The 72,089-nt window shown below is 45.4% G+C and overlaps 1 protein-coding gene across 2 annotated transcripts; it reads right to left on the reverse strand.

Moving 5' to 3' along the window:
- Positions 1-276: 276 nt before the first annotated feature.
- cdk18 (cyclin dependent kinase 18) lies at positions 277-51,065 on the reverse strand. Of its 2 annotated transcripts, none has more exons than XM_036531191.1 (16): positions 50,827-51,065; positions 29,498-29,636; positions 17,426-17,559; positions 15,740-15,865; positions 14,305-14,361; positions 12,388-12,502; positions 11,926-12,020; positions 11,358-11,420; positions 9,440-9,563; positions 8,927-9,047; positions 7,170-7,267; positions 5,144-5,249; positions 4,257-4,299; positions 2,433-2,523; positions 2,106-2,183; positions 277-1,496 (listed from the first exon to the last, which is right to left on the reverse strand). In XM_036531191.1, exons 2-16 carry the CDS (start codon positions 29,613-29,615, stop codon positions 1,462-1,464), a joined length of 1,404 nt encoding a protein of 467 aa, XP_036387084.1. In that variant the 5' UTR covers positions 29,616-29,636; positions 50,827-51,065; the 3' UTR covers positions 277-1,461. The 2 variants fall into 2 exon arrangements, with proteins under 2 accessions (XP_036387084.1, XP_036387085.1); XM_036531192.1 differs by lacking the exon at positions 50,827-51,065 and adding an exon at positions 30,695-30,725.
- Between the last annotated feature and the right edge of the window lie 21,024 nt (positions 51,066-72,089).

The raw sequence follows: 72,089 nt of genomic DNA on the forward strand, positions 1-72,089 counted from the left end.
TGCATTCCAGAATACATCTAGCTATACTCTGTGCAAATACAAAACTGCTGCTTACTTGTGCAAATACTATTGTGCCAATACTACTCGTAGTAGCATGATATATAGAGACTATCTTGTTTTCTGCAAAAGCAAAACAAAATGGGCCAAGTTTACTTTGTAACAAAGAGAAGGTACATTTTATTGCCATTCAAAATATACAGAACACAATTTTTATATTTATATTAAGGTGAATAAAATAAAACTCCAGCACTTCTGTGTTACCTTTAATTTTCAACCATAAACCCATTTTATTTTACTCGGAGGTACATCTTATACTTATATATTCTCTGTTCCCACATTATTGTCAGTGTTGCCAGTACATTGAAATGCACTTTTAGACAACTGCTTGGCTTGGTTTAATGCAAAAGGAATTAAGGATAGGAGTTGGTGGTGTCTGCATTCAGTTGTAGGGATGTTCCATAGTACTCTTGGTGTTTAGTTTGTGGGACCTGCTCTCAATACAGAAAAAGGATTTCAAAAATAATTATGATTTACACTCCACTGAGTTATCTTCTGTCTCTGCTGTGAAGCAAATAGGCTATGTATACTTGGCCTAGATGGATGAGGTTATTAAAAAATGTTGTCAGACAGAGTTCAGTGTTTTGGTTTTAATTTTGCAGGTTTGAAAACTTTTTTCCTGAGACCTGATCTGTTAATTTTATAGCTATTTTTCAAAAGGCAAAACATGAACATACGTACTGAGAACAAAAATATATTATGCATCTGAAAATACATTATAATTATGAGGACCCCCACTGATTTATCTCACAAATTCACACCCAGATTAACTATAAAACTATAAAAATGTGAAACTTTTTCTCTCCATGAGTTATGGAGAACTGGTCATCTGAGAAAAAAAAACTAATGGCAAATAAGTGACACAGAATATAACAACAACAAAAACTACACACCAGCTGTGTTAGCATTGGTGCAACAGTCTGACAGACATATAAAGTAGTGGAGATTGGAGAACTCATGAATGCCAATGATAGGTTCGGATTGTTGGCAGGTTTTTGGAGATCTTGGGAATAGGGAAGGTGATGACTGGAAGAGATGATCATTCATCATGGTCGGTACCTTCAGCCAGACCAGCATCTCATAGGCAGACCTGGGGGGCTAGGTGGGTGGGGCTTGGCCAAGCAGGCAAAAAGATCCAGTGTTTGATTCCCTAGTGGGTTAAATTAAAACTATGTATGTGGTGGCAATAATTTAGAGCAAGAGAGGACCAGAGTCCACACCTACAGAGAGGCAGTGCAATCTCATCGTCACAGACCCTAGCCCCCAAAACGTGGGCTCACGTTTCTCCAGAAGAGTGCGGATGGAGGGGCCCACTTAAGGAGGTTCTCTACATCCAATTCTTTCTTCACATGATTTGTTCTGCAGGAACAGAGCCTTCGTGCCCTTTGCTACATCCCGCGAGCTTTAGAATATGCTCTGTCGCCGGTTCTTGCCTCGGGCTGAGTATGAGAGAAGAGGAGAAGCATGCATTTTAATATTCATATCTCTTCACTGGAGCTATGCATAATTCCAGGCACTACAAAACTGCAAGTGGCAAAGCCTGAGATTTTAAAGTGTGAATGTTGGCAGGCTGACCCTCTGCTTTGATGTGGTTATAGCTGGAATAATTGCATAGTGAAATCTGAGGCTGTTAGGAGTTCAGGGTATGTGGTTTTTGTTGACAGACTTAGTTGCCTGAAGAGGAACACATTCAATTGCAGTTTGCTTGGAATATTAACCCGCTACTCAGTGAGCTACAGCACAAAGCCCTGCTGGAGAATGGATAAATATTTCTTCAGTGCTCTACTTACGTCATTAATTGGATCATTGATTTGTTTAGAGGATTCTCTCATCCAAACAGGCATGCATATCTTACAGTTTACATGCTATCCACCTGCAGTACACTGATGGATGTTTTCTGAAGCAATTCATGCTAGATGCCTTGCTATAGGGTACAACAGCAGTGCCCCTACCTGAGATTTGAACATATGACCGTCTGGTTGCAGGCCCAGTATCTAAAACTCCACGGCATATGGCCGTTATTATTGTAGGGGTAAGCAGTAGCATACCTGCTTGCTGAAATACGGAACTCCTGTGGCCTGGGTCCTTCTGCAACTGCACCTCTCTGAGGGAGAACACTGAGGCGGCTGGGTGCACAGGGACAAACGCAAGCCGTCATTGATGATATATGAACAAAGAACACAATGTACTGGGTACTTTTCCTGCTTAAAAATATTCAGTGTGTGTGTGTGTGTGTATATATATATACATATATATATATATATATATATATATATGTATACAGTATATGGGGTATGCACAGACAAACATAAATACGTACATAATATGGAAGTAATAACACTGGCACGGCTGAGATGATTCTGTCACACACTTACTGTCAGGTAGTGAGTGGATGGTCTCCCCCAAGCTCTTGAAATATGAATGTCTCAAAGAAGCTTCTGCAGAGATCCTCTCTCTGGTGTCATACTGGATGTAACAAGATTTCACGAATGAAAGAAAGAAAGTTATATCTAAAGCTTTTCAAACTACTTATGTGTGAGTGTCTGTGTGCACGTGTCTGTGCCTGTGCTCCTGTTTGTGTGTGTGTGTGAGTGTGTGAGTGTGTGTGTGTGTGTGTGTGTGTGCTTGTGTGTCTGTGCCCATGTGTCTGTGCTCTTATGCATGCAGTCCCACAGCAATCTTTTCAAAGGTAGATAAACATCCCCAGTTCTGGTCTTGGAGAGCTACAATATCACCATGGTCTCTGTAACGGAATAATCTTACCTCAACCTAATACCACTGAGAATATTACAGATTCAGAGAGCAGAAAAATGGATCTGATCTAAGACAAGAGCCCCCCCCTTCTTTGGAACAATTCACTTTTTGAGAACCACCTCCAGAATTTCCGTGGGTTTCTGACAGCACAGCAGGGCACGTGACTCGTTATCGAGGGCGCGGGCGAAAACCAGATTAGAGCGGCTGATTAAACGCGAACCCCCCTCTCAAGATGTCTCATCGCTGCCTCATTAAAGGCTCCGTCGTCCGCGATCCACCAGCGAATGCCCCGCTCAGCCACCTCGCCGGTCGCTTCATCATCGTGACAGATCGTTCCCGCGCACGGGGGGCCGCTGGCTCCCCGAATGCCGACCTGCCACACACCAGCCTGTCACACCTGCCTGCAGCCCATGCTGCGTAACGCTCTACAGTGTGTTTAATATATGGGCCTGAGGAAGACATCCGCATTATATACAGCCCTTGTGACCTGAGAATATGACACTGTCAGACAACGGGAGCCGTGGCGACGCTAGGCATTCTGCTCGTGTTATTGCACTGGCGGCGGTACAGAAACGCTTCCTGCTTTAGACTCCTCAGAGCGGTGACCTCGGCCTCTTCAGCTGCTCTGGGGTGGGGACGCCTAATGATGCCAATCTGTGTTTCAGCCACAGCGTTGCGAGCAGGAGCCCGCCATAAGGCTCCAACACTCGTACCCTGGTCATTAAACGGATATACGGTCCGAGGAGAGTGGAGGGGCTGTTGACCGGAGATGGCACGCTCATTAAGTAGTGTCCCTGCTGTCAGTCCAAGGGGGCTGCTGTTCGGCCGCATTATGGAGCCATGGAAACGCGGCTCGGGGGGCCTGCTGGTGCTGACAGGTGCATGCTGCATCTTAATTTCATCCACAGGTTTGCACCACGAGCTTAAAGTTGCAGCCTGGCTTTGAAAGAGGACAGGTCATCTTTTCAATGGTGTGTGTGCGCGTGTGTGTGCGCATTCAGAACCACAGTGGAATGCAGCACTGCTGTCAAGTGAGGAAATTGTGTCTTTGTGTGTGTTTACTCAAGATGCAGAATGCTCTCCTTGGTGTCAAACCAGCTTAAAATAAGTGTTTTGGCTTAAATTGCTGTGAATCCCTGGCAAACACACTTTTATGCACGCCGTATCTGTTTCCCTTCTGGAGTGCCATCTGATCCACGCTGATAAGATGCTATCAGCGAGGCCTGTGCAGATGTTGTTCAGTCATTAGCAGCCTAGGCTGGTTTGGATAATGTGGGCTGGAACAGGCGTAACACCCATGTTTATATATTTCGATTCTAGAGCAGACAGTGCAGGCATCTGCTTTTTTCGCGGCTGTGAGGTCATGGTTCAGCATGTAATTAACTGTGCATTTAAAATTTGGCATTTTATTAGCTGTGATACTGTAAAATTGGTAAGACTCCTACCAGAAGTAGACTTGACAGGAGGTCCATTCCCTCTGTGTCTAATCTGAAAACCAAAGAAAAACAACCTGTATAGTCTCTCATTGAACAGCAAACAAAAAACAACCACAGTGGAATAGAAACTATTGCATATAATAATAGCATTGTTCAGTGCGTTGCACTCTTTTCCCACTAGAGGGCATGTGTGTCATAAAAACTAACAACTGCAGCAAAAAAAGAGTTGTTTTTCCTGGCCTAGTTTTCACTGGTTTTCATCCCTGGCTGTGGTGCTGTAAGGCACACGTACTTCTTCTGAGAAATGATGTGAGTGTGACATTTTTCTGAAACACTGAAATTTGGCATTAACAGTTCACAATCTGACTCATCTCCATGCTTGTTTCACTTCACCCCCTAAAACAACAGGTCCAATACCTGCAGCTGAGGTATTGGACTGCTTGTTAGAATGGATTGTGCTGCTTACCAAATTGTTTTTGGGGAGAGATCTTTATTCAACCACCAGTTGCAAAACATATTATGCACTCAAATTAAGCAGTTATTTATCCATCCATCAACACCTTCCTCCTGCCATCTGTCACCTGCCATGCTGGTCGGGTGACACAGCTCTGCTTGAGCTGAAATTCAAGCTTACTGTATCAAATCCACAAAGTGTAGTGCAAAACTCAGTCCTTAAGCTATTTGTCCTGCTCTCACTCTAACGCCCACAGAACATCAAACCACAAGGTTTTTTGAAAGTTTTTTTTCAAAGACATGTTGTGCTTTTGCAATAATTTTGCATTACACAATATGTTTTTAACTGTAATCCTGCTGGAGATCTGCCATCTGCTGTCTTCATTGCATCAATTCATGACCCACGGTCCAGTGCAAGCAATGAGAGGGTGAGTCTGCATTACCTGGGAACGTGGTTTATTAGCGGCTGAGCTCTGTACTGGGGGAAGAGGTATGATCTGAACTCCTCATTGGCCGTAATCCCAGGCCAGGTCTCTTCATTTGGAGTGCCTGGGAAGAGAAGTGGATGGACGTGTGTTAATGAGAGAGTTAATTTCCCTGTATTCTTTTTCTAAACCTACAGTCCAATAAAGTACTGGCTACATAGGTACTTCACTAACCTCCCCACTCACTTGAGGTGGAAGGTTACCTGCAGTGGGAGGAGTTTAGAAATAAGGGATGGTAGGGGATGGGAGGGGCCTGGGAAGTATAGGCCATGTCAGTGAAGAAGCGATGCAATTGTACAAATTACTGTAACATCAATAATGCATTGGGAAAATGAGTTGACTGAAATGTACGGTAATTATGCAAAACACTATTATAATAATGATCACAATCAAATAGGCAATTATAGTCAGAGAGAAAGATGTTTGGCACTGTGCTTGACGCAGAGGAGCACGCATTGAAAAACACTGCATATGCGCACAGAAAGTAAACATGTCTCAGCTACAGTGCGTATGGTGTTTACCGCGGTAAACGAACAGGCTGTGTGTGAGTGCGAGGATCTGTACGTGTTAAAAAGATGAGAACAGGAGACAACTGCTAATTGAGAGGCATGTTGTCCTCATGGGGGCAGCCAGAAGAAGCCCTTTGGAAAATGGATTCGCCCCTGCGATTCCGGTTCAGTCGGATCGATACGGGCCGAGTTCAGTGAGCGACCAGCGACCGGCTGGGTTAGGCGTGATGAACGGAGCTGGCCTTGTGACCCCGCCTCTCCAAGCTGTTTGCGGCCTGGTTATGTAAGAGTGACCGGGTGACGAAGTGTGGCTGACGGTGTGACAGTGTTGTGGGTCATCCAGAGGACACAGGAGTTCAGAGAGACTGGGGCCAAGTGTGAAACTCTGGAGGAGATCTGTTTGGATGAAGGGCAGTGACAAATTAACATCTGTCAGCCCATTCTCACTTCCTCCCCTGCAGGCAGAAGGCTGACTTATAATCAGACCTTTGCATAATTCCTCCCCTTTTAAACCCAGTGACTTCTTTTCCAAAGGACTTCTTCTGTTGAATATAAACTATTCTCCTGTTAGAAGTGTTATGTATGGAGATACTGCATTTCCTTCCTCTCTGGCCAGATATGTGACATAGAGTGAGTGGGTCTGTATTTATGTAAATCTGTCTGTTTCTCTGTAGCTGGCTAATCCTGTGTTGAGCTGCAGCCAAACCACACAGGCACCGGACACGAGGCTGGACTGAACCCTAGACAGGGTATGAGTCCACTGCAGAGTGAACGCACGTGTGAGCATGTATACGCACACACGCGCACACACACACACATACAGAGCGAACCAGTGCAATCCAGAACAGCATTTTAAACTGCATGAGGAAGTGGGAGTACCTGGATAAAACTCATGTTAATTCTGTGAGAACATGCAAAAACACACAGAGCCAGATTCGAACCCAAGGCCCTGGAGCTATGCCAATGCTCTGTCCTATTTTATGTAACTGCTGCAATATAAGTCTAAGTGCTATTTTTCAACATGGTCATTTTAAGCAGCAGTGTATTAATTCAGGGCATGACTTTGGGAGATCATATGGCCCTATTTATTTAGTCATCCATGAGTGTTTCCTTATAAAAGTGAACAGAACTGGGCTACTTCCTCTCAAATCCTACATAGCTTCCAGAGACCATATTTTACTCGCCCATTTTCCATGCAGGATACAGGTCAGATATGAAACTAGGACAACTATTTTAGCTTGATGGTGAAGACTTTCCTAGATACACCCTTGACAGCAAAGGGTGATGGTTAGTTGTTTTTAGCACCCAAAAAAGTATATTTAGAATGCCTTTGAAAATGTGTTACAGTTCTGTTGTAGGTCCCAGAGAAATTGGTTATGCATTGTCAAGCACACCGTGCTGGTTTTTCGCCATTGGCTGCTACGGGGGCAGTGGCAGTGGCAGTGGCATCGATGTGACCCCACTGCTGGTCTTACCCATGAGCCGAAAGATGAGGTGAAGCTCCTCTTTCACCGTGGACCCTGGGAACATGGGCCGCCCCGTTGCCATTTCGAAGAGAATGCACCCCACTCCCCTAGAAGCAAGACCAGAGAAGCTTTCAGGTCAGGGTAATGCGATGCCCAGCAATGCATCCGTGGAAGCAACTGTTGAGCTCTTCCACACGCAAATGCAGCCTTCTGTGGTTGTGCTTTCTCTGTTGCAAAAAAGGCCAGACACCTCAAACAAGACCAGAAGCACAGAGGGGGGTGAAACGATGAAGAAAAATGACATGTTTGTAATGAAGCTGTAGAGAAAGGGGCGTTTACTCAAGCAGTGTTTTAATTAGGCTCATGGTGAATCTCTGAGCACCATGATTGAGGGGCTTGCGTCAGCACTGAGAATAATGATTTCTGTGATTAAAGCTTGTCTTCAGCAGTAAGGGATTGGTTCTTATTAATGACAAACGGGTCATGCAACTAGAGGTGTGAGATGGAGTGAAAGCTTATTTTAGTCCTGGCTAAATGGACTATTTCCTCAACCTGAAGCTTTCCTGCAGGTATACTTGTCTGACTGACAGGAATGGTGTTTGTTTTATGGTAAATCTGAGCCACTTCTCTCCAAGACATTACCACTTATATAATACACAAACCAAACACCACACACACACACACACACATACACAAACACACACACACACACACACACACACACACACACACACACACACACACACATATCCACTCAGTGTCTCTGCGTTTGAAAGCTGGTATTGTGTGTCTGGAAGTGTGTCCTGCTTATTTCAGAATGTTTTATCACACAGTGAGGTAATACATTTACAAAAGCTCTGTTGTTGGATAAACATTTATAGGGTAGTGTTTGGAGGTAATTACTCTAACTACGTGATCTTCCAAACATAGGAAAGGTCAGGATGCATTAAAAAAAAAAAAGAGAAAACATGTCTGGTACAGCAACCCATACTGCATTTACTGTTAATAGGGAAACACCTCCATCCATGAAATCAGTTGTATGGTTCCAGTCCAGGAATGTTCACTAACACTACACTAACAGCATATAGTGTAATGTTCCCTAAAAGTTTTGGGATCTGTAACAGGTATGTTGCATTACATGTGATCCTTTGACATGGACAATGGTTTACAGTGGTGGGCCCACAAGGTCACTGCTGGGATAGCAATGCAGAATTATGGAGGGTTACACTACATGTAAGACCACTATGGTCTTTGCTCTGCCATATGCAACTAGAGTGGAATATTTTGAAAGCTAAAATTGATTCTACAAAAAAAGCCCTGCTCGCAGATAAACAACTTAAATAAAAATGACTTAGCTTTGCGCTACCCCCTGTTGTGACCTGCTTCTCAGCAAAGGAACAGCATTGTAACCTGCTGCAGAGCTGACTGAAATAGCCTGCTCGGGAAACCTATTCAGGTCAGTCAGGAGAGACTTCATGACAAAATGCCTGTTTGTTCATTGATTTGTTTGAGTGTTCAGCATAATAGGTGACCTAAAAAAGCCCCACAAAGAACAGACTACAAAGCAGTGCTGACAGGTTCAATTGGATTCGGCAGTGTTTGGGTGTGGAATCCTACCTGGAGCCCAGGAGGGTGATAGACATGTGGTAAGTACTGCCTGTCGGGGTCTAATACTCTGGAGGCCAGGAGTATGTCAGAGAATACTCACCACATGTCTATGGGGGTGTGATACGCTGGAGTTCAGGAGTGTGTCAGAGAATACTCACCACATGTCTATGGGTGTGGAATACTCGGTCGAGCCCAGGAGAACATCAGGAGGCCGATACCATAGTGTCACCACTTCGTTGGAGTAAGTCTTTGTGGGAACTGATTTGGCCCTGGCCAAACCTAAAGAAGAAGGCAGACATGTTGTACCTTTCAGTGTTTGATTTTGTCATGAGATAGACAGTTTGAGGGGGAATGGAGGGGGTATTTTACTATATGCTTTTATTTCCATATAGTAAAATAATTGTAACTCTGACACTAATATTAACACTAATATTAGTTTACCTCCTCAGGTAGATGATAAAAATTAACGCTATTTTCCTTTGTCAAATCGATGGGATCAAAATGTCTTTCAGACATAAATGTACTTGAATGTAGGTGTTGACATCACTAAGCCCCTAAGAAAGAGCTAGTGGCTTTGCGGGTGGGCGGAGACAAACGAGCGCTGCCAGGGAACGGAGTGTTCGCCTCTCCGGAAGACTCCCGGGGGTAGGTCACGCGCGGCGAGCTCTCACCGAAGTCAGCCAGCTTGAGCTCGCCCTTGTCGTTGATGAGCAGGTTCTGGGGCTTCAGGTCTCTGTGGAGGATCTTCCTCTTATGGCAGTAGGAGAGGCCCCGCAGCAGCTGGAACATGAAGATCTAGAGGAGGGGAGTGCAAAGAGCGAGAAAAGAGCACAAGGCTCCCACATGAGAACAAGCAACTGATGTCATATGTTTAATGCTATGTATGTATGTATATATGTGTATGTAGATATGTATATATAGATTTTTTTCAAGGACATCAGAATAGCATGTACTAAAAAGCAGTATATAATGTATATAATATACACATATATGCATACAATATGTGTGTGTGCATGTGGAGCTATAAGGGATATTTATTCAAACCCCTCCTTAAAATTGCACTCAAATTAAACAATATTTAATGCTAGTGCAATGCTAGTATGATGAAATTATAACATTTTAAAATATGTAAGCAGAAAAGATCCAACATGTATTTTTTCTGTTATGTCATGTTTTTTTTCTTAGTTAATCGGGCCTGGAAATAACTACGGAGGGCACTGCATATGTGGGTGTCTGTTTCTTTGGCAGCATTTATCAAGATTTGTCATGAACAAAGGTGATTTGAACTGATATTGGATCGGAGGATGCACATTGTCGGCTGTTAATTTGAAAAGCTCTGTATCTACCTTGCTAGTATCACTGTGAAAAGCCCCAGAGGGGCGAGCTTGTAATTGATCGTGGGAAAACTGTGAGATTATCGTTTTGAGGACATCAGAACACCATGTACTAGGTCTGGAAAGAGCAGTATCTAATGTGTCTTTGTTGTATCTGTATTCACGGTCGAAATTCAGCTCAGAATGTTCTAAATATTTTGTAATAAGCAAGAGCTCTTTTTTTAAAGCAAGTGCTTATTTCTGTTGCTGGGGATATCCGTGACTCTCCAAGTATCTGTCTGGCTGATAGTGCCCTTGTCTTTTCAAGGAACATTCCTTTTTTTCTTTAGCTCTGAAATGCGCTCTCTGCTTGTAACCGTGGAAACCATCGCCTTAATGGCTGGCAAAAAAAGGAGTGACAAAGCAATTTGTCAAGCAATGGGATACTGCGCCATTCAATCTTGATGGATTCATAATACTTTTGTGCACATTAAATTGATCATAGGGGTTTGTGAATAAGTCTTGAAAGTGCCTCTCGAGATGACTCAGAAAGTTGTAAAATCTTCGGCTGTTGCCCTGGAGCGTGGGAATCCTGTAGGCTTTGATTTTCTGAAAAAGTCTCAGTCGGTGTTTAACACTGAGGTATAACCTGCCTCACTAGGAACAAAATGACCTGCAGTTAATGTCAGTTCCGTGAGAATGAAGCACAGTCCTTAATGAAGAGCTAAGAAAAAGTAATGAGTGAAAGAATAAGGCAAACTGTTGGTAGCTAAATGCTGTGTAGTTCTTCTAGTATCTATATGTTGGACAACCACCTACTGAACCCAACAGTAGCCACGATAGATCTACAGGTTTATGGTTTCCGTTCCAACTCGGCATGTGATTGCGGGCGGCAGTGTAGCACAGTGATAAGGAGCAGGGCTTGTAACCAAGAGTTTGCTGGTTCGATTCCCTGCTGGGGCACTGCTGTTGTACCCGTGAGCAATTGCCTCAGTAAATATACCAGCGGTATAAATGGATAACATTTAAAAAAAAAAAACTCACTTTGGATCAGAATGTCTGCTAAATGACAAATGACAAAAATGACCAGAGCCTGTGATCAGACTGGAACTCAGATCCTGCGTAGCTCCAGGTGTCACTCAGGTCCAAGTTATAAAGGCATCTCCAAAACCCTTATGACTGTGGATCTCTGCCACAAGTGGACACCACTGCCCTGAGCAGGGCTTCGTTCCATTTCACCGGGGAGTGCGGACGCGCGTCCCAGATCTGTAATGACCTTGACGTTGTGCATGCTCATCAGATTCCCACAGTTGTCCAGGTACTGTTTCAAGTCACTGTCCTGTTCGAAAGAAAAAAATAAGACAAACACACCCGTGACGCTAAGTCAGTGACACCACCATTGACAAACAAAGGAGGGTGGGGTTAGGGGGGGAGGGTGTCAATCACACCTAATTAGCTTGCTGAAATTGGTTTGTGCTGCTGTGTTCGATTTTGTGCCGGGGATAGCTCGTTGCCCTTGTAATAGAAGTTTCAATGCCCCCCTCTGCGACAGCTCATCAGAGCCCCAGGGCAGCCCAGGCAACAAGTAATGGCACCCAGCTTTGCGTGAGGTTGTCTCCCTTCCCATAGGAATAACAGTGGATAAACATCATTAGGTTTATTGCTTCAGAGGAAGGGCTGGGCAAGGAAGACTTTGCACACATGACTGCCAGTCAACCCCCCCCATATACCGATGTGTGAAATATGACTGATCCTGGGTCAGTCTTTCTGTTCTCTGATTGATAGACCTTTGTGCCTGTCTTGCCCCTCTCCACAATTTTCCAAAAATATGAACCGGTCCTTACCAGATACTCGAAGACAAGGGTGAGGGAGCGATCGGTGTGGATGATGTCGTGCAGGGTTACAATGTTGGCATGCTTTAGGTTCTTTAGCAGCGACACTGGTGAGAAAAAGAGAGAGAGAGAGAGAGAGAGAGAGAGAGAGGGAGAGAAAGGGAGAGAGAGAGGACATGGAGGTTGCAGTTACTAAAACTGCAGTTACTTAGCCTCTCCATTTTGACAGGATTATGCCTCCTGAGTCCATCTTGTAGTTACACAACCCAAGGAGTAACAATTTGCATTCAGGCCAGCTGCAAAAGGTGTTTTTTTTTTTCCTTCATGAACACAAAATGAGCTTCCACGCTTTTCTGTCTTTCCCACTAGGTGGCAGCATAACTGCATGTTACATTGGCGCAGTAATGGAGCGGCAGAGTCTCGCACACTCAGGCTGCCCACCAGCCTTTTATTTCAAACGGAGCGGTGCGGTACCTTCCCGAATTGCCGTGCACGGCGCTCCTTCTTCGTGCTCCAGGCGAATCTCTTTCAGCGCCACCAGGTTCTCTGTGAGTTTGCTGCGACCTTTGAACACTGTGGCGTAGGTTCCCTAATGCAGAGGGAGAGGCGACAGGCAGCGGGAGAACGGCAGCTTCAGACATGCTAGACACTGTCGGGCTCGAAAGGCAAAGGGCTGCAGAGTGCGTTTAAAATGTTAAAAAAGGCCTTTGTAGAGAGACCCCTGCTGGAACCAAGGAATTAGGTTAAGGTACCGAGAACAAAGGCACAGCCTTTCGTTTTAGCCATTTATTGCAAGCACACGCTTCAGTAAAACTACACACTACGCTAAATCTACACAGAGGGCTACCCATTTATTCCCACTATTTTGTAATTAAGAGCACGTAATGTAATCGGTCAAGGTTACAAAAGACCCCCACTGTTTTATCTTCTAAGCAGTTTTTCTCCATTCATCAGTACAGATGAAGCTACATCTACATGATACATTATGCATTGACAGAATGTGTGTGTGTGTGTGTGTGTGTGTGTGTGTGTGTGTGTGTGGTTTGAGAGGGGAAGAGAGATGATGGGAAGCTAATTCACATTATCAGTCAGTTGTCATCTCGTTGCCCCTGGACACAGAGTCTATGACCTTCTGCGGGGGTCACCATCCAACTGTTTACTCCATCTGCCCGCTGGAGCCTGTCAGACGAGTGGCGAGAGCGTGCTATGCCCTAGCAGTGTCAGAGAAGGGCCAGACCAGACCCTACCAGAGTGGGACGGTACAGACTGCCTACTGAGAGCACTGGGTATGTGCACATCACACACCATGCATACACACGTGTTTGTGTGTGGGCCTGCAGCCTTGAAGGTGTGTGTGTGTGTGTGTGTGTATGTGTGTGTGTGCATGTGTGTGTTCATGTATGTATATGCTTGTGGACTGGCCTACAGCTGTGATAGCCAATGCTGTGACTTGAATATGTGTGTGTGTGTGTGAGAGAGAGAGAGAGAGAGAGAGAGAGAGAGAGAGTGTGTGTGTGTGAGGGCCTGCGTATTCTTGTTAAGCAGTGCTGTGAGCCATTTTGTGCCTGTGTCAGGCTTAACCTGCAGCTTTATAACCACCCTGTGCTTCCTCCTTATTGACTTTGAGTCTCAAATTTGTACAACGGTCTTGTTGTTCTCCCTGTTTAGTACACAAAGTGTACTGTGGTCACTGAATTAAACATAATGTGTTATGCAAGAAATGAAAAAAATGCATTACAATGATACAATCAAGGCTTCAGTCCTCACAATTGCAATCTAAACCTGGCTACAGAAGACAAGGTTTGTACAGAACACTTCTGTGCGGCCTATTAACGTTCTCTTCAGGCCCAGTGAATTCAACTATAGAATATTAAAGCGCTATTATGTTCATTGTGTCATGGAGAGTTTTATAGGATGTGATTTATAGAGTAGTTTTCCATATTGCATAAAGCCAGTGTGTATGGAACAGTATTGGCCAACACAAAAAGCCATGCTTACTGTAAACGCAGCCCTAATGGCTTACCCCTGCTCTCAGACAAGGCGAAATGAAATGTTTACATATGACCAGCGATATCAGGATCACAGTCTTATGGCTCCAAACAGTAGCTTTCAAACTAACAAAAATGCTATGTGTGTCAGAAATGGAGGAGGGAAAAAACAAGTATAACAAGCATAAGCTTAATGCTTATTTGCTGCTTCAAATTAAGGATATTATCCAGTGCTGTTAGATTGAATCTGGGTGGTAGTGTCTGTTTTTCTCTCATCCTTGTGTCTGCACACCGCCATCATGTGCATTTGGGAGAGGGAGGCCAGAGAAGGAGACAACGGCAAAAAGCCAGCAGTGGGAATAAAGGTGACAGGCAGGTATAAGAGTCACAAAGTGCCACTCACCTCCCCTAGCTTGCCCAGCTTTACGTAGGTCTCCAGCTTCCCGAAGCCAATATCAGACTACAGAGAGAAGAGAAAAACAAAGCAAAACAAATCAACATCCACTAGAGGCACGGGGACCGAGAGTGAACACATACATCACTGCAAATGCAATGACTGTGTTACTGATGCCAGGAGCAGAGCATTATGTGCAATTTAACACTCGTAAAGTGCCACACAGATGCTAAAGCGCCTCGGAAAGGCATCCCGATTTGTCAACAGTTTGTACCAAGTCTACAACATATGAGCACTTCGAAAACACATCAGATCAGCTCTGTAGAACCAGACGTGTGTTTTAAATAGATGAGAAACAGAAAATGGGTTACAAATATGATGAAAAAGCAGATGGTTCATGATGGCTGGTTTGATTGCATCCAAAAAGTGCACAGAAACAAACGAGTATAAAACCCTATTGCGAAATATGACATACAGGTGTTGCTTCATATAATAAATAAAAGAATACAGATAATTATTTGTATATAATATATAGGAGATACATGAAAGGATAACCAAGCAATCCACAATGTCATTTTAAATTTGTTTTATCGAAAATAAGTCATACAGGCACAAAGGATATTGATATGGTGCTAATCTGAGATTCCTGCTAGATATGAAGGCCAAACTAAAAGAGAAATAAAAATAAAAAAATAAGACTGAAAATTATAGAGCAACAATTGTACAAACAAGCTTTGTATGTATTATTTGGTGTTCTTGCCAGGTACAGATTCTAGATTTAATGAAAAAAATGTTCATTGGGGAGCACGTCTGAATCAAACTGGTTATAAACTCTCCTTTAAACACTGCTAGGACTGGCATGGATGCTGATTTATTGGGTTGTGGTCAATCCAATTTCTCAGTGGCTTCATTTCTCTAATCGTTTAATTGGCTGTACTGTGAAACAGAGGTTTGAGAAAATCTCTGCTTTTTTTTTGAGAAATGCTGTACTAACTGGATGACAACCACTAATGCCCTTTCAATTAAATTGCCATAGATCTAACTCCTTCCTCAAAAGTGACCTTGTTTCTCGAGTATGATGGAGTATTTCATCAAGAAACGATCCCTTAAATGCTTCATGTGAGAAAGGAAGGATAACTTCTTGTTGAACAGAAATGAATTTGGATCCCTTGGGACAGAAGTCCACCGCTGTTGGGAAGAGCAGCTGCTGGCCCCATCTGGAGACAGAGCGTTACGTTATTTTCACTGTTTCATGTAAATATGTTCAATGCACATCCATTCACACAGCTGGGTATGGCCTGAAGCACTTTGCTTGAGGACAACATGCTGGAATCCCTGCTTGGGATTTGAACCTGCAACCCTCTGATTTGCAAACCAACCCCCCCACCCACCCCCCCCAACTGCTTCTCCACGCTGCCACCTACAGCCGAGGGTGAGAACTGACCAGGGAGGCCCTCCTGGACATCCTGCTGAGCGGCTTGGAGGGGGGCGGGCTCTCCAGCTGCAGCTTCTTCAGGAACTCCGGCGGGAGGCGGATGTCCATCGGCAGGGACATGCGCTTGCTGACGTCCTGTGGCACAGACACGGGGAGAGAGAGACGGACAAACGGAAGGCCGTCAGACAGCCGTCCAAGTCCGGAGATGTGGAACGGAGACAGAAAAGGTGCAGCCACTGACCCTGCAGGCACAATATGATAGAGAGGTATGCAAAGGAACACACAGCAGTGAGCCTTCTCTGTGGCCAGGTAGCTCCAAAGGCATTCTCAAAGTAGCGTCAACTAGTTCTCATCGAGCAGCAGGAGTCACCTTCACGGCAAATGCCGTAAATTTCCTAGGAGGCAGATCTCGTTTCAGTTGAGGCAGAGAATTCGTGACATTGCGGGCTAAGGTTTGGGTAGCGCGGCGGCGGCAGCAGAACACAAAGACGTTCCTAAACATATTACCGCCTATAGGAATGGAATAATGATGGCGGGGAGAGAGACATGCTTTCAAAGTGCTGAGAAGAACCCGGTGAACTTTAAAAAGTGGGGTGGGCGGGGGGGGCCTCGGAGAGACGCGTCTGATGAGGACGGGCCGACGGGGAGAGGGCAGGAGTGTGCAAATCTGAAATCTCTGTTCTGTGTCATTAGAGGAACTCAAAGAGAATCAATCGACTCGGTTTGAAAATAGATTTATCATTCTTGGCTCCCATAATACGAGGTGAAGAAGCCGGCGGTTGAGAGCCTTATAATAGAAGCCTTATTCCCTTTTTTTCACACACGACCAGGCCGCGATTGAATAGACCACGATGTTGGGGATGGTGACTGTCACTGCAACCAGCAGCTGTGATTAATATCAGCTATTACCTCTGAGTGGACATTTTGTCTCTTTTTTTTCCAAAACACATGAAAGTCACCTTCCCATGTACTGCGGTTCAGGCCTGGGTAAGGGAAACTGAATGGAACATATGGACTAAGGTATAAGGTAAAATGGTGTGAATTGGTGAAACATCCCAGTGAAACGTGATTATAATTCAGTCACAGAAATTAAAATGCTCACTGGTGTGAACGGTCAGCTGATTAAGAGTTCTGTATCTTTTTGCTAACTCATGTTACTCAAAAGTCGTGCCATTATCATATCAGTCATCATCACTGAGTCATCGACAGCAACAAGTTGACACAGTGCTACTTTATCCAGGCTCCACAAAACCTTTGTCATTTCACAGAGTTCTAATGATAGTGATGATTATTGTATTATGAGGGTGTCTGCCACAAAAGATAATCACTGTTAATAGTGAAAATACCAATCCTCTGGACAGGCTCCTTTATTCGGGTCAACTTATATAGCTTTGTAAAACGGCGCAGAATACGAATAATTCATGTCAACACTTCAATGAAAAATGAAAATCAGTCAATTATTGACTATGTGGACCCTGTTATCTGACAGAAGTCTAGTGCACACAGAATTAACGATGACCAGAGGGACCCCGTTCTTAATCATCTGTCAGAACAGTGTCTCTGCGTCTTTTGTGTTGAATTGCACTTGTGAACATTTTCAGAGTCCCAGAAGGCACTGCAGCTTCATTGAAGCGCACAGCAAAGAACGAGAGCAATGACATCAGAGATGAGGGGGTGGATCTGCCCTTCTGTTACCTCCATGGAGAAGCGGCGGTGCTGGTGCTTGTGGCGGTAGTGGAGATGGGTGGGGGACTGGGCCCCTTCGTCCCCTGGCAGCGAGCCGCGATCGGTGTGAAGGGGGCGCAGTCCCAGCCTGTCCGGTACCAAGTCTGTAGGAAGAACAGGGTTACACGGGGTCACACAGGGTCATGTAGGGTCACACAGGGTTACACAGAGTCATCTTTTTACTCCATGCAAAGTACTTCTCTGCTCAGTACCTGTCAGCGTGTTGTAAACATGTAAAACAAAATGAAAACATTTTGGCAAGATTTTTGGTAGCTTTCTTTGTAGACTTAGTTGCACAATGCACAAGGTCTCAGCTTTTGTTGAAAAAGTGAAAAGTTTGGACTTTGTCTGAACTTCTGTCACCTTCTTACGCATAATAGGTTGGGGAGAAAACGAGGCCGTAAGAAACTTTATCCCAGAGCCACTCGTGGGGTCAGCCAAGGCCACATTGTGTGTTGATAATGTAATTACCCCCCTGTCATGGTTCCGACGAATGACAATTATAGCATTCATCACTCAATTACCACAGTGTTTATTACTTTTTAATGGGAGTGTGAATGCATCCGCCGTACTCGCGCCGCTCTGATTAATACATTCTGCTACATTGTGACAGCAAATTATCTGCGCAAATGAAAAGTGGACTCAAACCACACCTGTGATTTGAACCGTTAATAACGCCTGACCCCCCCCCGACACAGCCCCTCGCCCCCCAACGGCTCGCATCCGCCGGCTTCATTAATACCCGTGCCAGCTGCTGGTCATTACCGCCTCACCCGCCGGAGTCGCGTCTCGATCCGGGAGCGAGAGAGATATCGGAATGGCTTTTCTGCTCCATCAGTTTGATTTGAACGAGGGCCTCGAAGGAACCCCAGGAGGGGGTGCCGCTAGGGCTTGTCAATTTCACGCCATGACAGAAACGCATCGTAAAAAAAAAAAAAAAAACTGCTGTCGTTTGCCAGGGAGGTCCCCCCCGGTGTGCGACTTTGACTGACGGGCGCTTTTGGTCAGATCTGATAGCTCTGCGGGATTAAGTTGAATATTCACAAATGAGACTTTTTTTTCCTACCCAATGCATATTACATCAGGGGTCATCCAATGCATCCACAGTGCTGACCACAATGTACTCCTGATGCCTTAAAGGCCCGGGACGATCAGCGGTGAGGGGGGGAGTGAGACTCCTTGACAGTCTTGTGATAGCTGAAGCCACCATGCATCAGTGAGACTCCAATCTGAACCCATCAAAGCGCTGCGCTGTGGAAAGCAGCAGAGATATGGAAGTTCTTTTCGCATCAGAGACTGAGCGCGGATCCATTTCACCTCGGCCAGGTTCACAGTCTGAGTGTGAGAGTGGAATCCTAAAGCTCCGGAGTTTAAAATGCAGCTGTCTGCGCCAGTGCCGGGCCATTCCCTGATGGTCCTGTGGGGTCAGCGGACTGGTTTGTTGAAGAAAAGCATGGCAGTGATGAGCCAGTGTACATGTTGCTTTCATCTGGTAGTAAATAGCATCCCCCACTGGGTTTCAATCTCAGAGCTGGTTTAGAATTAAAAATGGGTAGAAGACATAATAGGTACATGAAATCTTTTGTGTGTGTGTGTGTGTTTGTTTGTGTGTATTTGTGTGAACTAGCATGCTAATGTTGGCTATGTTGTGTGTGTGTGTGGGTGTGTGGATGGCTGCATATGTGGACCCAGGAGTGTCTGAGTGTGTGATGTGTGCACGGTTGATTGTGCTTGTGTCCGTGCGCATGCGTGTGTTTGCGAGTGGGCGTGCATGTCTGTGTGGGCACTTTGCGACTGTTGTATTGAAAGTGCGATGTTCCTCTTTGATGAGCTCACACTGGCCCAGATCCTCTGTGTCATTGCCTGGAACCAGGCCACCCACGACACGCCTCATATGATCAGACACGGACGAGCATCGAAGCGGAGGGCGAGGGCCGGCGGGGGTGTTTTTGATCTAAACCAGACCAGCGACTCCTGCAGATAGTGGGCCATCAAAGCTGATCTCTTCTGATGTTAGGGAGCACACGAAGCTGACCCCACGGGCCCGTGTCTCACCTCACCAGCACAATGCCATTTGCGAAGGAGGGAGGGAAATGCCATTTTCTCTTCAAAACATGGAGCATAAAGGGGCACCGTCCACAAGAGCCACAGCTGTCAAGAGCTGGGAAACAGACACAACATGCCTCATTGACACCGAGTGCCCCACAGTAACGCTGTGGCCTATGATGTTCATCACCACAGAAGCTTGCTGCAGTGCATTATGGTCCTAATTCCCAAGCCACAGAACTGATGAAATAGTGCCAACACCACTGGGCAGGAACATATTTACTTTCATATTTATTTTTTTTAGGGGGAATCCTGGACAGTTGGGCCAGGCCAACACACTCAGCAAAAACATGCAGTGTAAATACATGCAGAGTGAGGCTCGCAGGCAAGGGCTGACAGCTTGTGGGTGCTGGAACCCAGCTAAACCGTATGCGACGGGAGTCTGTTGCTGTCGCTGTTTGTTTTTTTTTTTCCCAGGCAAAAAAATAGGAAATGATGAATATCAGTCAAGGGGAGACCCAATTATCCACGAAATGGTGTTTCCAGTAGAGAAGGGAAGAATTAAAGAGGCATGAATGGTTCTTTTGAGAATCTAAATTTCACCCTGCCCACAGGAACACAGAGCAGCAGCCTAAACACCCAGTGAGAATCAGATGCTGCAGTGGAATTAGCTTTTCCCTTTTCATCAGCGTTGTTAATTTGCTTAGTCGACTCCCTTACCCAGCATGCCTTACTTCATGCTACCCACTCACACAGCTGGATATTTACTCAGACAATTCAAGTTCTGTACCTTGCTTAAGGGTACAGCAGAACAGCTGAACCGCACTTGAGATTCTCTCATTATAATGTCCAGCCTATTAAGCTCTCCCACATTTAATATTTTGGTTATTATTATCATTATTGATTACATATTTGTCATTACCCGTTCAGCTACAGTGACTTACCAAATAGCTGAGTGATACTGTACATATACGCTGTGTCAAAAACGTGTAGAAGAGCTCCAAGTATTAAGCTGGCAAATTAAAAGCATGAATACGGCATTTATGCTTTAAATTTGCCAACTTAATAGTTATAATTTTAGAGCAACAATGCAGACAAAAACCATTCAGTGGTTTGTCCACTCAGCGCTGACTTTGACTGTTCACTGTCATGCACTGATTAAGGGGTATGGTGCAAGTCTCCCAAGTTTACAGATATTACAGATATAGTCATATTTCCTACTAGAAGACCTTCCATGAAATGGCGCTAAGCACCACATACAGATGTTCTTAGCCATAAACGCTCCTCCCCCCTGCCAACCCATAGCTGTTTAAAAAGAGATCCTCTTCTGCAATCCCGCAGTCTCATCCCAGTAAAACAGATGGCGGCAGATTGATTTGAATTGCAGCATCTGAGACAGCTTGAATTTTATCAGGGAGTTGTACCAGTCTGCTCTCGAGTTGTCAGTTTCTGGCACATACTGGTGGTGGAGTGAAGGAGGAGGGAGTGTGTGTGCCAGACAAGGAGAAGAGACCCACTCACACTCACTTGAAATACTTAAAATAGAGGGTACACCGTCAACTTAACTTCATATTTACCATAATGCAGTTCTTTTGCAGCAGCTTGCTGACCGTTCCTCTGGGAAATGAACAGATATCGTGGTGATGTTGTTCTACAGCAGTGTGTTCCCAGAGGGCCACAGGGCCTGCCAGGTTTCAGTTGAGCTTCGGTGCATGATTTGAAACTTCATTAAGGAGGGAGAGTTGCCTCACCTGCAGTTGTCTAGGTATAAATAGGATGCTGTTGATTTACAAGCAGCTGCTGGTTTAGCAGGGAATCAACTGAGCTGATCTTTCATCCAGTTATTGACTGAAGTTCGTCTTTTAGGAGCTGAGGCACATCCACAACCAGCAGGAACTTCTAGGCCTTTCAGGAACGTGGGCTCCCCAACCCTGCTTTACTATAATGTCACGTGTTAGATGAGCGAACTAGGGAATCGAGGGAATCGCCGTGCCCATGACAGATGGGGTGACAGTCCCACCTGTGTTTTTACCCCCGTCTGTGCCGACTGAGCTAGCTGTTTTCTGCAGTTAGAGCCGAAGGTTCCCACCATTCCGTTACCGAACGCATGTGATGACATTGCAACCTCGCCTGATGCCGTAAAACCACTGGAGTCCCACTATACCCTGCCAGGTAACACGAAAACGCAGCGCCCCAATGGAGACTTCAGCCACAGCAGCAGGTGACAAGGGCGTCGCACCCACGCCATTTTCAATAAAGCACCCCTCTCATGGGCCTTCAACCGTAACCGTGCTGACAAACGGCCAGCCCCGGCTGGGATTCCGAGAAAAGATAACATAGAAATCACAACTGTTCAATTCTTTTTTTTTTTTTATCCTTTCTGCCTCATCTATAGTTTTATTATTTGGAAAGAGATGAATAGGAGATCACAAGTGTGCTTTTATGGTAATGATTGCCTCAGAGTCATGACCGCCCTATCCTGCTGATCAAAAGCACTCTCACTCTCTTTCCACACTTTAACAAAGCCGATACACCTCCTAACCCCCCCCCCCCCCCCTTTTTGTGACGGCAAGTGCATCCATTAGTCCTAAAAAAAAAAAGACAGAAAGAAATAATGGAGATGAATGAGCAGTTCTCTCCTGGTGACATTTGATGTTTCCACTAATGCAGGTACCCAAGGTGTGCAACCAAACGGTTCTCCTTAAATGAAACTGAAAACAGCAATTGCGTTTTTTTTATTATTATTTTTTTTAACAGGAGCTTTTAGATATAGTGCATTACCCAGCATCGGCTGGGCTGACCGTGGCCTTTATGACTGGGAACAGCATGTTTATAGGGATACTTCAGCCTGATCTCTGTAGTTTAACGCGTAATTATTTACAGGCATCATTTAATGTGTGTGTCCGACTCCAGCTTGAAATGAGTTTTCCAGGAAAAAGTCAATACGTATTTAAAAGTGTACCAGCAGGATAAGGTTTAATTGGATGTACCAAGCACACATCAGGTCGGACTCCCAGTGCCAGGTGTAAAAAGTGTTGGTGCAGTATGTCCAGCCTCGCATTGGGCGTTATATACAGCCTTGGATTCCTTTCAGCATAGCATGCATATGTATGTATTGGTTTTAAAATATACCAGAGATATATGCACACACTGCAGTAAGTGTGTGTGCTTGTGTGTAAGTGTTTGAATATTGTCTTCTTAGAGACATTGTCAGCGGTTACTTAAAATAGGACTGTGATGGACCTCAAGGAGAAAAATGCCTCATCCCTTAATTTTGATTCACAAGCGAAAGGACGACACTTAATCACTCCCTCAAGCTAATAGTGTTTATGACACCAGACCTACTGGTTTTACAGGACTCAAATAAAACACTTGCACATTTGACCATTCTTATTTTTGTCCTCAACAGAATGAAAGCACTTTCCCTAGGTGTGACCTTCACATACTTCTAAATCTTTCAGGAAAACTTTATATTTAGATGCTCAGATCATTTATCTGTTGTGTTCTTTGTGTACTGTTGTTTCTGTGACCGTGTATAGGCATTTTTGGATGCTTCTTGTGTCCCTCTGGATAGGACTGTCTGCTATCCCGGGGAACAAAATCTAAAATGTGAAATATATTGAATGTGTAGCATGTCGCATTTGAAAAAAGAGGTGATCAGAAATGAAGAGATGTGTTGGGTGTACCAGGATCATTGCTATTGCACTACCTCGGCATAGGGTTATTGTCCACGCAGATATGATCAGTAAGTTGCTATTTCATTAGGTGCTGCTTTGGGGAGACATGAGAGTTGTTAACAAAAGCCAACAGCCTTGGCTGAAATGACTCCTTTATTCAGACCATTTGAGCAATGTGTTAATAATAATATCATTATATAATTATATCTTCATTTGAAAGGGCCCACTTGCAGACACACAGACAGACATGCCCACGCACGCGCACACACACACACAGACGCAAGCACACGCACCTTCACATGCCCTGGCTGAATAAATCATTGGTGTTGCTTCCACTGAAACAGACTCTTTTCCTTCATAGTTCCAGAGTCCTGTCACGTCTCTGTAAACTCTATGATATTACCGGCACTATAGTGGTGATGCAGAGAATGAAGAATATGTGAATGACAATGACACTCCTTGAACAGACACCACTTAGTATGCCATCATGCCAAGCCAGTTAGGATCAATTAACAGTCGTCCTGCTTGCAATGCACTATCATTGGTTGGCTGTACGCGACCACACGCTACACTGCGGCAGCGTGATCGAGAGTATAACCAACACAATTAATGAAATGAGGGGATTTGTCTGCCTGCTTTTATACAGAGATACAGTGTGTCCCAGAGGAATTCAAAGAATGCCGAGTTGTCCTCTTTGTACTTTATGGTGATTCTCGCCTTCCTGCTTTTCCCACGCTTTGTTTAATCTGAAGTGCATTATAAGGCATTGATCTGTGGGAAGCAGAGATCTGAGCTCGGAGTCTAGGCAAAGCTTCATGCCTCTTGGACAGGGCTTGTACTGAAGTCCCCTTCAGCTGTGGGAGACTCGATTGATCTGTGAACGAGATCTGCCATGGTTGAGGATCCCTCAATCAAATCCTCTTTTGGGCTGGAAAGTGGCAGTAGGTGTTCAGCTCTAAGTCCACCCACTGCTCAGATCAGGTGGGAACCACTGGCGCCACCACCCCAGCCCCCCACCCCCCCACCTCATTTCATGAATATTCTGAGGCGGGCAGGCCAAAGCGGTCACCCTCCCCCTTCGCGTAGCACAAAGCCGTGGCGGGAGCATCGGGGCTGGGGAGCGGCGCATTTATTTGCAGATATGGAAACAGAAGCCTGTCTGGGTTTATAATTTAAATATCACAGCTACAGCGGACACTTTGATCTTCCTGCGAATAATTGGGGTCATTGCTGGCAAGTCATTTTTTTTCCTCTCCCTTAATAATTGTCCTCTATCAGATAACCCAGCGGAGAATCGTCCCAGCTTTTTCCCCACTACCGCCCCCCAACACTCACACGCACACACACACACACACACACAAACACAAACACACACACACCTTCCCCCGGTGTTCACTGTCTGGCAGTGTGTTCTAGAACGCCTCGCCACTACCCGTCAGCCAGCTTGTCAGAAAGGACAATCTAATAAGTGGGCCAGCTGAAGTCAATTTCTTTTTCTTTATCTTTAGGATGCTGTTGGGGGAGTGGGGGGAAATGGAGGTGGAGGGGAGGCGTAGGAGTGATACCAGCGTTTTTAAAGAGCGGCATGATAGTGTGTTAGCGTTCAGGTATCAAATATGTCGCTAACCGCATCGGCGACAGGGACTGATGCGTCTAATAATATCCACTCGCTAGGCACGTATGGGGTCTGGTGCCCTGACGCAACCTCCATCGGTGATAGATAAAGCATCTCTCTGTAGAATGGTGATGGTAGCGAATGGGGGGCTGCTGAGTTCCTGCTGTGCGTCTCTGCCAGCCATCCCCCTGCCTGTCTGCACCGTGATCCCTCTGCACAAAGGTTCCCGTCTCGTTGGTAAAGGAACAGATCTCTTAGCTTAGGAAGGGGAGAGTGAGAGAGAGAGACAGAGTGAGAGAGAAAGAGAGAGAGAGAGAGAGAGAGAGAGAGAGAGAGAGAGAGAGAGAGAGAGAGACAGACACAATGATTCCTCCTGGCACCTCCCAGAATGCACCGTGTCAATCCCGTGTGATGGACTCGGCCGTGCGCGCCTGTGCAGGAAGCGTCTGGCGAGCCTCCTTCTCCGCACCCTATTTTTAGCCAGCCTGGGGGGGCGCACACAGCTCTGCCAGAACCACTTACCCTCCTTTATCTCTGCCAGCGTGGGGGAGAGGAGGAGGCTGGCACCAGGAACCATCTTCATTTGCCATTTCTTGTCCCACTACCCCCCCCCCCCCTGTTTTTTTTCCTTTCCAAGGGATCTCTATTTTTATCCAACCCCCGGCTTTAACAGCAGAGAGGAAATGTTGTAAGTGAGAAGCCCAGCTTGTGTTTTGTTTCATTGATGAGCACTGAAGCCACTCTTCTCCATACAGCATGTTGATCATCATCCTCTCATTATTCACCAAAATAACTTTAACCAAAATAACTTTTTCTTATGTGGGCTAAAGTTATCAGTAATTTATCATACAGTAATCATGTAATATGCACAACGGGGAGACTTGGCCAGGTGTTCATTTATAGACATCGCTTCCTAAATATTGAAAGTAGAACGTGGAAAAATATGCTATATATATATTTATATGTGCTATGTCTAGACAGCCTCATCTGGAGATACCTATACCTATTGCCTCTTAATAGGAATTCTGGTGGAAAATAGACTGATGGTTAGCTCATCATATCTTTGAGTGAAGATAATGATGTGTCAGAGTTACAGTTCCCCATAATTGTATGATACCTTTATAGTAGCAATCACATTGTCATTGTGTCAGTGTTATTTATCATCAGTGTTTTTACCTGAGAAGGCGAATTTGGACTCTCTGATTTAATATGAGACAAAAGACTCCTTAACTGAAACACAGCTTTTTAAAGATTTTTGTTAGTGGTGCAAGCTTCAAATATTTAGATCTGACCTTAAAGAAAAAAAACCCACTTAAAATCTGAATTTTCATACATTGTATGTATCAAATGTATGTAAGTTATGTAGCACACATTTACATATATATCTGGAGGTACTTTCAAGCTGTGGTAAGTCTGGATCTTATCTGAAATTCCAGCCACGTACAGCAATGCAGAGCGGTCGAGTATAACCAATGTGGCAAGGTGCATGCAGAAAAAGAGAAACGTGTCCCATTAGTGTCATTTGAAACAAAGGAACTGTCACTGGACATAAATCTGTGTGCACTATTCAAGCAGAGTACATCTATAACACACTCATTCCTATAACCAACCAACCTGTCGCGTACAACAAACCCTTCGGCCTGGTAGGCGACATCATTCTCCCATATACAGAATAGACTCTGAAAGCAGCAAGTCAGCCAGAAGCTTTGTTTCCATTATGAAGGGAGCTGGAATAATATGTACACGTGGCAGTGAAACCTAAATGAAGCTCTCCCAGTCTAAACACTGAGCCCGTTGTCATTTATCAAAGTCTAAAAACTAAATGGCAGAAAATAAGGGAAGGCGCATCGCTGGGCCATCGGGAAGACTGCTAAACTCAGCCGTTAATGGGACAGAATTAAGTTTTCACAGATAGAATTAAGATTTTAGTAACCATCTGCAAAAGAGCAGATGGCAGGGATTTCTGGGCAACTGTAATCTTTTATTAGAGCAGAGGATATATTTCTCCAAAAAAATTGCCAGCTCTGGCTCCATTGCTGGGCATTTGCAAAGGTTGGATTGCGCACCGATGTTTCTGTAACGTTCCCCCGATATTTCACGCCTAGAACAAGCTGTAGCTGGACATGGAAACCCACTCCAAAAACATCCCCCGATGGCTTATCGGGCTTGTGTGTCCTAATCCCGTATTTACTCAGCTCCCCTTTTTTTTTTTGCCCGTCCTGGAAAGGTGTCTGACTGCCTCAGCGCTCGTGACAGATTCCAGGTAGCGCTGTGATCCGTGCTGTCTGTTCCTGGTGGATGAGGCCTCTCTGCAGGTGTCTGTGGTATAATGACGTGTAATCAACTATAATTGAGTTTCTCAGAGAGAAAGTGTCACGGCTCCAAATGCCATGCGATGGGAACTCTTTGCACAGGCCTCTCCAGGCTCGCCTTGAGCCATCAGAAGCTCCGTGGAGCAGCTGGTAATTAGTCCTGTGGCTGAAAGGAGAGGGTCTGCTGCTCTACTGAGGTGTCGTCCAACAACAGTGGGAGAGCCAGCAGGCCAGAGGAAGTCCATTGAATCAGCAGTTTTTAATCATGAGCTTGTGATTCTCCGTATGCCCCCGTGTCTCCCGGAGCCAAGATGGAGAGATAGGGAATCTAACGAAGTTAATTAGCGCAGGCGGTCGTGCGTCTGGGCGCATGCCTCTGCGTCTCCCAGAGCCAAGATGGACTGATCTGGGGAAATCTAATGAAATTTAATGAAGTCTTATTTGCACACGAGGTAGCTAGCGAGGAGATTGGAGGTGTACATTCATAGCTGGGCTTTTCTGTAGTTTTTACACCTTTCTTAGACTGACTGGCTTCGTCATCCAGGCTTTTTGGGCTTGTAGAGGCTTAATTATTTGTTCCGGGGGGGTGTGAGGGAAAGAAAACAAACAACAACTGCCGATCTGGGCCAGCCTCTTCCCCTGTCTCCAGCTGCCTCTGTCTCCCCTGAGGCGGGTGCTGAGGTGACAGGAACACAGGCGTGCCGCTCATATCGCCGCCAGCATCACGCTCCACAGAGGAGCCAGGGCTCCAAAACATCTCTGCCATAAAGTGTCGATTTCCCATCCCACATCCAAATGCGACATTACACCATGAATCAGAGGCCCCCTCACTATCTTCCTTGCCGCCTCCCATTCCATTTTCTGTGACTGAGTGGGAAAAAAATGGACTTTGAAACGCCCCAGGATCTTGCGGGTCTGTGTGGTTCCCTCTTCCATTCGTGCTGTATGCCCACCTGCCTGTCTGCCGTCCAAGCTGATTCCCCCCCTTGCTGTTGTAGCTCATGCTGATCTCGGAGAGCTGGCAAGTGCTGAGCACGGGAGGCCGCGGGGAGGGCGGAGGCTGACATTTGATCTGCGGTAGCTGGGGATTTGTCTTCTCATCATCTCTCGGCGTGAGCTGCAACCCGCGGGCCCCCCGAGTTATTGCAGAACTGTTTGGTCAGCTGCTTTGCCTGTTTCCACTGCTGAGCTTTTAGATTTCTCTCAAGATAGCTAGCGTGGAGAGTGCCCTCCCCACACAGGGTCACCCCCCCCCCCCCCCCCCCCCACACACACACACACACACACACACGCACACGCACCTCCACACCTTAACTATATAGGCGACCTGGAAATGATTTAGAACTTTGGTAAAGTTCACAGTAGTCTTTTTGTGCCTCTGGACTTGAGGACCGTAACTCAAGAGTTCCCACTTTCCTTGCTCAGAACGCTCGAGAAAGCTGCTAAATCTGGATTACTGTTCAACCACTAGAAGTGTGTGATAAAGTGCGAGGTGCTGGCGTCTTACTGTGTCTTGTACCTTGCGATAAAATTAAGCACCACAAAAAAAAAAAAAAGAAAATCAACAGCAACCGTGTTCAGGTGGATGGGTGCAGTGCTGTGTGTCACCCTGGAGGAGATTAAGATTAAGATAAATGTGTCACCCCTTTCTGAATCTATCTGTAAATAAGATGGAATCTGGCAAGAGCATGAAGCTAAACAGCGCTGCCATAAATAGCCACAATCCGAGCAGAAGCCTGTTTATGGAAGCTGTGAGTTATTCTTCCAGCTCTTAACAGATTCCAGCTCATTTTTGCTTTGTTAGATATTCCATCACTTGCGTGTCTGTCTCCACAGTGCACAATACGCCACAGGGTTGTACACATGGAACTTTGCTGAATGGAGCTGAATTGCTCCTTATGGTTGTCTTTGCGGAGCATGACAGAACACAGGTTCACAACCTTTCCAACCACACAACCCAATTAATGCCTGAAGTCCAGCCAAATGTATGTTAAAATATGAAACAAGTTGCAGCATGTATACTTGTTAGTGTTCATCTTTGTGTGGTGTATTTGTGTTACGGTGTGTTTTTCCATCACATTACATTACATTGCATGCATTTAGCAGACGCTCTTATCCAGAGCGGCTTCCAGCATAATAGAACATAAGTGTATCCATTCAAGTTCAATGAGCAACAGTGTCAGACAAGGCCAACAACACTCCCAGACCAGTGAATGTGAACTTAGCACCATTCAAGCCCTAAATTAACTAGTGCAATAGGCAGAAGCCATGTATACTATGATACATCACACATGTCTGGTAACCCACATCACGCCCCCCTCACCCTCGATGGGAAGCACTTTGGGTGCAGCCCTTATGGGAGACTCCACCATGGTGCTGCCGGGCAACTCACCCTCGCTGCGGCGGATGTTCAGCTGGTTGATCTGCTCGGTGAACTCGGTCTCCTCGATCGTCTCCGTCCGCGGCACCGAGAGCGAGAAGCGCCGCTTGAAGTTCTTCATCTTGTTCATCGCGGGCCGGGCAGATGATCCCTGGGTGCACAGGAGGAAGGCTCAGATTCAGCTGTCAGTCACAGCACAGCGAGAGCGCTGTAATTCCATCACATGGAAAAACATAAGGAGATCACCATCTGCGATCATCCTCGGCACTGACAGGAACACCAAACAGTGAGATTTACTGTACAAGGTAATGTTTGGTGTTGAAACATCCTGGCAAAATAATCCAAACACGCATTCCTTTTTGTTAATCAGGGACACCAGGGACAGAAAATAATACCGGTAAAGTACTCAAATGTAGATCAAAGCTCCATGCTACCTGCTAAGAAGTTTGAAATTAATGGCTGCCCACCACACTTTTTCAACTTAATCAGTTCACTGCAGTTCCCTAAAGTGTCCTTCTTGTCCAATTTCCAGCTCTGCCTAGAAATATTACGCCTGCGTGTCTAAGGTTATGTCCTAACAGTAAAGTGCTGATGAATGATTATGGCATCCATCTATTAGCAGCCTCAGGGTAGACTCACGCTGCCAGTGAATTGCGTGTGGTACGGCATCGGGGCTGTTTTATGGGTCTGAATGGTAGCACACTCTCTGAGATTCCAGGGGGGGTCACTCGCTATCTCTCTCAGCAGGCGACGCTGCGGTTTCCGCGAATTACAACTTCCTCACCTTACACTCGCTATCAGTGGGTGGGATTGCTATTAAGCCCTTCCTGCTGGTAGAGATCGTTGTACATATGCACAGCGGAAGATTGATTATGGCACAGCAAAGCTCTTAGATATGTTGGTTGCTCCACCACTGGCTATAAGGGCAAGAACTGCAGGACATTTAAACCCAGTGATGGATGCAATATATTTATAATCTGAAAGGTAAACATGTAAGAATAGGTGTCCTTGATAAGACTATAACAGCAGTGCTAAATCATACATTGAGTTAACAGAGCACAAAGCCTAACCCTAACCCTAACCCTAAGGCCAAACAATTCAGCCTTAGGAATCATCTTTGACATTCTAACACATGTGGCTGCCATCATGCTAATTCTGACCCTTTCAGGCTAGAACTGATAACATGAAAACCAAAACACACAGACTTACAGTATCGAAGTGACTTGAAGCAGATTAGCAGACAAAGAGTACAGTTGAGGATTGAATCTTCTAGTATATGTGGGTTTGACAGGAAAAAATGGAGTACACACAACGGTTTGTGTATATATACATATAACAGCTAACATCAGCAACACATTTGCCTATCAGGGTAATATATTCACCAGAGATTTGGCATCTGAGTACTGGATGATGACAATAAACTGTGTTATTTAAGGGTGTGATGTCTCCTCGAGAAGACCTGAGGGTAGCATTTTCCCAATAGAGCAATTCATTCGGTCATCGGCTTTCTCTGGTGAGCTAATTCTGAGAATTATTGTCTGTTTTTAACCATTTTCCAAGGTCACTGTTGCATGGTTTATTGTGAGGTTTCCCCTACACACTCCTCAAATATATGAGATTACAATTTCACAAAGAGTTCTGACAGAGAAAGAAAAAGAAAATTTATTTTACAGTATACTGAAATGTCTGTTTTTTTTCTTAAGTATGTTTGTAAAGGTCTCTTCACAGCTGGCAGGTAATGGTGGACTAAGAACAAAGCTCTCTTTCTTTCTCTCTCTCTGTCTCTCTCTCTCTCTCTCTTTCTCTCTCTCTCTCTCTGTCTCTCTGTCCATCTCTATCTCTCTCTCTCTCTCTTTCTCTCTCTCTCTCTCTGTCTCTCTGTCCATCTCTATCTCTCTCTCTCTCTCTGTCTCTCTGTCTATCTCTCTCTGTCTCTCTCTTGTACTTTCTCTCAGTTGTTGCTGAGCAGCAGCGCGGGCTCTGTTGCTAAGGGCCTCCCTGCATTCTGTTTATTACCAGCCTGTGGTTGTGTGACTGGTTAACTAATAGATAGGGGAATTCGAAGAAAAAGCAGCCTGCTAGCTGGCAGGATGTGTGGTCAAGTAGTGTGTGTGCGTGCGTGCGTGTGTGTGTCAGTGTTTTATGGTTGAGGTAAAATACATAACTGCTGCTCTGTCGGCCTCTCCCTTTGAAGTCTGCATACCATTTCCTCAGTCCAGTCTTTCTGTGGTCTTTCGTCTCCAGCAGAATAGCAGTAACTACTTTTCATGTTTTTGGATTTCATGTTTTTTTTTACCAGTTTTGAATTGACTCTTCTTTAATAATTAGCAACAGTTTTTTTTAAAGCACAGCCTTATGATATAAATACATACAGCCTCCATACATCTCAAATTAAGCAAATAAAATGGTCTGTGGGATTTAGTATACAGTATTTTAATTAGAGAAATAGACATTAGTAACTAAATCAAAATGAATGTTCAATTTGTCTTTTCAGTGTTAGAATATATTTTGCTGCAATAGACGTCAGGTTGCAAGTAATCCCTGCTTCTTTCCTGTAACTTACAATTGCATGAGGAAAATCACATTAGCATACAGATATGTGCTCCACTGAGGAGAATGGTGCCTCGCCTTTGGAGGATTAGAATAAATGCAGAAAGCTCTTATGCTTGGAACAATGGCAATGTATTCCGTCTCTACCTGGTCCTTTCCTAGTCCTTGTTTTTTTTCCCTTTCTTATTTAGTCATGATGAGTGCAAAGCAGGGCATGAAATCAAGTTCAAGGGCAAGCCCGTTTCCATGACAAGCAATTACACAACTGTAAAAAGTAGTTTGGACATTCTGATAGCCACTGTATCATGTGGCTGTTTATTTGAGAAATGCTTATTTCTTACTATCTGGCGTTAAAATAATTGTAATAATGAGATTTTATGGTGCATAATTTTTTTTCTGTTGTACAGATCACTTGAAAAATATATGTTAATATGCTTTGTAGTAATACTAGACACAGTGATATGAGTATTAGGTTTCCATAAACACAAACAGTTCCACTTAAGTCCTATGACCTTAACAGGGACGCTCACGGCTATACTCTGCCCTCATGTGACCCCTCGTACAGCGTAGACTGTCGTGTGTATGTTGTTTTGTTTTGCATTACTACATATGAATACCCACTCCATATTGTGTGTTTTATACATGTTTTCAACATGTTGCTTGAGGCCAATAACAATGGCTCCTTGCCTTGTCAGAGGGTGCCATTGTCTGAGCACATTATGTAGCAGTCATGTTTTGGTTATGCTGTTAAAGCAGGCTTCGTGAAGGTGCCCTTAATATAAAAAAGGAAAAGTTCCAGGAGAGCTGTTCTCCTCTGCTGGAAAGGACACTCAGCAAATCCACTTTACATGTTTTAAATGCCTGACATGAGTCACATGGTGGAATCTTCATTTCAGAACATCTTCACGGTGTGGTTTAAAAAAAAAAAAGCGAGAAAGAGGCCCTTGTTAGGAAGGTTTAATCTTGTGAGCGAGTCTTCCTTGTGCTCTGTTAGCGAAAGGACAGAGACCTGATGCTCATATTTCCAGTTTTACGCAGCTATATCTGTTTCGGTGCTGGTGTACTTAGTTAAAGCATTAAACTGTTTGCAGCGCTGCTATTGTCATTGCTAAGTCATTTGAAGGGAGCCTTTTTGTTAGGAAAAAACTAGGTTTTGAAGCCAAACAATTTTCCTTTTTGTGATGACATAACTAAAATTGCTCTCATTTAATATTTTTGTGATGTAATTGTAAGTCATTTATTGCATCCATCTTTCATTTTCTGTGTTGTGAATTTGTGAGTGCATGCACTGAAATATTGGAGTTTAAATTGGCCCGTTTCCTGTACACCCATCTGCCCTCATAAAAATTTGGGTTTGACTGATTTGTGTGTTCAAGCTTTCTGATTGTAGGCATCTTTGTGTGGTAAAACACTTAAGTCTGCATTCACATTTTGTTAGTTTGCTCGTATTCATACAACTTGCACAGTAAACATAGATTTTCACTTTCATACTGTACCCAGCACCTGTGAGGTTTCACTAGACACATGTACTGTTGCTTTTTAGCACTCCCTCATATTAACTGTATTATAGTATATAAATGATAACCAGGAATCATTAATGTATTATGTAAAATAAGTCCGTGTTGAAATGACTTTCATATTATGGCTTTTTAAAAACCAATTAAAAATGTAACAGAACACTCAGTAATTACTACTTGTACTCAAGGGCATTCTTCTTGGTAGGGGGTGACAGGGGGAGCTGTCAAAATGTGAGTTCCTTGACAGCTCTCTTGATTGGAAAGACACATGGCATCACTGAATGCAATGGCAGTTAGGGCAAATTTGGAATAGATCACTTGAGAATGATCCACCTTCAGGTTGAGATGGTCCTCATTCTTCAGTGTAACTATGAAAGTTTCCATTTAACATTCCTGATCGATAGAACTCCCCCAACAATCCGTGCTTTCCGAAGCCAGGGATAACGAGACACGATTATCCCTTGAGACGTGACCGTTCCAAGCCACGGTTTTTCCCTGTACAAATTGGCCGCAAGCCAGCGCCGTGGTGTCAGCCTGTATAACAACTGTCCCAGCCGTCCCACAGGCTGGAATCCCTCAGTGCCTCCCCCCACCCCTGGAATTTATAACTTTCTCTGGCTATGAAATGCAGAGCGATGAGAGAGCTGGGGAAATTGGATAAATCTCCAGCCACCTTATCTGGCCTTATCTTGCTGTCACATTCCATCAACCCCCTGAATGTGGCAGGGGCTTTTAAACGGGTGAGGGGCATTGGGGTGATGGAGTATTTCAGTCCCCTCCTTAAACTGCAATGGTCACCCCAAACCCCACCCACCTCCCCCACCCCTCTCTCCTCCTCTTGAGGGAGCTTGCCTGCCAGAGAGGTTCATGGATCACACTGCGCTCGCGGCTGTGATGGCTTTGCAGGGTCATAGCTGTGGGGGGAGATGACCATGCCATATTTCAAACCAGGCCCTTTTTCAAAGATAGCAGCAATCGGCTTCAACCGGGCAACCGCGCCGAGGAGGGTGCAAAGCACTGATTTGGTCAAAGTCCAAGCATTGTTTGGGCTAGCTGTGAGCTCTGTGAAAAGAACAGCGCTGGTTCCTCCCTGTGTTGCACCCCCGGCACAAAATTAAACACATCACCGTGTCCCATTGCAGCTCGTGCTCAAAGGTCGAAGCTAACAATTGCAGGCACTGTCTTCAACAACAACAGCAACACAGTGCAGTAATAGGACTGAGGCTCTTCATGGTTTAACTACATTAATTCAGCATAGAAATTGGTGGAGTCCTGGACTGCCTCACAATGCAGTGACCTCCATTTTGTTCTCTTCCTTTCTCTTCAGCTTTTGAGAGGATATAACCTTTTAAACTGATATTGCGGTGGGCAGCATTGTTTGCCTTTCCTTTGATGTTTGCCCAGGAGATCTATAAATAAGTGATTACTGCACGACAAACAGGCTGAACACATATGGAAATTGGCGGACTGTTGACAAAACGGGACCGAAATAAATGAGACGGTGCCTCTGCGCTCGTGAGGGGCGGTCAGCGTAAACGTATGAGGCGCTGCATTATAGATTGTGCGTACCTGGAGCTGCCCTTGCTATAACAAGGCTTACAAGTCACTCACTACTACAGAGGTCCTCCATTTCAATCATCTGCCCACCTATGGCCAACGCATCTGTCTATAGCACATATTGTGAGCATTCTGAGACCTGTGTAAGAGGTGTATATGCCTAGGCTTTAACCTTGCCCAAAGGTGCTGTGGAAGAGCTCTGCCTGATGTAATGCACTGCCCTTTGAAGGAACCAAAGAAGGAACCAGTGAATAAAGGCCTGAGGACTGAGTTAGCCAGGAGGACAGTATTATGTATTGATTTTGATGCCCCCCTCCTCTACCAAAATGGGAAAAAAGTGAAAAATAATCCAAATCCTATAATACCATCCTGTGTTGACTTATCTTATGAGCGGGTCTGAGGAGTGGGGAAATAATCCTCGCGGCTCTCCAGTCCGGCATGCCACAACTGCTGAGCACAAGGCTGCTGACCTCAGAGCGGAGGCTGGCACGCAGAGACGGCCGTCCACAGAAACCCAGCAGCCCTGCCTTTTCACGGCTCTGAATTACTGTGGCTGTCCTTCGCAGTGCATCCCCTATGTAATCCCTTCTTCCTCTCGCTGCTGACAAGTGCTGTTAACATGAGAACGTGGACATGGTGTCAGGCACAGCCACAACATACTAAATATACTCTTTCTGTAAAATCAATCAATCCTCATGCCCTGGAAGATGGCCACCCGCCACTACACTGATGGCTGTATGATGGCCAGATCAGCCCATGGCAAACTCACAGTCCAAGGCTTAAGTGGTTTTCTTTCCAGCTGTGTCAGAACACTGTACAATCTCTCATTAAATCAGTATGACTGATCTGCTTAATATTAGCACTTTCAGAAGCATAGGGTTTTAATGTCTTTCCACACTATAACTTTTTAAGTAATGGATATATATATATATGCATGTATTCATAAGTTTGTGTGTATGTGTGTGTGTTTGTGTGTGTACATGCATGGTTGGATGGAGGCTATATTAATCCTCTGTCTGGTTGTGGGTGTGCTTATGGCATCCAGGATGGATGTACCTCACATGTACCCGTGGTTGTCATGTCACCCCGTAGCAGATGAGCACTCCAGCTCTGGCAGCAGGGTACAAAAATGGCAGCGAGTGATCGGTTATATTATCCCCAGCCCCTAAGTCCTTTCACGCAAACCCATCTCTGTGATCTCTCCTTTAGTGGTGCTCAAAGAGCCGAAAGAAGAGATGTGCGAGACAGCCCGTGAAAGAGGCTGAGCACGCACCTGGACGGAGCGCTATTGTGCTCCACTCGTGCTAAATGCCGAGGAATGATTGAGGAGTGCATCCTGTCTGTCTTTCGCTGAGTTCGTTTCCAAGGCATCACCTAAGCAATGCCAAGGCTGAGGGCGAGGAGAGAGAGTCTCTGAGGGGAGCAAGGGACACAAGTTTAAATCAAAGATCGCTGAAAGGGCGATCTTTGATTTAAACTGTGTTCGAATTGCTCCGCGTCTCACCGCTCCACAAGTGCTCAGGCAATTCGGTACCTTCATGACAGGATTGAGGCTGAAATTTGAAATTCAGTAGCTGGGGAGGGGGGCTAGAGGTTGGCCAGGGGTGGGTTGGGGGTTCGGGGGGTTTGGGGGGGCACACTGAAGAGAGATGTGGAGGCAGTGACCGCGACGGCTTGATTTCCCAGGCGCAGAGCAGCCCCTGCCCTCCGGAGCCGGCCGCAGCTGCCCTGCCGCGGGGCCATTAGCATGCCTCCTGCAAGACTTGGATCAAAGAGCAAATTAGTGCTGCTTAAGATGCGCAAACACGGGGGGGGGGGTGTTTCATCTCCATGCCGACCATCAAAATCAGGCATCGACATTTTTCCCCTGCCTTTTCCAAAACCGGGGGAAAGACACCCTGAAAACACCCCACCAAACTGATTCTTTGACTCCTCCGACAGTAACAATAGTTTCCCCCCTCTCTTTCTCCGAAGCAGCTGAACCGCTCGCTGCCAAGAATGCAGTCCAAATCAGGATGTGCTCCATTTGTCTTGTTTACAGACTACAGCTCTGGCTTGTTGTGGGAAGGGGGGGGGGGGGGGGGGACGACTGACATATTATAACAGGCAGCCAAAGGCAAAATTTGCTCAGGTTTCATTCATGCTGCGAAAAGACCTGAAAGCTGGCAAGAATCCGTCATTTGCACTCTGCAGCAAATGAAAGAAGGGGAGGGGGGTGGAGGGGGGGTGAGGAAAGCAGATTGGATTTTCCGGTCAGTTTGGGATCTCTTTGATAGACTTATTCACTTTATACCGAGGCGCTACAGGGTACGGGCCTTTTAATTAGGGATGCTGCGATCCGTATGAAGAGCGGGGGAAATAACGAGCCGATTTTTACTCCCCACCACCGCCCCCTGACCGCGCAGGCTCCACCGACCTCACATTACATCTGTTCACTCGGTAGCTGCCAGATTCCCTTGGCTGGGGTTGTCTAAGGGAACACCCGAAGCTAGGTGTATGGCCATTATTCCAATATGCCCCTGTACCTGCAAGGTCTACGCTTGCCTGTTCTTTTTTCTATTGATTTGGACCTAAGAAGGAAGGAGATTTTCCTTGCATCAGCTCATTAAATCTTTCCTTTCAGGAGCGCCAGTGTCTGAGACGCGCTTTCTAATTTCCAGTTCTCGCCTACACAGCCATTAAAACGTGCCTCTGCGCACAGATGAATCCGTTTCCGAGGTGAACGCCCTGCAATGCTGTTTTGTGAACACAGAGCTTAGTCTGTGCTCAGAAAGTATGAACCACTTTAGAAAAAGGATCGGGGGAAACACGGGACAAACGCGATTTTGAACGTGCCTAGATGGTACAGATGAGCCAGTTGTGCCCCCTGCATAAATCTGCATGAACGTTGACCCAGCGCGTCCAGTGTAATCCGGCAAAAGAGAATGTAAATGGTGACGGGCGAGAGTCATGTGGTCACGCGGCGTGAGGTGTTGGGTATGCCTCCATGCGAAACGCGCTGAGGTTTGCATCGGAACCCTGATGCAGTTTTCAAGTGACGGCTGAAAACAGCAGCTGAGGATCCTCTCCCGTTGCGCTTGCAGTTCCGTCCCCTGCCCCATCCCTCCACCTCACTGTGGCTTCACAGTCGGAGCACGCCGCTACTGTGTCTGTTCTCGGGAAAGCTGGCATGCTCTCTCTTCCTGTCCTTTGATGGACATTCGAGCGCCAGCTCAGTTAATTCAGTAATGATATCAGACATAGATTCTGTCCTGTGCCACCCTGAGCGCCTTAGTGGCTGGCAGGAATCAATATGCAGGGCTGATGGGGGTGGGGGCGGGGACGGGGGCGGTGGGGTTTGACACAAAGCCAGCGTGTCCCATCACACCCTGGAACCGTCATTACGGGACCCAGCTGGAAACAGCCGAGCAGAGCATGCCTTGAGTGGGCCTCTTCCCCCTCGTCACAGGTGATAATCGAGGCTTGTCATTTCAGCCGCACAATCGGCCCCCGTGTCCCTGGTGCAGCCGCCTCCCCCCCTTCCTTCATCTCGCTTTCTGTTTGTACGCGGTGTACAGCTACGCCCTTGACATTCCTGGCTCCCAAGGAGGACCTCAGGATTCACGATGCAGCTTTGCGTGGATTATGAGAGCTGTGTGTACATTCGGTAGACAGGTTTATCCTGTATGAATTTAAGCATTTCACGTCAAATGCTTGGAAGACAGGATTAGGGCTGGGTTTAGCCGATCCTGGATCAGTACTTGGGGATGCTGTGTACCTTGAGCTCACCAAAGTTGTGGTGGACTACAGAGCCGACGTGCAGAATGCTGATTCTGACCCCATCTGGCAAGATGCATCACGTGTCCCTAAAAAATTGATCAAAAGGGCTCACAGCGGGGTTGACAAGTCCTTGCTCTAAGTTACATCACTAAGAGCACTTTCACATACAGTGTTCATTCCAGCTGTAGCCTAGCGCCTTCTGATGTGTCATTTGAGTGCAACAAAAGGTGTGAGATATTTGCTGCATTTTACAATTGCTATTCACTTGTTGTCCTAGAGCAGGAGTGGCCAACCCTCTCCGTTTGTTATTCAGCAGCTTCAGGAGTTCATAACGAGTTGATCATTTGAATCAGCTGTGTTGGAGCAGGGAGAGATCTAAAACATGCAGGACATGTGGCTCTCCAGGAGAGGGTTGGCCACCCCTGCACTAGAGATATATGACATAGTTTCTTTACTGGACTACTTTTCTCAACATGCAAATAGAATATTTGCTGATAGAATAGATAGATAGAGTAGATAGAGGAATTGCAACCAGATCTCCTTGCAGGCACATGGGTTAGTGCAGTGCAGCTAGGCCATAATAGTGACCAGTGTTAAGCACATGTAAGCTAGTTCATTAAGGTGAAGGTATTTCTGCTCTACATTGAAACACAAATTCTGTTTTCTTGGCTATGCTAAAGAAAAATATCTTTCATCACAGGGGAAGAAGTGCATGGAATCTTTTAAAGCAGTCATAATACAGTTATGAAGTAAACGCAACAAAATAAGTCAAAATGGCTAGCAAATCTCTCAAAGAAGGCTAAAATGCTATAAGCTAATGCTAAAAAGGAGCCGCGTCTCCATGATTTGAACTAAGCAGCAAGTTGAGCGCAACAGCTCAGTAACAGCTTATTTGCAGGGGTGAATTGCAGCAACATCAAACAGAGAGGGAGCGTGTTTCTTGCTTGGTGGGTGGTCTCTGCTCTCGTTTCTGTGTGGGAGTCAGAGCTCATGAAAAAACATAGACCTGGGGTTTTTGGCTCTAATTAGCAGTATGGGGTCAGGCATACCTAGCCATTCATGCTTACTTTGCTACATACCTGACACATTATACAGTTCCATACAGCAAATGAGTGTGTATATATTGTCTTAATCTCCCTAAATCTTTATAATTGTGATTTTTATTATGCTTTCACAGCATTTCTTTTTAGCTTTTGTATTATTTCCCGAGCCTCGTTTACCAGCTGTGAACACATCAAGCGAAAAGGGTTATGTAAGCTGAGATAATGTATGCACAGAGGCTGAGCAAATCAAAAGCAGAATGTGATTCACCCTCTCATCTGTGGTCAGCTTCTCATTACAGTAGGGACAAGAGGATCAAGCAGGAAACTTTCCTCTCAACAGTTAGGAGCAGTCCAATTCCAATTCCACTATTAAGAATGCATTCTCCTTGTGTCAGGCCAATCAAATCAGGATGCATGGTGTTTCATAATGTTATCAGGCGTTTATGTGCATGCAAGGCATATAGGGAACTCTTTGATAGAAAGACACACTTGCATTTAATATATATTTCCAGGGAATGGGATTTTGATGCCAGAGCCATGCAAAGGACCTTCTGGTATCCTTCAGAGTATATGAAAACACTTAAGCTACACTGCAGCTAGCGTGCTCCGTGCATCATAATGGTGTTACTGTATGTCATCTTCCATGTGACTGACGTCTGATGGATGGACCTGACCTGGTGTCCTCCGTGAGTAAAGGTCAGCTTTGTCCTCACCTCAGTTTGTAAAATGTATAAATCACCATAAACCTCGACTGACAGGGCCACTTTCTCCCACAGACTTGAAGAACAGGTTTATTATGTAACAATGTAATGTCCCCACTTTTCTGATTGTACATTTTTTCACACAGGGTGTGAATTTGTTACAGAGATGAATTGCCCTTCTGTACTGCTCTACACAAACATCTGAGGCAGCATATAGCTCATACCCCCCTCTGGATTCTTAAATCTACAATAATTAGTATGTGTGGATATATCACAGCATGACACCCAGCCCTGCCTAATAATTTTCCATTCCTCTCTGGGCAGGAGAAAACACATTAAGGTTTTTGATTGTTGGATGCGGAAGAGACAATAACGATGACAAATTCTCAATTTTGAGACTGTGGCAGCAAGACAATTATGCATGAATTAAAGAGGGAAAACTATACGAATAATATAAACACACAGTCTGAATGTTGATTAATTTTGCAGTGGTCTTTGACCTTGTAGTGTTCCTCTCTCTATAATGTATACCCTCAATATCTACTGCTTTCCTGGGTGACTGAACTCAAAAGATGCTTGAGTGGCATAATGGACTTGTACATAATGGACTTTAATGGAGACGTGAACTTAAGGCCAAAGGACCACAACTCAAATGCACTATGTTGTCCAGTGCACAGGATGTAACAAAGGGCATGGAGGTAGAGTAGCATACCAGTGCACTGAACCTGGCAACTAAAAGGTTGCAAGTTCAAATCTCAGATGGGACACTGCCGCTGTGCCTTTGGGCAGTGTAAATATTCACTGGGTAATGTAAACGTATCTTTTGCTATACGTTATTTCATGCACGTATAATGAATATTTTTAAATGACATTTACTTCCAAACTCGTTCAGTATTTTACAGAAAATTGAAAATAACAAAAAAAAAGATTGGCTATATTCTGTATGCAATATATCATTTTTACATCCTGCATATTAGAATATATTACAGTTACTTTCAATTTCATACTTCACCACGTATTAAAACGTATTGCGCCTGGGCAGCGTGTGAGATGTGATATGGGAAATGTGAGCTATGTGAGTCACTCTGGATAAAGGCGGCCTGCTAAGTAAATAAATAATGTAATCTAATAAAACCCCAAGCAGGGGGAGATAGTGAGGTGTGGAGGAGGACCACATGGTCAGGAACATTTAGCCGGCGCTAAGTGGCTGAATTTAGCACCTCAGCAGGTTTTATGATTGAGCCCAGGAGAAATGAGCAATAAATCAGAGTCAGAAGATAAACTTGTGTTATTAATCAGCGTCTGTCTCCCGCCGGTTTAGGGAAGTGAGCAACAGGGGAACCGGAGACTTGGCCCCGGGAGTGGGAAGAATGGATGGGAACAGAGACGGCGGCTGATCTGTCTCGTGTTTCCGAGATTGCCGTACACCCTGTACTCTCCTTCCCTGTGTGTGTGTACGCACGCGAGTGCGCTCACATCATGTTCAGGCTAATTACGGCTCTTTATTGGATCAATTCATCTTCAGTTGTCATTGTACACTCAGTGTGTCTTCCCCCAGGTTCTGTCTTTGGTTGAGTCATACGCTATCTTAAATGCCAGTCTGAAAACATGCATTTTATATTTCTACGTACCGAGGGTTCTTTCTGTTATTTGTGTGTGTGTGTGTGTGTGTGTGTGTGTGTTCGTGTGTGTGCATGCACACGTGTGCATTAGGATAACGTAGTATTTCCCCAACCCCAAACCGGTCCGTTTCTGCGTCGAACAGCCTTTTTTTTTTTTTTTTTTTTTTTGCAATTGCTTGGTCTCGTCTTATCTACCCTTTCACTGTGTGCACTTAGCTTTTCACGAGTCGTCTCTGCAGCGAGATCCGTAGGTGTTGCTTCAGAACATCTCGCAGTCAACAGATATAAATAGACACAGACGCGTATGCGTAACAGTCGCACCTTGGAGTGGAGCATTTTTGTATCACCGTTTCAAAGTCCTGCCGTTATTATGGGAGGCTGAATCACACATCCAGCGATACTGCAAGAAAAACAAGGTGCCCGTCATGCACACATCCATGCACAGAGTGATTTAATCCTGCCGTAACAGTCCCATACTGCTCACTCAAGGGTATGGAAAGACCAGGCCGGCTGAGACAATAAACCTTGCCTAACAAGCGGCAACAGGACTGATTTGATAAGTAAATATGGCGAAGCAGATCAATCGAGTGCAGAATGTTGGTGCAGACATGGTGGAGAGACGTGTGCAATTATTGTGAGAAGTGGTGGCTATAATGGTAGATGTCTACTCTGACTTGCCATTACTAAGACAATGTTTCTGATTTTTGGAAAGAATAACTAACAGACAGAATAGCCAGAGTATTTTGTTGAACTGATTAGCCATTAATTATAGTCTTTGTTTGAGCAAAGAGTATGCAAACTGCTCTGTTTCCTTCTATTACCCCTGGGTCTGCACCTTAATTTTGGTGTTCATTTTTAATTTCAATCCTCAATTGAGCCAGAGACTGAGAGATGATTCTGGGTCCTCGGAAAGGGTTAAAGAGGGAGGTGGATTTGCGGTGGGGGGGGGTGAACTGTGATTCAGCTTGACCTGAACTTTGGCAGAGAGACCAACCCGGGCCCCTGTGGCCAGATTACTGCAAGCCCTGCTGGTTCACACGCTACACAGGAACGCTCAGTCAAGCGGGCCCCCCAGAGCCGCGGGCACCGCACAGCGCCCCTGCTCTCGACGCGCTGGCATGTGCTTGCCACGCTAATAAAAATGCCACACGGACCGCAGCACGGCCGTGTCACTGCGGTGCTCTGAAGCACAGGGACGAGCACTCTGCTCTCTCTCCGCTGGAGCCGGTGGTGTTAGGGCATGCAGGGCAGCAGCTGCTCCACTTTCTGGGGAGGTGGAAATGAAACGGAGATTACATTATGGGTTTTTTTTTTGGCCAGCGGCCAGCCTTGTCCAGGGTGACTTACATGCCCTGCTTTTTACATGTCTGCCATTTGCGCAGCTGCATACTGAAGTCTGAAGACATTCTCTCTATCGTTCTGTAGCTTAGAATGTATCTACCACTGCGCCAGGCCTGGTCTTTACTGCTTTAAGGGTCTCTGATTCACTGCAAATCCTGGTAAGCTATTCCATGCATTAATAACTCTGCTTGGAAAAAGACTATCTTTTCTAGTGTTTAAATTTCCCTTTTCCATCTATGCCCTCTGACTGAACTGTGCTTGAAATAGCCTCTGTGGTACGTTTGTATTAAAAAGGTAAACATCTCAATCATATCTTCCGCTGACTCTCCTTTTGTTAAGACTCAAGAGGTGAAAAGTCTTCAGTTTCTCTTTATATAAGTTATATACTTGTTACATGTAGCCAGTCCAGTTGTCCTTTCCTGTACATTTTTCCAAGAGCTTCTCTGTCCTTCTTATAGTGCGGTGAATACAGTACCCTAAATTCAGCTTATCAATTCAGGTCACACCTTACATTTCAGTCTGCTACTGTACCTGCTGATTACAGGTCTGGCTCAGTCTCACCTCCTCAGATGAGATGATGCAAGCAACAGAAATAAATGAATGAATGATGGACTGCATTCCTGATACACACTTTCCAATCCACATTTTGCTACTTTAGTGGAGCAAAGATTCACATCTCAAATTAAAACTACACTAATATGGACAGATTTCTTGATAAACTGTTTTACAGGAGAATACTCATTTAAAATATGATTCTTAGTGCTTTTAAAGGAGGCACTTGGTTGGGGAGAATGCTGGCTGCCAATTATCACCAGGCATCACTTTTTGCCACACATTTGTGTCTCTTCTAGCCCTTGGAACCTCACAGCATCTTAGTATATATGTATCATACATAAGACTCTCATTCCTGTTCTGTGTGGAGGGAGAGATGAAGCCTGTTAGCATTTTCCTGGTTTGTTTCATCCTCCTCTCCTTCTCTCAGATTGTGAGACCATAGAAATGACCTTTGTTTTTGCCTTTCCTTCTCACCTGCCAGGGGCTGAAAGTCTTTAAAAAGACAGCTAGCAGCTCCTTGTGGGGCCTCCTAAGACCCTGGTACGCTGTGCCTGCCCGGGCTGGGAAACAACGCCGCTTCTGAAGGGAAGCCAGAGGGCAGGAAGTAAATGTCACGTTGCGCAGGAATTTCGCATGCAGCGATTTGATTCCCTTTGAGGTTGTGCATAAAGTGTGTTGATTATCGCAGGTGAGGGTACAGCCTGTTCACTCTCTGGGGTTTAGTGTACAGTGTGTTCACTCAGTGACGTCGAGTGTACAGTGTGTTCACTTAGTGACGTTGAGTGTACAGTGTGTTCGCTTAGTGACGTTGAGTGTACAGATTGTTCACTTGCAGAGGCTGAGGGTACAGTGTATTCACTTGCGGAGGCTGAGGGTACAGTGTATTCACTTGCGGAGGCTGAGGGTACAGTCTGTTCACTCAGTGAGGTTGCACAAATAAACGGTCGATCATCACCAAAGTTGTGTGAACAGCATGTTGATCATAACTGAGGTTGTGTGAAGTGTGTTGGACATAACTGAGGTTGTGTGAAGTGTATTGGTCATAACTGAGGTTGTACGAAGAGCGTGTTAATCACCACTGCAACTGTGCGAACAGTTTGTTGGCTCTCAGTAAGATATACAGGCATACAGTCTGATGCTGATCTCAGGGACTGAACTTGACTGGTATTTTGCAGCCTAATGGCTGAGATGAAGAGATTCAGATAAGCCAAAAGATAATTACAGTGCACTTTTGTTAAAAATCAGTATCATCCTTTCATTATTAGTTATGAAGTTTAACGTAACTGTAATTGTGTCATTATGCATATTTTAGATGTATGTTTTCCATACCTTTGTACCGTGCTTAACAGCAATACGGATATGGATGCCCCATATCTTACTGTGCAAGCTGATTTTTGCAAACATGGTTTTGTACACTTTGTCTCTTGTTTAGAATTGGGCTTTTGGGTAGAGGTCATGTGACCACGACAGAATCTCACACTCTTACCCTTGAAGTTATCAAAGCAGCTTTTGTTTTCCCCATCAATATGTCTGTCATACAGACAACAGGTCCTTGGAGAAAAGGGCTTTATTTGTTTAGTAGCGCTCCAGTGGGTACGAACCCCCCTCTATATACTCTGTCTAGAATCCCAGCAGACCACAGTTTGAGTGTAGTGATAGGCAGCATGCATGAAACACAATTACGATGTAATTGGACGAGATTTACCATCAAAACCTGCTTTCATTTATGTTTTCCCCAATTTTTAATATTCATCAATGATTTGTATTATCATTAGAGAATATGCTTTTGGGCATTTTTCATCCTCAGTGCAATTTAGCTTTAATGTTAATGAGATATCATTACTGTGCGATTGCATTCTAATTAGGAAAACATTTTTCAATTCAGTCACTGGCGATGCACGCCAAGATAGCCGTAAATTAAATTCTGATTCAGACAACGAGCGAGAATAAAATGTCGGGTGAAATGGGATCAAGGTTAAGATCGATGCTGCTCATTTGTTACGCCCAGCCCATCAATTGATTCAGAGGACTGGTCAAGCCACAACAGTAGCTGGTAGCTGGCATACATAAATGGACTGCTTTTTAAAAAAATGAATTAAAGAAATAATCCTACTCATTGTGTGGCTGTAGGAACATCGCGTGTTCAAAAACAAGCCATTCCAATAAAAATGCTGCATATCCTCACCTCAGTGATTGTAATTTTCTGGAAGGAAAAACACCATTATAACCTTTCTATTGATCTCAAATATGATGTGGCCACGTTCCCCATATTATTTGATCTCTGCATTCTCCACACAATCACTGGATTTTGAAACGTGTATGGAATGATCTGGACTGAGTGTGAAGATCAGGCGTGTCACAAGAGTATGAGAAGACAGACAGGTAAGCGGGAGATGTTTTTTTTTCCTGGGATTCTTCATTGTGCCGTGGCCATGCTGACCCAGAGTTCAGGGAAAGTGCTGTCGATGGGATATTGATGGCTGGCTGTATGTGCCCTCGATACAGAGGAGCTGTCACACATGTACCCCCTGTCGGCTCCCCTCTCGCAGCAACCCACGCTGCCACCCATCCGGCTCACTGTCCTCGGGGGCCTCCGGATCGATAGTGCCGCGGCTGGTTGTTTTGAGCGCCGCAGAGGAGCCACCCGCGCGCTTCCCTCAAAGGCCTCCCAACCGCCGTATCCATTAACATGGACTCCTATTAATAAAATCCTTTTCAAATGGAAATGTCTCTTCTGTGCCTTGTCAGTTGGCATGTAAAAACCTTTCACTGCAACTAGGTCTTACAGAACAGAGTCAGAACCTCTGTTATCTTTGCGCGCGGCAGAGGGAAGTTCGGGAGCAGAATTTTCAAAGCTCTCTGCGGATTCACAGGTTTCGTGGCAACTGAAAAGAAACTAATAAAGAGATTGCTCTGCCCTGAAAAAAGTGTGCATGTTATTTCTCATTCACTTTACATAGCTATTTTCAACACAGTCGTAGGATGTAGCTTGTATGACAGCAGACAATATCCTAGGTATATGATGGCATGCATTGCTCTGTGATGACTGAACCTATTTATAGTCGGTGACTGTTTTCTCCTGGACAACAGAATTTGTAATGTGGCACCGCTGTAACATTGATCTTGGAAATTATTTTGATGAGGGGGGTATAAACAGGAGCGTGCTTGCCATCTAGGAAACAAGGGCGGCATGTCTCCAGGGCTTTTTCCGTCTAGCTTTAAGCTCACCGTAATGAATGGCAATGAGAAATCTCTCTCTCTCATCCTGCTGCCGATTCCAGCGCTATCTGCTGTTGTTTTGCTTTTGTTTATTTCCAAAACACAGACGCAAGTCCCTGACCTTGGTTAAGACACAGGGAGATCGTGAACTGACACCTTCACTAAACTGTGAAATAACTTACCAACCCCTGTACAGAATGCTGTTAACAACTTAAATGAAAAGGTGATATATCTCAATGTGTGTCGGAATTGTATGATATATGAAAAATATGTCCATCATATAAAATAATATGCTGAAACTAAAGTCATATATTGTAATAGATGTGAATCCATACTGTATTGCTTAAATTCAACTGCCATTTTACAACGTATTCAAAAGATATGCTCATAAACCTCCATATTTGGAATCGGCAGCAATTTATGCGTTTGCACTGTTGGCTCAGTATTAACTGAACCAGTGCAGTGTGTGTACCTTGCCCAAGGATACACAATGGCACAATCTGGAACCCAGACCTTATAGTGAAGCTCAGTGACCCCTCACCACACATTACTGCACAGAGACAGGGTCGACCCCCCCTCGAGCCACAGCTGCCACTGCAAAGCTGGACAGAGTCGGGTTTGCTTTTGGGGGGGCTGGACTAAATGGAGCGACTGTGAACTAGAGTGGACATGAGGACATAGCGATGTGTGGAAGGTCGCAGATTAATGCCACAGCAAATTCTGCAAAAGCCAGTGGTATGGTCATGGCTAATGCAGAGACTGTCAATTGTCTCTCAGTCGCAAAAAAAAAAAAAACAATATATCAATGTCGTTGAAGCCAAAGAGGGTCAGAGGCAGATGACAGGAGAGAAAATGGAACGGCCCTGTGGTGGGTGCTTTTAGTAGTCATACAGCCATTTTAGCTGAAGGGGTAGAATAGTGGGAGGTTGAGTTTGTCACACAAGAACAGAACAAGGCCCACGTAACTAAATATGTGACTCACCCCCAACCCCCCATGTGCCCTCCTGAAGTACTCCTCCCAACCTGATAGAAAAGAACACTGTTATCAGAAGCTCTGCATGGTGGTTTCTTTTCATGGTCAAGGCGGTTTACCAGTGATGTCAGCACTGTGTCCACGTCACACATAAACAGAGACCTGTGAAGGCTGATTCAGAGTATCTTATTGCCTCCCATGGAAACTGTCACAAAAAAATACGGTGGCAAGTGTTCTACTGTTTGTGATATAGGTATTATGATAACATATACATTATCCACTTCCACTGGTTGCTGTCAGTTGAATATGGGTGTTATCGTGTTGTCTGTGCTTCATGAGAGGTGTCCCATGATGCATCTGGAGTAGGAAGGCCAGTAATAACAAGGTGGTGTTATACCCCCAAATACAGTGAACGTGTATATTATGGAACATGACTTTACCCACAGGCTTACTAATTCTATGGTCTTGTCTTGATTCTTCATGTCACACAAGCTGCCTAAACAGTAAAACTAGCCTTTTGTAAGTTATATTTACCGATACCCACTGTTAACTGTTCCACAGAAGGTGATAACAACCTTCTGACAGAGCAGTGGTGACAGCTGTCAGTCAAGGACACTGCACACACTCTAAGGAGTTCTAGTTACTTGAAAGAGTTCAGGTGTTGTGGAGTTCCTGTGCTAGAATGCTCATTCACAGCTGTGAATGCATTTATGATGGATAATTTTTGGTTTATAGGCAAGGAGTCCAAAAACTAAAGATTCAAGCAGCTTCACCTTGGCTCATCTGAAATTAAGGGACAAAAAATACATACAATGAAGAGACTTGTCTGAGCAGATAATGAACATCACATTGATACCAATACTGTCCATTTCTCAAAAAAATACTTCAGTTTACAGAGATCTTAGCCATATGCATTTACTCTGGAACCAGAAACCAGAAATCATGGATGTTATCTGTAACAGTGTGTTGCTTTAATAAACTTGCCAGAGTGCTGCTAGTACTATGATTTACCAGGCCTCACTTCTGGAGCTCACTGTTAAATCTGGGTATTTGTAGAAATGCAATCTTTTGCATCTTTACATGATTCAACCACAGGGAGGCACTGTTTAACAGTCAAATGACCATTAACAAGAGTATGCACAAGTTTTAAAGAAGTGTGGGTCAGTGTATAGTACCTGTGCTGTGTGGCGTTTCATTACTCTCTAATATATCTATAGCATTACGGAGCGAAAAAAGTTGTTTTTTTGTCTGTATTGTGTGAACTCAATAGATGAAGTGTGACACTGATTTTCATCAAAGGTTGCATTACACTGTTGTTCTACGTGCCTGTGTTTGCTTGTTAAAAGTGGACAGAACGACAATGACCCTTTTCTGTGCAAAAATAACTACCCTCCCTCTTCTTTGCTGTGGTTCCAGACTGCCCATCTTGTTGTGGGAGATGTGAGAGAAGTTTGGCTGAGAAAACCCCTTTCCTGTTATGTGGGCTGGTGGGTTGGTGTGACATGGTGCGTAATATGGTTCGACGACAGCTTGCTGCACTGGATGTGAATAAACCTACAATTAGAGACGGTTTCAGCCTTAATGACTTGCTTGCATTTATTTTACCTTGAGCTCCTTTGGTAATACTACGGTGGCTGCTGCTCATTACACACATTGGCCTGTGTTACACATTAATGTTATTTACATCCAGGTAAAACAGGACATATGCTGCCCCAATTAAAACTGCAATATCCGGTAATATAGTCATGTAAACACTATAATTTACACTGTAACCTGGTGCTCAGTTCCTTATCTACTCAATTCACTACAGTCCTTCTCTTTAGGGCTGAGCTACTGAGTATATTAACGCTTACTGCTCTAACTTGCTGATATGCTGAGCATGCTATAGCCAAGCTTGTTAGCACTGAACTACTGAACACATTAGGGTCCACATCACTGAACACACATTGCCGAGTGCTGTTTACATAAAGCCGCTGAACACTCCTGTCCAGCAGTCTGATGATGATCCGTTTAGCACAGTGGTGGCTAAGTCACTCAATGAAGCGCCGTTCAGCAAACCCAAACCACTGAATAAGCTGCTGCTTGAGCTAGTGAACGCAGCATACAAGTGTCTGGCACTGAGTTACTCAACTCAGTAGCTCAAACACTCTTCATGCAGTTTATAGCTGGAAGATAAGCACATGCATGCATGGCTATGTGCATGCATGTTCACACACATGCGTACACACACACACATAGACACGCGACCCTTCACCTTGCCAAAAGCACAGCAGCCTGCTGTTCAGCACAACATCAACACAGCAAGTTCAACATGCTCGGCACCTCTCTCAGGAACACAACTCCGGTCACACTCTCTCCCCGACAGCCTCAGGGCGCTCACCGGAAAGGGGGGGGGCATGCCAAGGGGGAGGTGAGGGGTGACACAGCTGGCCGTCACCTCTGAACCCCAGACATCACAGCGCCAAGTAGACAGCGCAGGGAGATCGGCACCACTTTGTACTCACCGGAGGGAGAACAGGAGAGCTGCGGACACAGGAGCCTCACTCTTTGTAAGGGGAGGGGGGGGCCTCCGGGTCCCTGCTAATGCCCAGTCAGACAGATAATCCCAAACTGGAGGTGTTTTATTTGTTCTGCTGTTGGCAGGAGGTGCGGATCGGTTGTCTTCTCCCTGGCAGTGTGCTCGGTGTCTGCCTTTCCCTTCATGCGAACTGCTCTGACTAGAGAGGAGGAAAAAAAAGGAAAAAAAAACTAAAAACAAAAAAAACAGAAAGGCAAATGTGCTTCTCTGAAGGATTTTATAATCAGAGCTTGTCTCCTCCCCCACTCGCCCTTCTCCCCGCCTTCATTGTTATAGCAACAGCCAATGGCGCGGCCACACTGCTCTCCCCAGCCGTGCTGTGTTGAAGTACTTCTCACTTTTTAACAGCTTATATCATATGCTTGTCTGTGCGTGTGTGCATGCGTGCATGTGTGTATGCGGGTGTGTGTGTGTGTGTGTGTGTGCATCTGAATGTTTGTGTGCTCACTTGTGCGTGTCTTTTGATGCCTCTGGAAGGTGTTGAATTGGCAGCTGAGACTACTGTGTGTTGCTCTGGATATTGTCTTTTTTTTGTTCTGTACTTTGCTCAGCCACCTTGGAGTCCAATTTGCAGGAACAGTTTGACAAGATCTGCATTCCTGCTTGTGCTCTGTAGGGATGTTCTCCTAAGAAGTCATCAACAAGAACAGAAATAAAAGGTGGAACTGCTGCAATACAACAGTGACAGATGTCTGTAATGTGCTACATAATTCCATCTGCATTCACATGTAGCAGAGTGTAACAGCACTGTACAGCTTGACATTGTGGACCAAGCGGTTTTTCCACCCCCATTCAGCGCCTTTGATCCCTGTTTATTCCATTAGTTTTTCCATTACATGTCAAATATTTGAGAATGAAACTGAGACCGACGTTAAGCTCACAGGGTGAATATTGTGAGAAGTGTGAGCGCATTTGAAGGGATTTTCTAGGATATATGCCGTGAATGTAGACTGTGTGCAATGCTCGCCTCTATTTTTAAAACCGAGCCCTGGATCTTCAACAAAGAAACTCGGAGAGACGGCGATATCAGCAGTAATATCAGACAGGGCTCACAGTGGCAGAACGGATCTAGCGGAGATAAAAAAAAGAAACTGGAGGTACAACAGAAAAACTCATTAGAGGTAGTCTACTCAATTGCAATCTACCTTCAGCACTGGCAATTTAATCTGGGTGTTATCACCGATGAGGCGGTGGAGAATGGGGGTGAGGGGGAGTGGCGTTGGGGGTCACAGACGTGCTCTATATGTTTCGCCTCAGGGTTGTTGTCATGGCTGCTGCTTAAGTTCTGATAAGTCCTTTTCAGTCTGGAAAGGGAGGATGGAGGGGGCCTGGTCATGCACAGGGCCCTTTTGTCAGAACTACTGGTACTGCCATCAGGCAACTTTTATCTTCTTGCTTAATGTTTATTAACATTAGCTTTTTAAGAGGAAGAAAATGGTTTCAACCAGTTGGCTCAGTTTGGCTGGAACCAAATACAGAACATGTACAGGGGTCAGTGGACCATGTTCAGGGAGGAGAAGCTACTAGGGCTTAACTAGATTACTGTGCCAAGTATCAATGCTATCCAGCTTTAGAGCTTTAAACTTTAGATTGTAAGTCTGGGCTAAGGCTAGCGTAAGACTATTCCTTGTGAGAGTAAGTATATACAGTATATGCTTGGAATTTGCACAGGTTTAACAATAACCTGAACCACAGATCGGCTTGCTTGTTACTTGCCGGTTACAGTGACTGTCCGAAGCATGTGTTTCTAGGTAGGGTATCAATGACCACAGGCTCTGGTCTAAATATACAGACGCTAATCCTCGTCGTGTTCCTCCCCTGGACTCTGGCTGGTGGCAGACACTCCGTGGTGTGCTGATAGAAAAGGGAAGGATTAAGTCACTTTCTGCATTGCAGCCACGCAATTAACTCTGCACAATAACAGGGCGTCCGCACCAATGAGCCACTCCATCAGCTCGTGGACCAACCCAAGAACCTGTCCCACAGTCCCTTCTGTTACACGTCTGTCATACACGAACGGTCATGGGAGCTGTGCAGTGTAAAATGCTGGCGATTTAATGTTATGACACGTTATGAGTTATGTTAGAGTGTTGTGATGGCACGGTGGGCGGCATTGTGATCACTTAGTTCTGAGGACTGGAGCTCCAATCAAACATTCTCTATCTGCATGTTCTGGTTACGGCCACCAGTTCATTAGTGTCTCTGAGTCAACATTTGCTCTGCTGCAGACCTGCATTGCACCCAGTGCCTGGTGGGTTCAGCCCAAGCTCCCATGACCCTTTGGGCAGATAATACAGTTATAGAAATTCCATGGATTTCATGCTAAAGAATGACCAGAAATACCTGCACTCCCAACAGATTGCAAAAGTAAAAAACAATTTGATTTATGTAAATACTGTTGCATTGTAAAGGTGACAGTAAACAACATCATCATTTTGCATGCTTTTATTCCATTTAATTACTTCTGAAAATTCTGGGAAGTTCTGAGGACTTCCGACAACTTTGGAAAATTCCATTTGACATCACTCTGGATGAATCTGATTGCTTAGCAACAGAACTTCATTCTCCTGTTCCGAACACAAAGAAACTTAGAAGGGAAGACATTTCCAACCTCAGAAGTGGCAGTCTTTTGTTTTCTTTTCAGACTGTCAACTTCTGTGATCACATTTCAAAGCTGATCTCTGCTTGCTGAACTTTGGAAAGCAGCACTGACGGAATAAATGGATTGTTTCACCAACACACACATTTCAAAAGAAATTTTACCCGAGGGCTCTTTCAAAAAAAGTAAAATCCTGTGTTTCCATCTTTGTTACAGTTATCAGAAATATTACAAGGTTGTTCAGAAAACAGTACTCTACTTTTTTTCTACCTTTCCGTAGCCAAAATGCATTACAATGCATAAAATGAAAGCTCACTGCAACTGATTCTGGATTTTTTTTCCAAATTAAAATGTGGGCATTGCTTTCTGGGTAATCTGTTACATTTATTACTATCTATTCTGGCCAAGGCAAATGGCACACTCTTTCACTGTGCGTGTATCTTGGAGCACGCCGGTTATTTTGTGCCACAGGCTAGTTAATTTCATTTACAGCCACAGCTACACAGGACTGGGATGTCTGTGTCGACCCAGACAGAAAACCAATCCGGGCTGTCCATGGATAATTTACTTGTGCTTTTTTTTGCAGGAGAAATCAATCTCAGCTGGGGGCCAGAGGCTGAGTGTTAGCCCACTGAAGGTGACATTAAATGGTAGGTGGGTTGGGGTGAAGAGTTCTAAACAACGAAGGTGTTTAGAAGACGCCTGGCCACTGCTTGACTGCAGTTTGTTAAAAAGCTTGTTTGGCCTCTTAAAAGTGCTCTTTGGTTTTCTTTACCAACAATCGATTCGCTTGTATTTAATTTGTTTGGTCTGATTTGAAAATTGCTTGGAAAACACTGTCAGTATTTGAAAATGTACCTCAAGGAACATATTTTGCCATCATAGCCATCTTTTATATATGCTTGGCTTTAGCCTTTAACAGTGATGCAGACACCCCCAAGTTTGTGAATGAAGTTGACTGTTCGTAGGTTTTGACAGTTACCTTCTCAAAGTGACCATTAGTGTGTGAACCAGCCAAAGACAGAGGTAGGCTGGAGCGGGATCATGTCACACAGGGCTGCTGTAGGAAATCTTGTCCATAGTCTGCTTAGTGCTCCTAAACAGACTATGGACTAAAAAGGACTGAGGGTTGATATTCCTCCAGGAACCGGCATCAGTGTGCACAGTGAGGACCCAAGCTTGTACAAATTATGTTTATGGAAATATGGAACAGAAAATAGCACAGATTAAAATATTTCCCCGTGTATTTCTATTGAAAAAAACATATTGATCTTTCTTTTGGATTTGCTTTCACGACTTCAAAAGTCATTTTAACAGCCTATACTGAGAACTGAGTACTGTTCTAAATGGGTAATTCCTCTCTAATTAACTTACGAGATGAGATTGATATTCAGAGAAATTGCCAACAGCACAACACTTTCATTAAAGTAGGCATTGTGCTGAAATGATTGAATCTTTTAGCCTTGTCTTAACTGATACTCTACAAAGAGTGTGGAACTGTACTATGTAATAGTTCCTTAAATTCTTTAGATCTGTGCACTCTGTTAACTTAGTTTAATTTAGGCTTAAAACAAGGCCACAACCCATTTGTAAAGAAAACAATATCTGCTCTTGATCTGTTCTTTTATACTTCCTGCCATGATAACAGAGACACCCCTGATTGTCACTTCCTCTGTAATTAACTTGTGTACCTGAGGTGAGGTGACCAACAGAACAATGCATTCACTGAAGAAGGCAGTATGCTTAAATGTTTTAACCTGGTAATCTCATCTTCATGGAAATCTCATCTTTGTGGGAAATACAAAGTTACATACAGGTGTGTGACATGAATTGATTCCCAGTTTTATTTTCTCATAAAAATAAGGTTGTGCCCTATAGTATTCCTATGCCTGGCTTGTAGCACACAGCAGTCTGTCCCCACTGCAGAATTTCACAGTTGTAGCTTCATTTTGAGTGAAAGAATTGCCATGGAGCATTTTCCTACCTTTTCTTTAATGTCTCTTCAAGGTTGCTAAAAATGAGATTAAGCCACACAGTTGCTCAGTACCTCATTCCAGCAGTAAAGCTCGGATTGGATCAATTTGCTGTGCATCGGGGACCCTGCTCAATTCATTAGTCTTCACCTCCATCTTTTGCAGAGGAGAATTCTCCTTTTTAAAGGGACCGTTCTGCAGAGAAATACAAACTGAGGAAAAGGTTTTGTTGGAGGGTACCAATTGTTTACACTGTAAAACTCCTTTGTGACAACTTGTGTTGTAAAAAGCGCTATACAAATGAAATTGAATTGAATTGAAAAATTAAAACTATCACATGAGGGCCAGCGTGTACGCCCGAAAAATCACTTTCCCTGGGGTTCATTCCCAATTACTGTTTTGGGCTTTTTCCCTCACAAAAAATTAAAGTTGCTTTTAGGCTTAAATTACGTATGAGTGTTATACAATAACTATTTGGTACACTACTTTTAATTTTCCCAGAGAGCGGCCCCAGGCGAGTTTGGTGAGTTTTTCAAATCTGATACCATCTCTGCTTCGTTTACATTCCAGGTATGGTCCTCTCCCGTGCCCAGGGTTCCAGCTCCTATCAGCACCACCATGGGGTTTGCAGCTCCCCAGCTCTGACCTTTATGAGGCCCACCTCATTACAATGTTAATAGCATCCAGTAGGATAATAGGCTCCAAGCGGTACGGATCGCAGCACAGGAGATCGCTTGTGCACACTGTGCTATTAAACCCACACTTTTTCAACACGCAGTGGGGAAGCAGAACACGCTTTCTTATTAATCCACCGGCTCCGCCCCCAAGCCCCCATTCGCCCGTTGATTAAATGCATTGTGTTTTTCTTTGCGGATCAGAGGGGAAGGTGTGGGACGGGCATGTCCCAAAGGGAAGCGGGCATGTTTGTGGTAAGAGGTTTGCGTAAACGCTGCCCAGTATGAAACGTGCTAAAATGTACCTCTGTTCTCAGGGCCGGTCTCCGTGCACACTGGCTGTAATTAGGACAGGAAGCCAGCCCTGTAAGAGGCTAATGACTGGATTAATTGCCCCGGTGCAGAGCGAATACAAATGGCCCACCATGGACCTGGCTTGCTTGAGGCGGGCCCATGACCCCCCGGGGCACATGGCCAAATATTGCATCGCTCAGGCAAAGCCAACAACAGCATCTGAAGTGTTGTGGCCTAGACTAGATTCCTGTGCGTCAGAGGTTAGGTGAGGCTAACCTGCAAAAGTTTGGCTGTGAGAGCTGTGGTGATTGATATCCTTTCCTTGCATGGCAGAGAAGATAAACTGTGATATTAACAGCTCCAGGTCAGCAGGGGCAGGGGATTGTTTTGCATAACTTGCATGCAGGTTCCCTCACATTGATGGCTGCAATAGATTATCAGCATAGCTATCTATATGTGAAAGGACGACGTGCCATCCTCTTTTCAGTTTTGGTCCAGACTGAGAATCTAGCTATGGGACGTCATATAGTATCTGTTTAAAAGGGGCTGAACTCCCCGTTTGTTAAGTGTACGCTGTGCACCATTGAACATACAGCTCACACAATACATAGAATAACAAACTGATGATAACAATAATGGACTGTTTTGATTGGCTATAATGAAAAAGAATATGTTTGAGGGCAGGTCAGAGGGCTGTGCAGATGATACCCTGATATCTTTTTTATTGATGTGAGTAATAGCAGACACATAGATTGGGGTGTTTCATTCATTGTCATAAAAGTCAGTGGATCTGCACAATGTTGTGATGTCCCAGGTGAAAATATGTATGAATTAGTTCTGATATAGACACATTTATACAATCAATACATTTCTTACATTTCTAGTTCAGTTTAGTACCAGTTTAACAGATCATTTTTAAAGGTTTAAGGGGAAGGGGGCTGATGGCCAGTCACATGACCTTGGTGAGAATTGTAAAGCGTGATTTGCTGTGGTCCTATTACATCCGAAATGCCCTTCAGGGTCGGGTACTCAGGTGTCAAACGAGTAGGACGGATCAAGAAATGAAATCTATTTCAGGAGCTGGCACTGGCTGGCTGGTTAATATTTAACGAACAAACAGTGTAGGACATGGAACTGGGCTTTAGTGCTTGCTTTGCTTGCTTAGGAGCAATCTGCAGCTTTTAATAGCTACTTTGATTTATATGTGATTTATAAGGGTGTGAGGGCAACCTCATGTGAAAATGCCTTTCTGATCCAGACCTGGCTCAAGAAGCATATATTCAACATGATGAATGCATAAACACTGTTAAACAGGCTTCAGAGTTAATGAGTCGTTGTAATGTCAAATGAGGCAGTGTATTTTGTGTATTTTGTGTAATACGTGTTTTAGTTTAGTATGTCACATTTTGTAGAGTGGAGTTGGAAATGGCCGATTTTTGACCTTAGCTGCAGAAATGCCATGATCATGCACCCTGATAGTGTCTATCTGTGCATACCACTGTGGGAAATGTGTGCGGCTATATTGTTTATATGAGAACTACTTTTAGAGCAACTAACAGAGTTGCTCTAAAAGTAATTAACATTGATATCATAGTCTTAGAGAAAAAAAACAAAACAAAACAATGTATTGTTTGGCTTCTTATCTAAACTTGTAATTCCAGGGAATTGTTGGCTGTCTTTGTGCATACTCTTCCAAACTGACCCCAGATCAGCCCTTCTCCACTGCACTCACTGGTGACCTTGAAGGCATCAAGCAACTGTGCTGTTGCTGCTCTGTTTGGGCATGTTCAAGTCAAGTAGACATTTTTAGTTTTTATGTGGTACTGTAAATTAGCTTTAGACTTAAAACTGAGGGTCAAGAGTAGAATGTTTGTTATAAACACACACCCTTGATTTGAGAAACAGATACAGGTACAATTAGAGGAATTTATAAAATCCCTGAAGTGTAAGTTATCTAATAAAGAAGAATCTTATTTTTGGACAAATTCACAAAGCTTAAAGGCATCCTTCTCTTTAGAGATATCATGAAATTACAAATTCACAGCTGTGCGATGATGATAAGAGCTCTATCTGCTCGTGTATACATCTTTCATGTGAGTGAAGTGGATGACTAATGTCATATGAAGTGTTCTTTGTTCTTTGTTCAGAAATGGTCAGAAAATAAAATGCACATAAAAAAATGAACAAATCCAATGTTCTCTTCTGTGAAAAGATGAACCTCTTTACGGGAACAATAAACACAAGCGGATTAGAAGAATGGCACCGTTGAGAATTCCTAACTTTGCAGAGCCTCTTGCTTAATCTGAGTCATAAGTTGGCATTCTCCTCCTCATTTATCATGTTCCACTGGGCCTACAGCTGACTCACCTGGTAGGAGCACCAATACAAATTCAGTACATTTTGAATGGAACGTAAGTGTTTAATATCGCCACAAAACATCAAAAATTGAGTTCTGAGACAGGGTTAATGCTACACTTATTAAGAGCAGACATACATGGAAAAAAAACATCACTCACACCTCATCAGACTGGGAGTGGGGATTGGTGTCTTCCTTTTCAATAAAAGGATTCATGCTGACTTCATTCTTATATTTTCAGCACACACACACACACACACATGCAGGGTATCGATCTCATGTCAATCAGTCAATGTTTTGTAACTTGGTGACTAGCTAGCACAATGTTATTCATTCTGAAGCATTGATAAAGTTGCTAAAGTTTTAACTGGTATGCTAAATTATATTTTTGTTGTAGCCTTTTTTGTTGAGTATATAGCTTATGTTTCTGTATTCATTTTGTTGTCAGTTTTTCTATTTGCAAAACTAGCTACTTAAGTTTTTATGATGATTTGTTACTTAGAAGTGGGCTCACTACCATCCAATGGTGTACAGTACTTTTAGACAGATTTTAGCTTTAGCTACGTAAAAACTAACTGGCCAAACATACCGTATACAATTTGCCATTCAAAATACACAATGAGACTAAATGAAACAAATTCAACATAATTCATTCATTATCTTGTTTTTAAATTGTTGTTAAATGTGTCTTATTGTTTGATGTGATTATGTATTATTGCTTTTTTACATTCTCAAAATCACCTCAGCTGGGGTCATTCTCTGTCTACAGCCTAGTGATTATTTGTTGCACAATCATTTCACTCATGCACTTCATACAAAAGGATAACATCCCTTGTTAGTTTAGTACCATTCAATGACAGTTTTATTACCAGTAGTAAGGTTAGGGCAAGCCACGGTATTGCAGAAACTACAGGGACCTTTAGTCTTTCTGGCATGCATACCTAACGCTTTACAGAGGTTTCCTTGTTGAGGGAGGTGGCTCTCAGACATCAATTCTGTTGCTGTTGCTGCAGTGTTATTGATGACAGTTCATTTTTTCTCACACAGACTTCCTCCTTGTTACAGATGTGATATATGCATATATAATTATATTGGTAATTATCATCATAGTCTTTGAAAACTTTCCATATTTTAGTCACAGTCAAAGTGAATAAGTCTACATTGGAGATGGGTGGTTTTAAAAAATGAACAGATCTTCTAGAGGATGTTGTATGTGCAACATCAAGCTACTTAAAGGCATTCATGAACATTTATAAACATTCATAACAGCCATTTACAAACTATCTGCCTCTTATATCACAACTCATTAATACAGTGCAATGCCTGGTCATTTGATATATGTTTATACATACTATACATAGATTGTGTAACATAAATGTTATGTAGTCTTATGGTGTGCTTAATTAAGTATGTCTACATAACACCCCCTCAAGTGTAGTGTTACCAGACCATTTTTATGGTAAAATAGTGTGCCAGGTTTTAACTATAGAATGGTAAAATATCCCATGCCTTGCAGCTTGGGCTAAATAATTGGCACTGGTCTAGGAGAGTGTCCATGCATCCATCAGAATATAGTACCACCCACTGCCACAGTGATGAAATAGAGGACTGAGCCTTTGATATGCAAATTGACAGTTTGATAATTGTGTAGGAACTATGTTTTCCCGATGCAGGTTGCATGAATTACCATGAGTTACCTCAAATCAATTAGAATATTATGCTAATGTGTTATGTGGCCCAAGCTGCAGTAAATTGCCCCCATACTTTTTTTTTTCTTCACGTGATGGTGGTGGGGTTTTAGGGGTTGTGGAACTTTGGAACTTTTGGAGCTGTATCGAATCACTGCGCAGCAAATAGTAATAACCTTTTTTTAAAAAATTATACCAAAAACCGGCATACGGTTGTGCCCCTGCTCGCAGCAAACCAGCCCGCAACTGCTCTGCGACAAGGCCTGCATTAGGGCCCAGCATGTAAACGATGCTGGATGATCAATCGCTGCTAAATTATGTATGCTCATGCGTTATGTATGTTTGTGTGGAACATCTGCCGGGGATGGATCGTCAGCCGGGATGAGCCTCCTCTCTCTCTGTATTACATTTTTTCCCCCTCTTTAAATACATCTTCTCCCTTCATGCCTCAGTGGGTAACATTTCTCTCTCTCTCCCTCTCTCTCTCTCTGTTCCCCCGCTTCGCTCTCAGAAATGAATGAAGCGCTCTGATCCTTCGGCTATGCCCAGGAAGATGAAAGGCTGATGAGAGGGGGAGGGACAGAGAGAGAGAGAGGGAGGGGGGAGGGAGAGAGAGAGGCAGAGAAACAGGGGAGAGGACAAGAGAGATAAGGAGAGAAAACTGCACCTGTTACACAACACCCATCTCAGACATGCTGATGACCCTCTCAATCAAATGTGTGTCTGTCTCTATCTCTCTCTCTCTCTCTCTCTCTCTCTGTGTGTGTGTGTGAAGTCACCACTGGGAACTCATTTCAAAATGGGCAAACAAGTACTGCAGCATGTCACTTGGTGTGAAAGCCCTGCCAAGAGAGCCATTTTGGCTCAAGACGAGATGAGGTATTTCCAGCCAAATTTCCCTCTGAACCCCACGCTGCTCATTCTCCGCTAGATAGCGGGATTCTGCTCTGTGCCTGAACTGGATCAGATGAAATCAGACAGGAGGCTGAACGAGGGTGAGCCCGTATTAAAGAGCACTCAGAACTGAAAGTACACTTGTCTAATACAATAAAATCCACACGGCACAAGGCATCACCAATCAAGTAATGGTTAAAAATGCATTTAAAAAACAAAACGGAAAAAGAGCTCTTACGTGCTGATTCGCATATCTGTTTCCATGAACATTGTGACTAGAATATCCAGACTGAATCGTTAGTGAAACAAAATGAATATGCAGTAAATAAAGTACTTTTTAAAAGCATCTGTAATTGTCAGTTAATTAATAGATGACATTTGAATGAGCAATTTTTTATTTGGCAATCAGTGCAGTACACCGTAGGGACAGTAGATGGCAGTAGTTGACCCTGTTCTTCATTGAGCAAAGTGGAACCACGGCTAAAATCGAAGCTCATGCACCTCCTGGTTTTTTCTCCCCAAATGTAGTGAACACCAATGTCTCTAGAGTGAGCATTATTTATTGCTGTTTTGTTATAATGCTTTTGTGTTTGTCTTATTTTTTTTTGCCTGAATGAGAGTCCTCTTCTGTCCTTTCATCAATTCAGTTTAGAGGCTCCGCATTTTATAAGTTCACTGGCATTTCCCCTCTCCCAACAATGTGTTTACTGCTGTGATTAGCCTTGGATTTGAAAAAAGGTGAGGACGACAGCGGGAGCTTTGGAGGTCCGTCTTCTGTTTGCAGTCTATTTTTGTGGGGAAGATGTGCCAATAGCACAGTGTTGATGCTGGCATCTCTTCTTTCCTTGTGATGTCTGAAGCAGCCGGTGCATGCTAATGCTACACGATGCTACGCTGCGTCAAAGCTGATGTCATTTCAGGGTGTCACCACTAGATGTCAATCCTGAGTCACGCACTGTATGTCTCCCCACAAAGGCTTGTAGAGACATCACCTGGTGCCAAGAACACTTTCCAATTGCACGTTGCTCCCATTCTCAGCAGACGCTACAAATGATGTAAGCGAAACGCCGAGGTTTATGGAGATGCTTTCCAGTATTGTAATTTTTGAAAGATTTCAAGAAAAGGCCACCATTCCCTGATTTATTTGACCAAGGGGGTAGACTGGAATATAACAAAATGTTCAACAAGTATGCTGTGGGCGGTGTTTTTAAGTGCATTTTTTTAGTTGTTATCATCTTGTCCAAAGGTATTCATTGTCAGAGAGCATGTAGTAAAGAGGCCTTTTCCCTCCGTGTGCATTGCGGTCATGTATCAACGTGTTAATTCCTGAGTAATTAATAAACTCGTTTTGTATTAACACATTTGCATATTTTGTCACAGCACATTGCACGCTGGGTTTTCAGTGTCTGGATTCGGTCCACGGCTCAGTCATGGAGCGATAATAATCACCCTGCACTGGTTTTGGCCAGATTTTGGCCGGGCCGCGCTGGTGGTTTTTCATTAGAGCGAGGCATCGGTTTCCATGAGGAAGCGGAGCTGCATTTGGCACGTCGCGTCCAAATTGCACAGGGGACTGCAGAACCCAGCATCATCGACCAAGCAAGGCCAGGGCTACCAAGCCACTGAACACAATGTGGCCAAATGATTAACACGCTGAGCAACTGAATACCCTGAAGACTGATGATCTATTGCGCTGAACCACTAACTCGCTTACTGTTGGTGCTGGGAAAAAGTAACTGTTCTAACTTTAAATCACAGAGCGCACCATGTTCTGCTCTTTCAAATCAAGGGATCTGAACAAATGCAGTTTGTGACCTGGGTCTCAGCAAAATACAAACAATAGCACGTCCATAAATAGTGCATTATAAAAATGACAGGAAGTGGTCACTGTATTTTTAGGTCTGTGGTGATGAGTCACACGTATGAGTATAATGGTCTGCACATACACGTGTGCACGCCCACACACACACACCTACGCGCAAACACGCAGGCGTACACACGCGCCCACATTCACGCACACACACACACACACACACACACACACACACACACACACCTACGCGCAAACACGCAGGCGTACACATGCGCCCACATTCACGCACACACACACACACACACCTACGTGCAAACACACAGGCGTACACATGCGCCCACATTCACGCACACACACACACACACACACATACACACCCTGTCCTCAGTTTATCAGCAGAAGCCCGCTGACATTTGGGATGGAGGCCACGTCATCGCCAAGGCGACCGCGGCAGGAGCGAAAGAGAGAAAATAGCCTCCCCTCCGTCTCGTCTCATGGCTTTGACATTCAGCCAGCACTTTTAGGCAGGGGTCTGAGACAGTGCCAGGGCTGCCTGTGAAGGGAATCTTAATCTAATCGCCTCCCTTTCCCTCTGTCCCCCCTCTCGCTCTCGCTCTCGCGCCTTCCCTCTGTTCCTAGCCTGCCCACTCTCTCTTTCACTCCCTCACTTTCCACTTTGTCCCTCTCCCTGTCTCTCTTCCCCTCTGTCCTCCTCTCCCACTTGATTTCCTTCTTTTCCTCTATCCCTCTCTCCTTCTCTCTCTTCTCCCTACTTGCTGGTTCTTTCTGTGTTCCTCTTCCTCTGTCTCCCTCTCTGTCTTTTCCCTCTTCCTGCCCCCCTCCCGCTCTCTCTCCCCCCGTTCCTGCCTCTGTTCTCCTCTGTCCTCTGTATCTTTCCCTCTCTCCACATCTTTCTCTCTTTCTCTCTCATCCTTACTGTTTCTGTCAGTTTCTGTTGTCCATTGTTGCTCTCTCTCCCCATGTCCTGTCTCCCTTTCTTCTGTGTCTTTGTCTTTCTCCCTTATTCTTTCTTCCCCTCTTTTTTATTAAACTTTCTCTCTCCCTCTGTCTCTCACTAGGTCTTTCTCTTTCAATTCAAATTCAATTTCAAGGTGCTTTATTGGCATGACATCAGACAGCACTGCCACAGCAGAGGTGATAGAAAGCAAAAACAAACAGTAATTAATTATACAGCTAAACTCTGACAGCTTTCAAAGTGAAACAAAAAATACATATTCATCAACACAGTGAATAAAAACAAAATTAAGAATCGTAACAACAACTAGGATTGCGGTAATAACAGCGAGCGTTGTTTGTTCTTTTTCCTCCTCTCTCCTCTTCTGTCTCTCTCTGTCTCTCTCTCTCTCTCTCCACCCCCTCCACCCTCCCGGCAGGTCAGCATTGGGAGGTGACAGCAGGCCATGGACGTGTAATTAAAGCCGTCCCCAGGAGAGACGCGCCTCACCTCGCCCTTTCGCCGGGTCTCATTTGCGCTGCAAAAAAATCCCTCGCTGGGGGGGGGTGCCGCCTCTTTTATGCGCTCGGCCGGGTTATTTTTCTCAGTTTTGTCGAGGCAAACGAGACCCCCGAGTTCACAGAGCCACAGAAGGAGGCAAGGTTGTCACAGTCCCCATCTGGGAGAAGCCCTGGCTAACAATTACACCGGACGGCTCGAAAATTGCCCCTACCGTCACTTTATAACACCCAGCACAGTAGCAGAGCATAACTGTGATTCATACTGTATGTTGGTAACAACAGACAGCAGTCAACCATTCAAAGATGATCTTGATAGTGCAATAGATTGGCTAAGCAGTAGTTTTAAAATATTAAAAAAACTCCTAACTAATTGAAAAAATGAACATATTTCCTGCAATCAATAGAAATTGTGTAGTATGTGTCTTCCAAGGTTTTTAGGCCATCCTTTCCATTTTCCTGTGTTATTTAGAATCTGTCCATTAGATTCATTAGGGTCACTATCCCTTCTACTTATTGTTTTCCTGTAATGACTAGCAGACAGCTCTAAGCACTGCAAACGTTAAGGAGGAAGTTGTCCAGCCGCAGCCCTTTAAGATCGATGGTCAAACTCATTTAAAACAAAAGGAGTGTTATTAAACGTGTCCTTTATTTATCTGATCGCATCCAACTATATTACGGCTAACCCTCTAGCTCACAGGGAATGAGTCTGCTGGCCCTAGCGTGCCGCCGAAAGCCACGCCATAGTCAGCCGTCACCTCCGACTATTATAGTGACAGCGTGGTTCCCCTGGGGGGGACGGCGCGCCTCAGAACCGAGGGGGCCATCGAGACGCGGAGGTGTGGATCTGACACCTCTGTTTCAGTGCCTCCCTGAACCGCTGATATCTGTGCGCAGGCACTTTAGAGTCGAATCGCGTGGATAGCGGCTGTCTGCTGTCTGCTGTGGGTGAGAATGGCGGGGTGTCACTGCCGCGAAGGCGGCGAGTGTTGCTGGGCGAGGCGTCGGCTCCAAGGCAACAGCAAAGGCCTGTCCAAGGCAGAGACCGCCTGGGGGAGGTTGGGGTGTGGGGGGAATGGGGGGGGGGTTGGTGACAGAGACCGAGGGAACGATGGAAACGGGATTAGGGGGCGAGAGTACGTGCGCGACACGGAGCCGGGAGGTGTCAGAGGCTCCAGAAAGAAGAAAAGCGGAAAGAAAGCAGCGATAACAGGGAGACGGAGCATAAAGAGAGACGGCTGGAGAGACAGAGACCCGGCAGGTGCAGCAGGAGGGGGGAGATAGCGGAGGGAACCAGGGACGACCGACAGATAGCGAGTGGCATTGCAACATGGGCAGAAAGAGAGAGAGTGCAGCAGGGAGGTGGATTTAGAGGGAACTTGAGGGAGAGAAGGGACAGGGGAAAAAAAAACAACAAAATGATTATAAATACATAGACAGCACTAGCGGAGGAAGATTTAAATGAAGAGGCCAAACAGAGAAAGTGGGATTGGATATAGAAACGCATGAGAGCGTTACAGAGGGTGTCTAAAAGAGGAGACCGAGACAAAGCACGCTGGGGAGATTTAAAAAGACAGGGACAGAGTGTAAGAGAGAGAGAGAGAGAGAGAGCGTTTATAGATACAGAGAGGAAGCAGGGGTGGGATGTTCAGACAGAGAGACAGAAACAGAGATGCTATACAGGGAGGAGAGGGAGGAAGGTACGGCACATGCAGGGGGGAACATAGCCTCTGTGACACAGCGACAGTGGGGCAGAACGAGAGGGTGAGGTGGGGGGAGGGCGACTCACCGCCGTTCTGCCGTGCCCACTCTGTGTGGGCCGGTCCTCACCCACCTCGCCCCCACCCCAGCACATCCTGACATCACCATTGCTCATGGAGTAGTAGCTGATTGGCACTACTGACTCCCCTCACCCCCAGCCCCTGCTTAGGAAACAATCTACACTCATCATGAGTTGCTCATATCATCAGCTCTGTACTCCCCTTACCTCAGCTGTTCTGGTTGTTGTGTGTGTGTGTGTGTGTGTGTGTGTGTGTGTGTGGGCACCCGTTCACCCAGCCCCCCGGGCCTTGCCCACACACACTGGCGTGTGTCACGGTGCTCTCTTATTGTGTGGATATGTGCAGCCGGTTGGGAACACGGGCTCTTTAGTCATCGGCACTACCGCGCCGCGCCGAGGCTTTTTACTACTTGTGACGCAAAAGGCAAACGGGCAGCAGCGTAGCGTGGTGCAGCGCTTGCTACCCAAAAGGTCGCCGCAGCGATTCCCAGGTGGGGCACCGCCGCTGTGCCCACGGGCGAGGCGCTTAACCCAGAACACCTCAATAAATACCGAGCTGTCTAAAGCGATAATGAAAAACTTAGAAGCTACGCGGGTCGCTCTGGATGTGCGCGCCTGTTAAGGACACGTAACTGCAGGCGAATGTAAACGGAGCAGTTCTTGGTCGTTTGGAATTCCGTTGCTTTGGAGAGCCCCGAAGCGGAGGGTGGGGCAAGCAGAGTCTGGGCCACATCCCCTCTGACATCCCCCGCGGGGAGTCCGATTCGGGGCCGGCGGAGCGTCTGCTCGGCCCTGGCTGATGAATGGAGCCTGGATTATGGCATCGCGCTCCTTCTTCCATTACTTACCGCGAGCTCGTTTATCTGATTCCCATTTAGGCCCCGGGGTGTTTGACGTCCGAGCGCCCCGGTGACAAACACCTCGATGCGTTTTTTCCCAATCTCCTGCCTCCCTTTTGTCTGGGGGGAAGACAAACGTCCGTCTTTGTTAAGATCGCTAATTGCTTCTCGCCGGCCCTGCCGGGGCTTCTGTCTTGAGCGCTGATAAAGTATTGACTGAGTGTCCGTTCAGGGGAATGTCGGTGAGTGTGTGTGTGTGTGTGTGTGTGTGTTCTGACAGGGAGGAGATTTTGTAGGTCTGGCAGATGTTCTGTTATTCTGGAAGGAGCTACTTCCCTCCACAGGTGGGCGGTGGCACAGGACGCTACATCACCCAGCTGGGGGCTGCAGTGTGGTGCAGCTATTAGAGACCTGTGCCTCTGTGGGGTGGGGGCTGGCATCCTGGAGGCTGTAGGATCAATGAGGGGAACACTGTGGGACACTGGCAGTGAATGCTTGAGAAAGGTGCTCAACTTAAATTGCCTCAGAACATTCCCAGCCACTTAAATGGATCATTGATAAAATGTGAGTTGTGTAAGTCACCCTAAGTGCAAAGTACTTATGGACTAGCATGTAGAGAAGCTAACTTTCAGACAGCCAGGGATACTGAGTCCTATGCACCATGGGCAACCTGTAGTGTTGGGTCAGAATAAAAGATTAGAAGGGAGACATTCTCCTGTAAGGTGCCATTTAATACTGGCTCTTAACACTTTTTGTCACATGACTTTGTTGGATCCCTCCCCACTGAGATCAGGAAGTGCCCATGGGCAAACCCAAAGCTCTCCTCCGATGGGTACGAGTTCATCGAGCTGAACTGAGGAGACATTGGGGGGAACACAGGACGCCCCAGAGTACGGGGACACACACAGACGCGGGCTCATGTTTGCGGAAGGTGGGTGACGAAGGGCCCTCATTCTGAATCCTGTGAAGCCTGTACCATGAAGAAGGTGGGCAGGAGATGCTGCTCTCAGGTCAACCCCAGCACACCCCCCCCCCCCCCCCCCCCCCTCTCCCTACCCATCACCCTGTCCTCCCTCCCACGCCTGTCATCACCCCAGAAAGGTCCCGGGTCTAAAATAGACAGGAGCGGGCGAGAGGGCGGGAGCGGAGCCAGCAGGCAGACGGGCGGGGTGGCCGTCGCGCGAGACACCGGCGCAGCAGGTACCGCCTGGAGCAGGGAGGGGAAACGTCAGACAGGAACAGACAGAGCGCAGCCAGGCCGCTCCACGCTTAATGCAACCTGAAAGCCTCCTGGAAAAAAAAGGGGAAGAGGACAAACAAACAGGGCTTCATTACCTGTCCGGCCACAGGAGAAGGGGAAAGGAAGCGATCACTCCACTCCACTTTTGTTTTTTTTGGACAAAAGCAGCGCGGGGGTATCCGCTAATCAGACAGCGCTTGTTGTTTGTCTGACATTAGCAGGGGCGGGCGACCACGCAAATGACCCCTCTGTTGGTCTGAGAGCAGCAGCGGTCAGTGACATTTGTCTAAAGCCCACAGAGCATTGAGTGGGGGCAGTGGTGTGGTTGTTGCCACGGAGACAAACATGCCTCAGAAGGCACGTAGCACCGTTCCCTGAAAAACGATCAATAGTTTACATTCATCACTTAACGAGAGTATCTGTGTTAAGTTTTCAGGGGGAAACGCATTGGACGACACACCCCAGGGAAAGTGAGTTTTAATTTTGCTGCTCTCTGTTTGCGCCATGGTCCAAGGCTCTTGCAAATGCTGATGTGCTAATGCTTACTCAACCAACCAGGGTCAAATGGGTTTGATTGTCTAATAGAACCATGGCAGGTACATTTGAAGAGGAGGTACGTTTTTCCACTTTCAGCCCATGAGCTGAAAAACAGGAGAACGTTCAAAAATGGCCCCTTTCCCAATGGCCTCCTCCTTACCTGAGCAATGGGGAGCCGAGATGTGACCACCTGGTGCAGACACGGGTGGCCTTCAAAGGCACGAAGCCCCCGCCGCCCGCCGTGGGGATGCTAGCCAGCGTGTGCACGAGCACCTGTACATGAGCGCGCGCATATACACGTGTGGGTCCACTCATGCAGCAGGCGCGTGTGGACCATCTCCCAGGGGGCCGAGGGGGTGAGACATTCATTCATTTCCTGGTTGAAGGTGACAGATGTAATTTGGCTGACGGTAATGGAGATGAAAGGGCCGTGGGGCTGTGTGCCTCGTCTCTCTCTCTCTCTCTCTCTCTCTCTCTCTCTCTCTCTCTCTCACACACACACACACACATATACACACACACACACACACACACACCCACACACACACGCCATGAGAGAGAGCCATTGGAGAGGGAAGGCCATGAGGGTAAATTATTTACAGCACAGAGCCAGATTGCAATTACCGACACGGAACCCTCCTCGCCGATACTGAAGAGATGCAGAGAATCTGTGGGATTGTTTCAGATGTTTGCCCCCCGCCCCCCTCTTTCCGCACCCTGCCCCCTTCCTCCTTCCTAGAGATTGCATGCGTGTTTGCCCACTGTAATAACACTGCTAGAAATGACCTGTCAAAACCAATACAGGCTATTACCCAGGCCCAGTCATTCCAATGTCCTGTCACCAGGCTCCATGGCTGTTTTTAATATATTTATATATATATATATATATATATATATATATATATATATATATATATATCTCCATGTATAGCATTTGGCCTCCATGTATAGCATGTGGCCAGATGAATATGAGTTAAGAGATTTATGCACACAAACATGCATCTCTTAAATAGAGGGGGACAGAGACATTCTCATCCGTGTATGCATGCTGCATGCAAGTTTCATAGTAAAATGCCAATGAAGGACTGTAACTGTAACGATGTGTATTTCTTATAGCTGCAGTACTGTGTACTGCATGCCAGCCTGTCCCCAGTTTGAATTAAAGTGTTTCTTTGCACAAAGGATGCACACACTTATACATATACTCAAACCAACTCCAGCTGCATAAATATAATAATGTTAGCATTTTTACTGCATGTATCAGCATTTAATGATTCCTGGGTCCTTAATCAGACTGTGGCTTTAGCAGCACTTCCAGTCCATTTGCAAGGTCACTATACCCTGGTTGGCTTTGAGCGATCCCTCAGCGTGTCCGATAATCCAGAGGCCTTCCAAACGAATGTGTTCGGCACAGGCTGTGGGGGTTTCGTAACAGTTGGCGGAATAATTACTCTTCCTTCCCGCCTGATCCGCGAAGCGTTATCGCGGGCCATCCAATTGCCTGCTACGGAGGGATGCGAAACAAACAGTCACAAACGGGTGCGTTTTTCCCCGCTGAAGTCATCACGGGCGGTTTGTGGGCGGGGCTCCTGTCATTTTGCCCCGCGCCGGTATGATGCGCCGCACGCATAACAATTCAATCCAGCTCGCCCTTAATGCGCGGTTTAGTAAATATTACCCCTCCTGCCGTGACATTTTGATAATTGACCGTGACTGACTTGTAGACCTGCCCGCTATCCCCACACACACACACACACAGTCTTAAGGTGAGAATGCATTGCGCAGATGCACCTTTGAACATCAGCTACAGCCACGCAGTCTCCTTGGAGTTTAATTGGTACTGCGCAACAGAGCTTGGATGCGTAATTACACATATCCAATCACAATTAAGAGATCCCACCGGGAGTCGGAATTAGGCTCGGGACGCAGTGGAATTGCGAGGATACATTTTTATAGGAGAATCAAATGGGCATGTCTCTCACATCCCCTGAAAATGGGGTAGTATTTCCTCCCTGTGCAGATGTAAATTAGTGCTCAGTGAATTGTTAACACACGCCCTGTTGAAGCGATACCGTCGGAGAGACGGAGGCTCCTGTTTTACGCGGGTGAAGTGTCGTCTCACGTCTGGGACGTGGAGGTGGCGGGTGGGGGGGGGGAGGGGGGGGGCAACGCGGGTGGAAATAGGATGTGACAGCCAGTTTTCCTCGCGGTGCGTGCGGGATGGGGTTTGGGTCCAGCGCGACGCTCCGGGCTAGCGGACTGTGAAATCTTGTGGCGGTTATCCCATTCCGCTTCATTTAGCCCCACGCTGCCCATCTCTCATATTTGACAAGTTTCTTAACCGTTCGAAATGCAAGCGCAGGAGGAGGGGGGTGGAGGAGGGAGGGAGGGAAGGATGGAGGAGGTGGGGGGGTGGGGCGGGGGGGGAAGCTGTCATACCGCATCTGGAATGGGATTCCAGTAAAGCCTGGTGCTGCCATGGAAACAGAGGTGCGGGCGCTTGAAAGAGTCCTCCGTCCTCAGTAACAAGGGGCCCCAGTCTCCAGAACACACACACACACACACACAGACACCTACACACATAGACACCTACACACACAAACACTCACTCACTTGCTTACACACACACACCTACACAGACACACAGACAAACACACTGCGTGCCCTGTCTTTCAGTGTGGCAATTTTCCCATCCTGTTCATCCAACACGGAAGCGGGCTCTGTGCCAGGAGAGGGAAGGACCCGGACATTAGCAAAGGCCACCTCGAAAGCAGAGCAAAGTTGCAACCAGGTCCCCGGAGGTTTGTGCACGATCAAACGGCACAACCCTCAGCCCTGTCAGACACAGTAGGGGAACAGAGGAGAACAGAGCTAGACCAGACAATCTGTGATCAACCGCGTGAGGCCGTATAGGCCATCCAGCAGAACAGAGGAGCGTGGAGGTATAAGAGTGTTTGAGCACTCTGGTGTGGGTGTACTGTTACATCACATGGTGCCACAGCGTACGCCAGTGCCGGGACATTCTGAGG

The sequence above is a fragment of the Megalops cyprinoides genome, chromosome 6 (genome assembly GCF_013368585.1).
Source record: "Megalops cyprinoides isolate fMegCyp1 chromosome 6, fMegCyp1.pri, whole genome shotgun sequence".
Classification (NCBI taxonomy): domain Eukaryota; kingdom Metazoa; phylum Chordata; class Actinopteri; order Elopiformes; family Megalopidae; genus Megalops; species Megalops cyprinoides.

Coding starts and splice junctions, on each gene's coding strand:
- cdk18 (XM_036531191.1), bottom strand. CDS start 29,615: ATGAACAAGATGAAGAACTTCAAGCGGCGCTTCTCGCTCTCGGTGCCG. Junction 9,564..11,357: donor TGAGCATGCACAACGTCAAG/GTCATTACAGAT, acceptor CCCCTCCTCTAG/ATCTTCATGTTCCAGCTGCT. Junction 2,184..2,432: donor CATCCACTCACTACCTGACA/GTAAGTGTGTGA, acceptor CTGTGCACCCAG/CCGCCTCAGTGTTCTCCCTC.